This window comes from Salvelinus sp. IW2-2015, linkage group LG4q.1:29, assembly GCF_002910315.2.
Source record: "Salvelinus sp. IW2-2015 linkage group LG4q.1:29, ASM291031v2, whole genome shotgun sequence".
In the NCBI taxonomy this organism is placed as follows: Eukaryota; Metazoa; Chordata; class Actinopteri; order Salmoniformes; family Salmonidae; genus Salvelinus; species Salvelinus sp. IW2-2015.
This window is the reverse complement of record NC_036842.1, coordinates 24,612,259-24,684,347: the sequence shown is the minus strand read 5'-3', so window position 1 is coordinate 24,684,347 and position 72,089 is coordinate 24,612,259. Positions and strand designations below refer to the sequence as shown.

General features: G+C 43.2%; 2 protein-coding genes across 7 annotated transcripts in view; one reads left to right on the top strand and one right to left on the bottom strand.

Moving 5' to 3' along the window:
• Positions 1-36,428: 36,428 nt before the first annotated feature.
• LOC111961711 (AT-rich interactive domain-containing protein 5B) lies at positions 36,429-44,150 on the bottom strand. Its single transcript, XM_023984180.2, has 6 exons — positions 43,908-44,150; positions 39,593-39,747; positions 39,296-39,348; positions 38,486-38,583; positions 38,117-38,285; positions 36,429-37,964 (listed from the first exon to the last, which is right to left on the bottom strand). Exons 2-6 carry the CDS (start codon positions 39,735-39,737, stop codon positions 36,525-36,527), a joined length of 1,905 nt encoding a protein of 634 aa, XP_023839948.1. The 5' UTR covers positions 39,738-39,747; positions 43,908-44,150; the 3' UTR covers positions 36,429-36,524.
• Positions 44,151-58,981: 14,831 nt separating this feature from the next.
• LOC111961709 (histone-lysine N-methyltransferase EHMT1) overlaps positions 58,982-72,089 on the top strand; it is a 27,952-nt gene continuing 14,844 nt past the window's right edge. For 2 of the 6 annotated variants that reach the window (XM_023984176.3, XM_023984174.2), the window contains exons 1-7: positions 65,880-66,008; positions 69,626-69,713; positions 70,325-70,854; positions 71,037-71,193; positions 71,419-71,543; positions 71,650-71,811; positions 72,012-72,089. In XM_023984176.3, the coding sequence (XP_023839944.1) occupies positions 65,985-66,008; positions 69,626-69,713; positions 70,325-70,854; positions 71,037-71,193; positions 71,419-71,543; positions 71,650-71,811; positions 72,012-72,089 (1,164 nt within the window). In that variant the 5' untranslated portion in view covers positions 65,880-65,984. The other 4 variants (XM_023984177.2, XM_023984179.3, XM_023984175.3 and 1 more) reach the window with 4 other exon arrangements.

Here is a 72,089-nt window from a genome sequence, read left to right as displayed (position 1 = left end):
GAGGTTTGTGTCTTAATGTGCTGACAGAGGTCTGACATCTGGAATACATCTACTGATTTATGACCAAGGGGTAATGCATGCATAAGGTCATGACAATGCACATTAAGTAGAAGAACCTGGTTAGAGAAAGAGGCTTTATTTGCATTCTCCTGAAATGAATCTCCTTGTCATACTACTCACTCTCTTTTGTATTTAAATTGAAGTGGGTGAGGGTACATTTCACCAAGATGATGAACTAAACATATGCAAAACAAATTATAATAGTAACATTTCAATTAAATACATTTTACAACGACATGTCTACTTCGCATTGCAGGTCAGTGGAAGCAGTTTTGTGATGACCTGATAAAGATCAAGGTGCCCTCACCCAGGAAATCAAATTTGGTCACAGCGAAGCAGGGGTCGCTTTACCACAAAATAGGTAATTATTCAATAACACACACTCCCATCACATATTTCTACACACTCACCTACACAGTTTGAATGATTTGATTATAAGCCTGCAGACCTGCTATAATCTTCTCTAAATTCTTAAACAAATTGGATGCTTACTCAACCGTGGGAAACAAAAGATTGCTCTCAAAATATTTTTGGGTAAATCTATCTTTTGTGAATCTTCTAAACTAACTTCCCCACACAATATAAGGGAGTGAAAATACAGTTGCTCACCATTACCACTAGGTCTGGCTACAAGATGAAGCGAGGCATAAAATAAGTATAAAAAGGAGGATTGACTGAAAGAAACCTGCTCTGATAGAGCCTGGGAGAAAAAACCTGTTTCAAGAGCAACAGCAATATAAAAAAAAAAGGTGTTATTTTCTTACTTAACCTGAGACAACAGCATATAGAAGCACAATGGCTGCATTATCTACAACACCTGTTATGTATACCGCAATGACTCAGATTGAAAGCTCTATCAAGGCTCTATTCAACTCCAGTCTCTGTAATATGTACCTTTGCAGCCAAGGGAAACCAGAATACAATACCTATCATGTGGTTGGGGAACTGTGGCAAGACCGCTCTTTGAAGAAACATTCCAAACGTTCAGGAATGGAAGAGAGAGAGAGACAGAATGTCTGATGGACTCAAGATGAGTAGAGGAGAGGAATCAGGCATGAAAGATGAGAGGGTTAGAGAAGAATGGAAAAAGGAGGCATAATTTCAAGGAAATGGTATAAGAAAATGGATCAGAATTTCCCCCCATTGTCCCTTCCGCATGCCTGAATCGACCAGCAGAATGTGATCATATGTTTTGGGCTATTTTAAGAGATTCACTGGAGCATCTGTACGTAATGTGTAGGAACTACATTTTTTTCTCTTTCTTCACCTCTTTCCACCTACCCCATTCTCTCTCCTCCTTCATTATTCTCCCTTCCTCCTCAATTATCAAACTATCATATTGTCAATATTCATGCATCTCTATTATACCTCTCTAAACACATCCACTCTACTTATCTTCACCCTCCTCTCTTCTTCATCTACTCCTCCTCAGTCACTCCATATTCCCCAGGTGAGGTTGTGGTGATCCAGGATAACTGTCTGCTGAGGTGCAGGCCTGCTCTCATCCTACGATAACAGGTAAAGTATCACCAACAGTACCAGCATCCCACACACAACACACACAAAAGCCCATAGACATCAACTTCACAACATAAGTCACAATATAGTGGGAGTGTAAATAATGTGCTGCCAACAATACACAACTTTCCTCTGCCATGCCATCCATGGCAACAACAGACTTACTAGATTCAAACCACAAATGGGTGATTATAGTTGGGAGTTGCGCTCATATGGAAGTGTATTAAGGTAGGGGAAACTTGTCACGACAGAGCTACATTACAACACTCCATTGACTCTGAGACATCCACAATCATATTGATATGAATACATTTTTATAAACCCTGCTGATCTACAGTATCAGCCTAGTAAACTGACACTAATCTCTATTATATTAAGTTTAAAGTTTTATTAGTCGTTTTATTAGTCGTATACACATGGTATACCCCATCCAAGGAAATTCTTACTTGCAGGTTCCTTCTCGACAATGCAATAACACTAAGAAATAAGAATACAAACATAAAGTAAATGGCTCAGTAGAATATAATAAACATTTTAGCATAAGTATAATACAAGTGTTTTGAGGAAGTGGGGATTGGGGGGCAAGTGTTTACATTTTGCAGTATTTAGCACATATATATATGTCTGTGTGGGTGTGTGAGGTTAGTGAATGTGTGCTAAGATGTAGAGAATCAAGGCAGGTGGTCAGTCCGGTTCAAGTGTTCAGCAGTCTGATGGCTTTAAACCTGTCTATCCCCAGCGTTCCGCTAGCGGAACTCCTCCCACATTCCACTGAAAAGGCAGAGCGCGAAATTCAAAAAATATTTTTGAGAAATATTTAACTTTCACACATTAAGTCCAATACAGCAAATGAAAGATACACATCTTGTGAATCCAGTCAACATGTCCGACTTTTAAAATGTTTTACAGCGAAAACACCACATATATTTATGTTAGCTCACCACCAAATACAAAAAAGGACAGACATTTTTCACAGCACAGGTAGCATGCACAAAGCCAACCTTACTAACCAAGAACCAACCAAACTAACCAAGAAACAACTTCATCAGATGACAGTCTTATAACATGTTATTCAATAAATCTATGTTTTGTTCGAAAAATGTGCATATTTGAGCTATAAATCAGTTTTACATTGCAGCTACCATCACAGCTACCGTCAGAAATAGCACCGAAGCAGCCAGAGTAATTACAGACACCAACGTCAAATACCTAAATACTCATCATAAAACATTTCTGAAAAATACATGGTGTACAGCAAATGAAAGACAGGCATCTTGTGATTCCAGCCAATATTTCCGATTTCTTAAGTGTTTTACAGCGAAAACACAATATAGCATTATATTAGCTTACCACAATAGCCAGAAACACAAGCCATTTACCAGCAGCAAAAGTTAGCGATCGTAACAAACCAGCAAAAGATATATAATTTTTGACTAACCTTGATAAGCTTCATCAGATGACAGTCCTATAACATCAGGTTATACATACACTTATGTTTTGTTCGAAAATGTGCATATTTAGAGCTGAAATCAGTGGTTATACATTGTGCTAATCTTTTTCCCACAACGTCCGGATATTTTTCTGACACTCACATATTCTGACCAAATAACTATTCATAAACATTACTAAAAAATACATGTTGTATAGGAAATGATAGATACACTAGTTCTTAATGCAATCGCCGTGTTAGAATTCTAAAAATAACTTCATTACGACATGCAGTTTACGTTATGGCGAGAGCGTGACCAAAATCTGGGCGCAAACTACTAGTTCACATGTTCGACAGATATATGAAATAGCATCATAAAATGGGTCCTACTTTTGATGATCTTCCATCAGAATGTTGTACAAGGGGTCCTTTGTCCAGAACAATCGTTGTTTGGATTTAGAATGTCCTCTTCTCCAGTCAATTAGCACGGAAAGCTAGCAAAGTGGCGCGAAGCTCTCCTTCCTGAACATACGCAGACAAAGCAACACGCCTAACATCCCCCAAAAAATTCAATAATCTAATAAAATTATATTGAAAAAACATACTTTACGATGATATTGTCACATGTATCAAATAAAATCAAAGCCGGAGATATTAATCGTCTATAACGACAGCTTTACAGAAGGCAATACCAGGTCACTTCTCGCGCGTTCCAGAAAACAGGAAATTGGGGTCACGTCATGCCAAGAGCTTTTATTCGACCTCAGATGATGTTATACACTCCTTTTCTTCTGTCACTGCCTGTTGACATCTAGTGGAAGGCGTATGAAGTGCATGTATACTAATAAATATCAAGCACATTTATAGGCAGGCCCTAGAACAGAGCATCGATTTCAGATTTTCCACTTCCTGTCAGGAAGTTTGCTGCAAAATGAGTTCTGTTTTACTCACAGATATAATTCAAACGGTTTTAGAAACTAGAGAGTGTTTTCTATCCAATAGTAATAATAATATGCATATTGTACGAGCAAGAATAGAGTACGAGGCCGTTTAAATTGGGCATGATTTTCCCCCAAAGTGTAAATAGCGCCCTCTATCCTCAACAGGTTTTAAGATAGAAACAGTCTCTGAGCCTGTTGGTATCAGATCTCATGCTCCGATACCGTCTCCCGACGGAGGGGAGTGAACAGCTCGTGGCTGGGTGTGTGTGGGGTCCTTGATTATGCTGCGGGCCTTCCTCTGGCACCGTTTCTTAGTAGATGTTCTGGATGGGTGGGAGCACAGTCCCAGTGATGTACTGGGCCGTCTTCACCACTCGCTGGAAGGTTTTGCGGTCGTGGACAGAGCAATTTTCTTACCAGGCCGTGATGCAACCGGTCAGGATGCCCTCGATGGTGCAGTGGTAGTATTTGAAGAGGACCGAGGGTGGCATGCCAAATTTCTTCAGCCGCCTTAGGAAGTAGAGATGCTGTTGTGCACTCTTGACAAGTGTGGCGGTGTTGTTGGGACTTACTCTCTCTCTCTGCTGCAATCCCGTTGATGTGGATCGGGGCATGTTCCTTCCTCTGCTACCTGAAGTCAACAATCAACTCCTTTGTTTTGCTGACATTGAGGCAGAGGTTGTTGTCCTGGCACCACAATCCCAGTTCACATCCTCCTTATAGGCTGACAGGGCATTGTTGGTTATCAGGCCGACAACCATGGTGTCATCAGCAAACTTGATCATGGCATTGGTGTCACGCAGTTGTGGGTGAACAGGGAGTACATCAGAGGGCTGAGGACAACCCCTGGGGGGCCCTGTGTTAAGAGTCAGTGTAGAGGAGGTGTTGATGCCAATCCTCACAGCCTGTGGAAGTCCAGGATCCAGTTGCAGAGGCTGGTGTCCAGAGCTTGGTGTCGAGCTTGGAGGGAACAATAGTGTTGAATGCTGAACTGTAGTCAATGTTCCTGATGTTTTAATGTGTTACGGCCGTGTGAATAGCAATAAAAATGGCATCTTCCGTGGATCTGTGCATGCCTGGCATGCTGGCCTTGATGTGGGCCATGACCAGCCTTTCGAAGCACTTCATGATGACCGAGTTAAGCGCAACGGGTTAGTCTGTGAGATGGTAGTCACAGATACTGCACTGGGAAGGTCAATAGTTCTACTTGTAGTCTTGTGTTCTTCACTCCTGTTCCTGGAGAGCCACATTGTGTGCTGGCTTTTATTTCAACCCTGCACTAATACTCCATGATCTGCAGAATCAGGTGGTATCGAACATTGACCGTAAAATGCCGTACACTTTTGATCACAGTGGCCAGGTCAGTAGTGGTTGTGGTTTCCCATGAGTCATGTAAAAAGAACCATAGCTATACTTAATAACAAAATTATAAGATCCTGCCATAGTCATCGTATCTGTTGGGTTGGCATGTAATACAGTAGCTAGGTGATGTATGCATATGAATCGGGTATAACAATGGACAACGGATGGCTGTGTGCTGGCTCTGCATTCTTTATATTGTATCATGGATTTCAACAGTGTAATATAGCACCTTATTTTTATTATGGATTAGGAACATATAAAGTTATTGGAGCCAAAACACACCTTCATTCATTAATCCTGATCGAATCATTTTGACTTTAGTTCAGGGGTGGATGGCAGTTTGGCAGCTTCTCAAAATCAGTTAAAACACGAACTGTATTAACAATCCTGTGGTGGAAAGGGGGGAGGACAAAGGAATGCTGCTGATCTGAAATCTTAAACCGGTGGCACTTGTGTTTTGCAACATGCCCACAGAGCCTTTTGGCAAGGTGTGTGTGGGGCGGAATGGGGTGTTGGGGGAGTTCCTCATGGTGCGACTAAAAGTAATTAGGGAGTGTTTATTTTCTTTCTTCAATCATATGACCTTATACAGTGCCTTTGGAAAGTATTCAGACGACTTGACTTTTTCCCAATTTTGTTATGCTATTGCCTCATTTTAAAATGGATTTAAAAAAATTGGCAGCACACAATACACAATACCCCATAATGACATTTTTGCAAATTTATGAAAAGTGAAAAACAGCTATGAGACTCAAAATTGAGCACAGGTGCATCCTGTTTCTATTGATCATCCTTGAGATGTTTCTACAACTTGATTGGAGTCCATCTGTGGTAAATTGAATTGATTGGACATGATTTGGAAAGGCACACGCCTGTCTATATAAGCTCCCACAGTTGACAGGTTATGTCAGAGCAAAAACCAAGCCACGAGGTTGAAGGAATTGTCCGTAGAGCTCTGAGACAGTATTGTGTCGAGGCACAGATCTGGGGAAGGGTACCAAAACATTTCTACAGCATTGAAGGTCCCCAAGAACACAGTGGCCTCCATCATTCTTAAATGGAAGATGTTTGGAACCACTCTTCCTAGAGCTTGCCGCCCGGCCAAACTGAGCAATCGGGGGAGAAGGGCCTTGGGCAGGGAGGTGACTAAGAACCCGATGGTCACTGACAGCACTATAGAGTTCCTCTGGAGATGGGAGAACATTCCAGAAGGGTAACCATCACTGCACCAGACGGAAGCCACTCCTCAGTAAAAGGCACATGGCAGTCCGCTTGGAGTTTTACAAAGTTCTGATGAAACCAAGATTTAACTCTTTGGCCTGAATGCCAAGCATCACATATGGAGGAAACCTGGCAACATCCCTACTGTGAAGCATGGTGGGGGCATCATCATGCTGTGGGAATGTTTTTTAGCGGCAGGGACTGGGAGACTAGTCAGGATCGAGGGAAAGATGAATGAAGCAAAGTACAGAGAGATCCTTGATGAAACCTGCCACAGAGCGCTCAGGACCTCAGACTGGGGCAAAGGTTCACCTTCCAACAGGACAACAACCCTAAGCACACAGCCAAGACAATGCAGGAGTGGCTTTGGGACAAGTCTCTGAATGTCCTTGAGTGGCCCAGCCAGAGCCCGGACTTGAACCCGATCAAACATCTCTGGAGAGACCTGAAAATAGCTGTGCAGCAACGTTCCCTATCCAACCTGACAGAGCTTTAGAGGATCTGCAGAGAAGAATGGGAGAAACTGCCCAAATACAGGTGTGCCAAGCTTGTAGCGTCACTGTCACGACTTCCCCCGAAGTTGGTCCCTCTCCTTGTTCGGGCGGCGTTCGGCGGTCGACGTCACCGGCTTTCTAGTCACCACCGATCCATGTTTCATTTTCGTTTTGTTTTGTCTTCATTATACACACCTGGTTTCCATTCCATAATCAATGTTCCTTATTTAACCCTCTGGTGTCACGTCCATCGAAAGAAGAAGACCAAAGTGCAGCGTTGTGAGCGTACATTTTCTTTTATTTGAGTAAATGTCGCCAACAAAACAACAAACGAAGAAACAACCGTGAAGCTTGCAGGGCTAATGTGCCACTAACAAAGATAACTTCCCACAATGACAAAAGGGAAAAAGTCTGCCTAAGTATGATTCCCAATCAGAGACAATGATAGACAGCTGTCCCTGATTGAGAACCATACCCAGCCAACACATAGAATTGCAAAAACATAGAAATCATAACATAGAATGCCCACCCCAAATCACACCCTGACCAAACCAAATAGAGACATAAAAAGGCTCTCTAAGGTCAGGGTGTGACATCTGGCTTCCGTTTCTGTTTTGTGAGTGATTGTCATTGTCATGTGGGTTCGTTCTTTGTGCTCTGGATATTTGTATTTTTCCTTGTTGGAACATTGCTTACATTTTGAGTAAATTCAGATTATTACTCATACCTGTGTCCTGCGCCTGACTCCGCTTATCCATTCCCATAATCGCTGACAGTCACACCCAAGAAGACTCAAGGCTGTAGTCGTTGCCAAAGTTGCTTCAACAAAGTGTTGCGTGAATTTTCTGAATATTTATGTGATTTTATTTTAACAAATTAGCAAAAATGTCTAAACCTTTTTTTGCTTTGTTATTATAGGGTATTGTGTGTAGATTGAGATGGGGAAAAATATTTAATACATTTTATAATAATATCATAACCTAACAAACTGGGGAAAAGGCGGCAGGTTAGAGCATTGGGCCAGTAACCGAAAGGTTGCTAGATCGAATCCCGAGCTGACAAGGTCAAAATCTGTCGTTCTGCCCCTGAACAAGGCAGTGTCGTGTCTTTGGCATCATTAAAGGAGAAGACTGTTATTTTATCCAATTCTCTGTAGTTAGTATTACGTGATTAAACTAATCATGTACATTTAATTAACTAGGAAGTCGGGGCACCACGGAAAATCTTCAGATGACAAAGTTATACTTTTCTAAATATAACTCTTCAGATATTTTAATAGATCAATTAGTCTAATATTAATGAATTATTCTGTACCTCACGTCAGTCTCATCTGAATGTCGTAAATTGTTGGTTATCTGCACAAACCCAGCCTTTACTATAAATCATCCATACACCAATTGGCTTAATCATTTATTTACTAATTAACTAAATAATCAAAGAAATGCATAAACAAACAAACAGTTTGTTATTAACAATGATAGGGAAGATCCCCTAGTGGGCTAAACCGATATGACGGCTTGGTGGACAAAGGGAAGGGGGTATGGACTGAGAGAGAGCGGGAATGACCAAATAGATTCATTATACAGTCTATAATCATATACATTGAAATGCTAATCCTTCGCACATGAACGGCCGCTCATTCGAGAATAATTGCAAGTACATATTTATGGTGTATATCATTGTTGTCTTCTCTGTTAGAATCCGGTCCGTCTGCTGGAGAGTTCATCCGAGTCTCTCTCTCTTTCTTTTCCCTGAAGATCAGTCTTTTGTGGTTAGAATGGATATTTCAGAGTACCATTCAGAAACGTTCTCATAGAATAGATGTTTCGGCCGTTGTCGGTATTCGCATCCCAGGTTTACATAATTTCTAGCTGCAGTTGTAGCCAAAAGTTTTGAGAATGACACAAATATAAATTTTTACAGTCTGCTGTCTCAGTCTGTATGATGGCAATTTGCATATACTCCAGAATATTATGAAGAGTGATCAGATGAATTTGCAAAGTCCCTATTTGCCATGCAAATGAACTGAATCCCCCCAAAACATTTCCACTGCATTTAAGCCCTGCCACAAAAGGACCAGCTGTCAGTGATTCTCTTGTTAACACAGGTGTGAATGTTGACAAGGCTGGAGATCACACTGTCATGCTGATTGAGTTCGAATAACAGACTGGAAGCTTCAAAAATAGAGTGGTGCTTGGAATAATTGTTATTCCTCTGTCAACCATGGTTACCGGCAAGGAAACACATGCCGTCATCATTGCTTTGCACAAAAAAGGGCTTCACAGGCAAGGATATTGCTGCCAGTAAGACTGCACCTAAATCAACCATTTATTGGATCATCAAGAACTTCAAGGAAAGTGGTTCAATTGTTGTGAAGAAGGCTTCAGGGCGCCCAAGAAAGTCCAGCAAGCGCCAGGACCATCTTCTAAAGTTGATTCAGCTGCGGGATCGGGGCACCACCAGTACAGAGCTTGCTCAGGAATGGCAGCAGGCAGGTGTGAGTGCATCTGCACGCACAGTGGGGCGAAGACTTTTGGAGGATGGCCTGGTGTCAAGAAGGGCAGCAGAGAAGCCACTTCTCTCCAGGAAAAACATCAGGGACAGACTGATATTCTGCAAAAGGTACAGGGATTGGACTGCTGAGGACTGGGGTAAAGTCATTTTCTCAGATGAATACCCTTTCCGATTGTTTGGGGGATCTGGAAAAAAAGCTTGTCCGGAGAAGACAAGGTGAGCGCTACCATCAGTCCTGTGTCATGCCAACAGTAAAGCATCCTGAGACCATTCATGTGTGGGGTTGCTTCTCAGCCAAGGGAGTGGGCTCACTCACAATTTTGCCTAAGAACACAGCCATGAATAAAGAATGGTACCAAGAGCAACTTCTCCCAACCATCCAGGAACAGTTTGGTGACGACCAATGCCTTTTCAAGCATGATGGAGCACCTTGCAATAAGGCAAAAGTGATAACTAAGTGGCTCGGGGAACAAAACATCGATTTTTTGGGTCCATGGCCAGGAAACTCCCCAGACCTTAATCCCGTTGAGAACTTGTGGTCAATCCTCAAGAGGCGGGTGGACAAACAAAAACCCACAAATTCTGACAACCTCCAAGCATTGATTATGCAAGAAGGGGCTGCCATCAGTCAGGATGTGGCCCAGAAGTTAATTGATGGCATGCCGGGGCGGATTGCAGAGGTCTTGAAAAAGAAGGGTCAACACTGCAAATATTGACTCTTTGCATCAACTTCATGTAATTGTCAATAAAAGCCTTTGACACTTATGAAATGCTTGTAATTATACTCCAGTATTCCATAGTAACATCTGACAAAAATATCTAAAGTCACTGAAGCAGCAAACTTTGTGAAACTTAATATTCGTGTCATTCTCAAAACTTTTGGACACAACTGTAGTATCTAAGATTTGCTCTTATTCTGTAGGGATCGATAGTCTCAGAGTTGAACCATTTCCAGCCGTGTAGCCAATGCTCCACGTGGCATGGTTAGAAATTCAATAACTATTCCCGATCACAGCTCACACTATGGGTTTGCTTAGTCTGATGAGGATTTTCTTAGGAGGGGCTTTTTATTCGTAACAGTAGAAAAGTCGGTTCCATGACGCCAGATCATGTCTGTGCTCACGGGGGTGGGCCAATGACTTAGTTAAACTTCAAAGGAAATACAATTCTCTCACATTAAAGGTTTAACATCACATTACATAATTTCACAAATTGTTTCATCTTTACTCATTCATTTTATACAAGTATTAGATGCAAACACCATAATTGAGAAATGTACACATTCAGAGATATAGTTATGTGTGTTTCCCGTCCTGCGTGAGGTCACCAAATGAAACACACTCAACGTAACTGTCCCTGAAGTGTCCACGGACCCTTCCCTCATTCTCACAAGTGGACATATAGTTTCCTTTTCCCATTTTGGGGATTTAGGAGTTCGGCCATGTGAAATCCTTTGTTCATTCTGTGGTCTCGCTCTGCATGAAAAGGGGAAGACAGTCTCCACCAGGAATTTACAACCTGAGATAACAGAACCTGGGTGTAGGAGAGAGTGAGAGAGGGGAAGCCACAATCTACACCCAGAAGGGCAGTTAACCCACTGTTCCCCGGGAGGCCGTCATTGTAAATAAGAATTTGTTCTTAACTGACTTGCCTAGGTAAATTTAAAAAAGTGCAAGAGGCGTCACTACGGTCCCTGGTTCGAATCCAAGCTGCATCACATCCGGCCGTGATTGGGAGTCCCATAGGGCGGTGCACAATTGGCCCAGCGTCGTCCGGGTTTGGCCAGGGTAGGCCATCATTGTAAATAAGAATTTGTTCCTATCTGACTTGCCTAGTTAAATAAAGGTTAAAATATTTATTTATTTTTTAAAGTGGAGCGAGTCAAGGGGTCTGAATACTTTCCCGAAGGCACTGTAAATCATAATCATGTCATGCCACAACACATCCCAATCAAATCAAATTTTATTTGTCACATACAAATGGTTAGCAGATGTTAATGCGAGTGTAGCGAAATGCTTGTGTAGCGAAGTGCTTCTGGTTCCGACAGTGCAGTGATATCTAGCAGTTAATCTAACAGTTCCCCAACAACTACCTAATACACACAAATCTAAAGGGGTGAATAAGAATATGTATACATAAATATTTGGATGAGCAATGGCTGAATGGCATTGGCAAGGTGCAATAGATGGTATAAAATACAGTATATACATATGATGTGAGTAATGTAAGACACAGTTGAAGTCGAAAGTTTACATACACTTAAGTTGGAGTCATTAAAACTTGTTTTACAACCACTCAACAAATTCCTTGTTAACCATCTATAGTTTTGGCAAGTCAGTTAGGACATCTACTTTGTGCATGACACAAGTCATTTTTCAAACAATTGTTTACAGACAGATTATTTCACTTATAACTCACTGTATCACAATTCCAGTGGGTCAGAAGTTTACATACACTAAGTTGACTGTGCCTTTAAACACCTTGGAAAATTCCGGAAAACGATGTCATGACTTCAGAAGCTTCTGATAGGCTAATAAACATAATTTGAGTCAGTTGGAGGTGTACCTGTGGATGAATTTCAAAGCTTACCTTCAAACTCAGTGCCTCTTTGCTTGACAACATGGGAAAATCAAAAGAAATCAGCCAAGACGTCAGAAAACAACCTCCAAGTCTGGTTCATCCTTGGGAGCAATTTCCAAACGCCACGCTCATCTGTACAAACAATAGTATGCAAGTATAAACACCATGGGACCACGCAGCCATCATACCGCTCAGGAACGAGACCCGTTTTGTCTCCTAGAGATGAATGTACTTTGGTGCGAAAAGTGCAACTCAATCCCAGAACAACAGCAAAGGACCTTGTGAAGATGCTGGAGGAAACAGGTACAAAAGTATCTATATCCACAGTAAAACGAGTCCTATATTGACATAACCTGAAAGGCCGCTCAGCAAGGAGAAGCCACTGCTCCAAAACCGCCATTATAAAGCCAGACTACGGTTTGCAACTGCACATTGGTACAAAGATCGTAGTTTTTGGGGAAATGTCCTCTGGTCTGATGAAACAAAAATATATATTTTTGGCGTTAATGACCAGCGTTATGTTTGGAGGAAAAAGGGGGAGGCTTGCATGCCAAAGAACACCATCCCAACCGTGAAGCAAGAGGTGGCAGCATCATGTTGTGTGGGTGCTATGCTGCAGGAGGGACTGGTGCACTTCACAAAATAGATGACGTCATGAGGAAGGAAAATTATGTGGATATATTGAAGCAACATCTCAACACATCAGTCAGGAAGTTATAGCTTGGTCGCAAATGGGTCTTCCAAATGGACAATGACCACAAGCATACTTCAAAAGTTGTGGCAAAATGGCTTAAGGACAACAAAGTAAAGGTATTGTAGTGGCAATCACAAAGCCCTGACCTCAATCCCATAGAAAATGTGTGGGCAGAACTGAAAAAGCGTGTGCGAGCAAGGAGGCCTACACACCTGACTCAGTTACACCAGCTCTGTCAGGAGGAATGGGCCTAAAATTCACCCAACTTTTTGTGGGAAGCTTGTGGAAGGCTACACGAAACATTTGACCCAAGTTAAACAATTTAAAGGCAACAGACCCACTGGGAATGTGATGAAAGAAATAAAAGCTGAAATAGATCATTCTCTCTACTGTTATTCTGACATTTCACATTCTTAAAATAAAGTGGTGATCCTAATTGACCTTAGACAGGAAATTGTGAAAAACTGAGTTTAAATGTATTTGGCTAAGGTGTATGTAAACATTATTATAGTGGCATTATTGAAAGTGGCAATGTTTAAAGTGACTAGTGATCCATTTGTTAAAGTGGCCAGTGATTAGGTCTTCGTGTAGGCAGCAGCCTCTCTGAGTAAGTGATTGCTGTTTAGCAGTCTTATGTCCTTGAAATGGAAGCGGTTCTTCAGTCTCTAAGTCCCAGCTTTGATGCACCTGTACTAACCTCGTCTTCTGGGTGGTAGCGGTGTGAACAGGCAGTGGCTCGGGTGGTTGTTGTCTTTGAACTTTTTTGCCTTCCTGTGACATCGGGTGCTATAGGTTTCATGGAGGGCAGGTAGTTTGCCCCCGGTAATGTGTTGTGCAGACCGCATCACCCTCTGGAGAGACTTTTTTTTAACCTTTATTTAACTAGGCAAGTCAGTTAAGAACAAATTCTTATTTTCAATGATGGCCTAGGAACAGTGGGTTAACTGCCCTGTTCAGGGGCAGAATGACAGATTTTTACCTTGTCAGCTCGGGGATTCGATCTTGCACCTTTTCGGTTACTAGTCCAACGTTCTAACCACTAGGCTACCCTGTGGTTGAGGGCGGAGCAGTTGCCGTACCAGGCAGTGATACAGCCCGACAGGATGCTCTCGATTGTGGATCTGTAAAAGTTAGTCAGGGTTTTGGGTGTCAAGCCAAATTTCTTCAGCCTCATGAGGTTGAAGAGGCGCTGTTGCGCCTTCTTCACCACACTGTCTGTGTGGGTTGACTATTTCAGTTTGTCGTTGATGTGTACACCAAGAACCTTAAAACTTTCCACGTTCTCCACTGCTGTCCCTTCGATATTGATGGGGGTTGCTCCCTCTGCAGTTTCCTGAAGTTCACGATCATCTGCTTTGTTTTGTTGACATTGAGTGAGAGGTTGTTTTCCTGACACCACACTCCGAGTGCCCTCACCTCCTCCCTGTAGGCTGTCTCATCGTTGTTGGTAATCAAGCCCACTACTGTTGTGTCGTCTGCAAACTTGATGATTGAGTTGGAGGCGTGCATGGCCACGCAGTCGTGGGTGAACAGGGAGTACAGGAGGGGGCTGAGCATGCACCGTTGTGGGGTCCCAGTGTTGAGGGTCAGCAACATGGAGATGTTGTTTCCTACCTTCACCAACTGGGGGCGGCCCGCCAAAGTCCAGGACACAATTACATAGGGCAGGGTTGAGGCCCAGGGCCTCCATCTTGCTGATGAGCTTGGAGGGTACTATGGTGTTGAATGCTGAGCTGTAGTCAATGAACAGCATTCTTACATAGGTATTCCTCTTGTCCAGATGGGATAGGGCAGTGTACAGTGTGATGGCGATTGCATCGTCTGTGGACCTGTTAGGGCGGTATGCAAACTGAAGTGTCTAGGGTGGCCGGTAAGGTGGAGGTGATATGATCTCTGTCTCTCAAAGCACTTAATGATGACAGAAGTGAGTGCTACGGTGCGGTAGTCATTTAGTTCAGTTATTTTTGCCTTCTTGTGTACTGAAATAATGGTGGCCATCTTGAAGCATGTTGGGACAGCAGACTGGGATAGGGAGCGATTTGAATATGTCCGTAAACACACCAACCAGCTAGTCTGCGCATGCTCTGAGGACACGGCTAGGGATGCCGTCTGGGCTGTGATTTCCTGTAGACCCTGCCACATCCGTCTCTTGTCTGAGCCCGTTGAATTGTGACTCCACTTTGTCCTTGTACCGGCATTTCGCTTGTATGATTGCCTTGTGGAGGGAATAACTACACTGTTTATATTCAGCCATATTCCCAGACCTCTTTCCATGGTTAAATGTGGTGGTTCGCGCTTTCAGTTTTGCGCGGATGCCTCCATCTATCCACGGTTTCTGGTTAGGGTAGGTTTTAATAGTCACAGTGGGTACAACATCTCCAATGCACTCACCGAGTCAGTGCATAGGTCGATGTTATTCTCTGGCTGACTGGAACATATCTCAGTCCGCGTCATGAAAACAATCTTCAAGAGTGGATCCCGATTGGTTAGACCAGCGTTGAATGGTTCTAATCACTGGTATATCCTGTTTGAGTTTCTGCCTATAAGACAGTAGAAGCAAGATGGCATCGTAGTCGTATTTGCCGAAGGGAGGGCGGGGGAGAGCTTTGAATGCATCGCGAAAGTTAGAGTAGCAGTGGTCGAGTGTACTACTCAAGAGGCGGGTGGACAAACAAAAACCCACAAATTCTGACAACCTCCAAGCATTGATTATGCAAGAAGGGGCTGGTAGCCTTGTCCCCAAATTTGATTATGCAAGAATTTAGGTAGCCTTGTCCCCAAATTTGCTTTGTTAAAATCCCCAGCTACAATTAATGCAGCCTCAAGATATATGGTTTCCAGTTTACATAGAATTCAGTGAAGTTCCTTTCGTGCCATCTTGGTGTCTGCTTGAGGGGAAATGTACAGTGACTTGCGAAAGTATTCACCCCCCTTCACAATTTTCCTATTTTGTGGCCTTACAACCTGGAATTAAAATGTATTTTGGGGGGGGGGGTTTGTATCATTTGATTTACACAACATGCCTACCACTTTGAAAATGCAACAACAAAAAAAATTATTGTGAAACAAACAAGAAATAAGACAAAAAACAGAAAAGTGTGCATAACTATACACCCCCCAAAACCAATACTTTGTAGAGCCACCTTTTGCAGCAATTACAGATGCAAGTCTCTTGGGGTATGTCTCTATAATCTAGGTACATTTAGCCACTGGGATTTTTGCCCATTCTTCAAGGCAAAACTGCTCTAGCTCCTTCAAGTTGGATGGGTTCCGCTGGTGTACAGCAATCTTTAAGTCATACCACAGATTCTCAATTGGATTGATGTCTGGGCTTTGACTAGGCCATTCCAAGACATTTGAAATGTTTCACCTTAAACCACTCGAGTGTTGCTTTAGCAGTATTCTTAGGGCCATTGTTCTGCTGGAAGGTGAACCTCCGTCCCAGTCTCAAATTTATGGAAGATTGAAACATGTTTCCCTCAAGAATGTCCCTGTATTTAGTGCCATCCATCATTCCTTCAATTCTGACCAGTTTCCCAGTCGCTGCCGATGAAAAACATCCCCACAGCATAATGCTGCCACCACCATTCTTCACTGTGGGGATGGTGTTCTCGGGTGATGAGAGGTGTTGGGTTTGCGTCAGACATAGCGTTTTCTTTGCTGGCCAAAAAGCTACATTTTTGTCTCATCTGACCAGAGTACCTTCTTCCATATGTTTGGGGAGTCTCCCACATGCCTTTTGGCCAACACCAAACGTGTTTGCTTATTTTTTTCTTTAAGCATTGGCTTTTTTCTGGCCACTCTTCCGTAAAGCCCAGCTCTGTGGAGTGTACAGCTTAGTGGTCCTATGGACAGGTACTCCAATCTCCGCTGTGGAGCTTTGCAGCTCCTTCAGGGTTATCTTTGGTCTCTTTGTTGCCTCTCTGATTAATGCCCCCCTTGCCTGGTTCAAGAGTTTTGGTGGGTGGGCCTCTCTTGGCAGGTTTGTTGTGGTGCCAAATTCTTATCATTTTTTAATAATGGATTTAATGGTGCTCCGTGAGATGTTCAAAGTTTCGGATTTTTCTTTATAACCCGAACTCGAGTCTCGACTTCGCCACAACTTTGTCCCTGACCTGTTTGAAGAGCTCCTTGGTCTTCATGGTGACGCTTGCTTGGTGGTGCCCCTTGATTAGTGGTGTGTCAGACTCTGGGGCCTTTCAGAAAAGGTGTATATATACTGAGATCATGTGACAGATTATGTGACACTTAGATTGCACACAGGTGGACATTATTTAACTAATTATGTAATTTCTGAAAGTAATTGGTTGCAACAGATCTTATTTAGGGGATTCATAGCAAAGGGGGTGAATACATATTCACACACCACTTTTCCGTTTTTTATTTTTAAGAATGTTTTGAAACAAGTAATTTTTTTCATTTCACTTCACTAATTTGGACTATTTTGTGTATGTCCATTACATGAAATCCTTTTGCAAGGCACTGTACACAGCTGTGACGATAACTGACAAGAATTCTCTTGGAAGGTAAAATGGCCGTCATTTGATTGTGTGGAATTCTAGGTTGGGTGAGCAGAAGGACTTGTGTTCCTGTATGTTGTTATGATTACACCATGAGTCGTTAATCATAAAGCATACACCCCCACCCTTCCTCTTCCCAGAGAGGTGTTTAATCTCTGTCGGCGCAATGCATGGAGAAGCCTGGTGGCTGAAACGATTCCGACAACGTATCCCGAGAGAGGCATGTTTCCATGAAACAGAGACTGTTACAATCTCTGATGTCTCTCTGGAAGGCAACCCTTGCTCGAATTTCGTCTACCTTGTTGTCAAGAGACTGGACATTTGCGAGTAGCATACTCAGAAGCGGTGGGTGATGTGCAGGTTTACGGAGCCTGACCAGGAGGCCGCTCCGTCTGCCCCTTCTGCGGCGCCGTTGTCTTGGGTCGGCTTCTGGAATTAGAGCCATTGTCCTGGGTGGTGGTCCAAACAGAGGATCCGCTTCGGGAAATCCGTATTCCTGGTCGTAATGTTGGTAAATTGACGTCGCTCTTATATCCAATAGTTCTTCCCAGCTGTATGTAATAATACTTAAGATTTCCTGGGGTAACAGTGTAAGAAATAATACATAAAATAACAAAATACTGTATAGTTTCCTAAGGACTCGATGCGAGGCGACCATCTCTGTCAGCGCCATCCTGTACCCAAATACTTTTGTATAGAATCTAATCATGTCAATCCTTCATTCTACTCATCGCCATTCCACAGTGCCCACCCAGTTGTGGTGCCCTGCTTAGAGTGTACTGTAGCCACTTGACTTTAGTCTTAAAGGAATGAGTGTCACGTTCCTGACCTGTTTTCTGTTGTTTTGTATGTGTTTAGTTGGTCAGGGCGTGAGTTGGGGTGGGCATTCTATGTTTTGTATTTCTATGTTGGGTGCAAGGTGTTGCCTGATATGGTTCTCAATTAGGGGGCAGGTGTTTTACGTTTCCTCTGATTGAGAACCATATTAAGGTAGGCTGTTCACACTGTTTGTTTGTGGGTGGTTGTCTTCCGTGTCCGTATATGTTACCACACGGGACTGTTTCGTTTTGTCGTTCGTGTATGTAGTCTGTTCCTGTTCGTGCGTTTCTTTGTAATTAGTAAGTTCTCAAGTCCAGGTCTGTCTACGTCGTTTTGTTGTTTTTGTATTTCTCAAGTGTTCTTAGTGGTTCGTCTTTGCTTTAATAAATATCATTATGTATTCATCACCCGCTGCGCCTTGGTCCGCTCATTCACCACAAGACGACCGTTACAGAACCACCCACCAAACAAGGATCAAGCAGCGTGAGAGGAACCAGCAGCAGCGGCCAAAAAAACAGGACTCGTGGACTTGGGAGGAAATATTGGACGGAAAAGGTCCATGGGCACAGCCAGGAGAATATCGCCGTCCCAAAGCTGAGCTGGAGGCAGCGAAAGCAGAGAGGCGGCGATATGAGGAGGCAGCACGTAAGCGAGGCTGGAAACCCGAAGAGAAACCCCAAAAATTTCTTGGGGGAGGCTAAAAGGGAGTGTGGCGAAGTCAGGTAGGAGACCTGCGCCTACTCCCTGTACTTACCGTGGAGAGCGAGAGTACGGGCAGACACCGTGTTACGCAGTAGAGCGCATGGTGTCTCCTGTACGTGTTCAGAGCCCGGTGCGGTACATACCAGCTCSTCGTATCGGCCGGGCCAGATTGAGGATTGAGCCGGATGTCATGAAGCCGGCCCAACGCATCTGGCCACCAGTGCGTCTCCTCGGGCCGGCTTACATGGCACCAGCCTTACGCATGGTGTCCCCGGTTCGCCTACATAGCCCGGTGCGGGTTATTCCACCTCCCTGCACTGGTCGGGCGACGGGGAGCATACAACCAGGTAAGGTTGGGCAGGCTCAATGCTCAAGGGAGCCAGTACGCCTGCACGGTCCGGTATTTCCGGCGCCACCTCCCCGCCCCAGCCCAGTACCACCTGTGCCTACACCACGCAGCAGGCTTCCTGTGCGTTTCCAGAGCCCTGTTCCTCCTCCACGCACTAGCCCTGTGGTGCGTGTCTCCAGCCCATTACCACCAGTGCCTACACCACGCACCAAGCCTCCTGTGCGTCTCCAGAGTCCTGTACGCACTGTYCCTTCTCCCCGTACTCGCCCTGATGTGCGTGCCCTCAGCCCGGTACCACCAGTGCCGGTACCACGCACCAGGCCTATAGTACGCCTTGAGAGTCCAGTGTGCCCTGTTGCTGTTCCCGCCACTAGGCCTGATGGTGCGTGTCCTTAGCCCGGTACCTCCAGTTCCGGTACACGCACCAATGCCTACAGTGCGCCTCAGCCGCCAGAGTCCCCGTCTGCCCCAGCGCTATCTGAGCCATCCATCTGCCGAGCGCCATCTGAGCCATCCGTCTGCCCAGCGCCAATCTGAAGCATCCGTCTGCCCAGCGCCATCTGAGCCATCGTCTGCCCAGCGCCATCTTGAGCCATCCGTCTGCCAGCGCCATCTGAGCCATCGTCTGCTTCAGCGCCATCTGACCATCCGTCTGCCAGCGCATCGAGCTCCGTTGCCCCGAGCTCTGAGCGTCCGTCTGTCCCGAGCCATTAGAGCCGCCCGGTCTGTCCCGAGCCGTCAGAGCCGTCCGTCAGTCAGGAGCCTCTGAGCCGCCAGTCAGCCAGGATCTGCCAGAGCCGCCAGTCAGCCAGGATCTGCCAGAGCCGCCAATCAGCAGGATCCGCCAGAGCCGCAAATCAGCCAGGATCCGCCAGAGCCGCCAATCCCAGGATCCGCCAGAGCGCAATCAGCCAGGATCCGCCAGAGCCGCCAATCAGCCAGGATCCGCCAGAAGCCGCCAGTCAGCCAGGATCTGCCAGAGCCGCCAGTGAGCCATGAGCAGCCAGAGCCGTCAGCGAGCCATGAGCAGCCAGAGCCGTCAGCGAGCCATGAGCAGCCAGAGCCGTCAGACAGCCATGAGCAGCCAGAGCCGTCAGACAGCCATGAGCAGCCAGAGCCGTCAGCAGCCATGAGCAGCCAGAGCCGTCAGACAGCCATGAGTGCCCTACAGTCATGAGCTGCCCTACAGTCATGAGCTGCCCTACAATCATGAGCTGCCCTACATCATGAGCTGCCCTCCAGTCATGAGCTGCCCTCCAGTATGAGCTGCCCTACAGTCATGAGCTGCCCTACAGTCATGAGCTGCCTACAGTCATGAGCTGCCCTACAGTCCGGAGCTGCCCTACAGTCCGGAGCTGCCCGACAGTCCGGAGCTGCACTACAGTGCGGAGCTGCACTACAGTCCGGAGCTGCCCTACAAGTCCGGAGCTGCCACTCAGTCCGGAGCTGCCACTCAGTCCGGAGCTGCCACTTCAGTCCGGAGCTGCCACTCATCCGGAGCTCCACTCATCCGGAGCTGCCATTAGTCCGGAGCTACCTCTTTGTCCTGAGCTACCTCTCTGTCCTGAGCTACCCCTCTGTTCTGAGTTACCCCTCTGTCCTGAGTACCCTCTGTCCTGAGTTACCCCTCTGTCCTGAGTTACCTCTCTGTCCTGAGCTACCTCTCTGTCCTGAGTTGTCTATATTTAGAGGGGCCTTGGTGAAGGTTCCTGGACCATGGTCCGGGGGCGAGGGTCGCCACTCACGGACGCTAAGGAGGGGGACAAAGACAATGGTGGAGTGGTGTCCTCGTGCTGCGCCGGAGCCGCCACCGCGGACAGATGCCCACCCAGACCCTCCCCTTGAGTTTTAGGGGTGCACCCGGAGTTCGCACCTTGAGGGGAGGTTCTGTCACGTTCCTGACCTGTTTTCTGTTGTTTTGTATGTGTTTAGTTGGTCAGGGCGTGAGTTGGGGTGGGCATTCTATGTTTTGTATTTCTATGTTGGGTGCAAGGTGTTGCCTGATATGGTTCTCAATTAGGGGGCAGGTGTTTTACGTTTCCTCTGATTGAGAACCATATTAAGGTAGGCTGTTCACACTGTTTGTTTGTGGGTGGTTGTCTTCCGTGTCCGTATATGTTACCACACGGGACTGTTTCGTTTTGTCGTTCGTGTATGTAGTCTGTTCCTGTTCGTGCGTTTCTTTGTAATTAGTAAGTTCTCAAGTCCAGGTCTGTCTACGTCGTTTTGTTGTTTTTGTATTTCTCAAGTGTTCTTAGTGGTTCGTCTTTGCTTTAATAAATATCATTATGTATTCATCACCCGCTGCGCCTTGGTCCGCTCATTCACCACAAGACGACCGTTACAATGAGCTGTATAAATAAATAGAGTCTAAAGAGTCTCTTATTGCACGCTGTATTTTACTGTCCAGGATCTTAAGTGATTGAGTGATTTAATTCAAGACTACGAAGTTTACCGTTATTTTGGTTATATTGTTTCATATTGATCATTTTATTTTGGCGCGCAGCCACCTGCAGATGAGAGCTGCACCTGCTATCGTGACAAAGCATGTACCTGTAGCCTACTTTACTCTGCAAGATCCCCATCGCATGTCCTCTTTTGATATGTTCAACTAGATTCATCTGTAGGCCAGTAGTTTTCTCTGTGGTGTAACAGTATTGTTATGGAAGTATACATTGAATGGAGTGGAATAATACGATTCTGATCCTTTGTAGTAATGGCAATCGTTCTCTGTTTTCTTTCTCTGACCAACCCCCCCACCCCCTTCCCTCTCTCGCTCTCTCTTCCTATTACTCTGGTAGCGGAGCAGTTGAAGGATCTTCCAAGAGTGCCAGGTTGTCCCCGTCAAGTGGACCATCATCACAATGGGATCTGCATCATCCAGGACAGGATCCACCTCTCCCATTGTAATAATAATAATAATAATACATGTGACTTATATAGCGCTTTTCAAGGACCCAAAGTCGCTTTACAATTGTAAAAAAAAAAAAAATGGTTCAACAAAACATCAGAATAAACAAAAACATGTATAAAGAGAGGGGTGGGCTCAAAGAAGGGAAATAGTGTGATGTATCAGTGTATGGGGAGGGTAGGGTTGGGATTTGGATACGAACCCGGTTTAGGGTTGGGGGTCACACTTTTTATCATAAGGTTTCATTTGTAAAGGGTTTTCATCAAAATATTGCAATAGCTGGTCAGTGTTTGCCAAATAATGAGCCAATATTTACGCTATAAAAAAGTGTGTGGACACCACTTCAAATTAGTGGATTTGGCTATTTTAGCCACACCCGTTGCTGACGTGTATAAAATCGAGCACACAGCCATGCAATCTCGATAGACAGTTATTGGCAGTAGAATGGCTTAACTGAAGAGCCCAGTGACTTTCAACGTGGCACCGTCAAAAGGATCCGACCTTTCTAACAAGTCAGTTCATCATATTTCTGCACCTGCTAGAGCTGCCCCGGTCAACTGTAAGTGCTGTTATTGTGAAGTGGAAATGTCTATGAGCAACAACGGCTCGGCCGCAAAGTGGTAGGCCACACAAGCTCATAGAACGGGACCGCCGAGTGCTGTAGCGCGTAAAAATCATCTGTCCTCGGTTGCAACACTAGCAAGTTCCAAACTGCCTCTGGAAGAAACACCAGCACAAAAACTGTTCGTTGGGAGCTTCATGAAATGGGTTTCCATGGCCGAGAGCTGCACACAGGCTTAAGTTCACCATGTGCAATGCCAAGTTTCGGCTGGAGTGGGTTAAAGCTCGCTGCCATTGGACTCTGGAAAGTGAAAACGCGTTCTCTGGAGTGATGACTCACGCTTCACCATCTGGCATTCCGACGGATGAATCTGGGTTTGGTGGATGCCAGGAGAACTCTACCTGCCCCCAATGCATAGTGCCAACTGTAAAGTTTGTTGGAGGAGGAATAATGGTCTGGGGCTGTTTTTCATGGTTCGTGCTAGGTCCCTTAGATCCAGTGAAGGGAAATCTTAACGCTACAGCATACAATGAAATTCCAGACGATTCTGTGGCAACAGTTTGGGGAAGGCCCTTTCCTGTTTCAGCATGACACTGCCCCTGTGAACAAAGCGAGGTCCATAAAGAAGTGGTTTGTCAAGATCGGTGTGGAAGAACTTGACTAGCCTCCACAGAGCTCTGATCTCAAACCCATTGAACACCTTTATGATGAATTGGAACGCCAAAAGCGAACTAAGCCTAATCCCCCAACATCAGTGCCCGACCTCACCAATGCTCTTGTGGCTGAATGGAGCAAGTCCCCACAGCAATGTTCCAACATCTAGTGGAAAGCCTTCCCAGAAGAGTGGAGGCTGTTATAGCAGCATAGGTGGGACCAACTACATATTAATGCCCATGATTTTGAAATGAAATATTAGACGATCGGGTGTCCACATACTTTTGCTCATGAAGTGTACCTTCAGTTATTAACCATTTATAAATGTAATATAAGATTAACCCTTATTTATCATCATGCAACCTTATTTTCAAAATGTTGCACAATTGTTGCACAAGTTAGTTTTGGGTTTGATGCATTTGTTTTCTGTCCCAGGATTAGAAGAGGTTAGATTTCATGATATATCTTGACCCACCTTTGAAACCCTGATGCCCTGGCCAAATTTGCATCCAGGATGTTATTCCATCATCATTCCTAACACATTACCCCTTGCCAGATTATATCAACACACTTACCACTTCTCTGTCATAGTCCAAGTATAGTGAACACTCTGGTGTGAAATGGTAACCATAATACATTTGGTTTGTGAAACAATGGAGGAGGTATCCTCTCACAACATTGAATGTTTTGGTCTTCATGCCCACCATTCATTGACTGAACATGTTTAACAAAGTCTTGAATCTTCTCTCATGTATGTTATGATGAGTACAGAATACTGTCTATAAGTATGTCTGAGCTCTGTGTGAACTCTCAAATCATCTATAAATTATTTACCCACATGTATAACTGCTAAAAGTATACCTTATTTTAAAGTGACAGACCTATGAACATTTATAACTGAGTTATCAACCTGTATAACTGCTAAAATTATACCTTTATTATAAAATGGCAAACCACTGACCATTAACAAATGAGTTACCAACATTTAACTGCTGAAAAAATACCCTTACAGAAAGTGGAAACTTTCAAAACATGTATAACTGCATACAATCTCCTCAAACATGCAATACACAGTAAGAACAAAATGTAATTTAATAGAAACATACATTGGTAAAGAAATTGTAATTGCAGTGACTCAAATCTGTGGCCTATCATTGGTGTAGTGAGTAGCCTAGCTAATTCAGATAAACAGGGGGTGTCTTTTTCTCCCCTTTTCAACATTACAAGTCAAAATAGAAATTGACAACAGATTTAACCATTTAAATATATAGGGTCTCATGGTCCCCTTCTGTGTCTTAATCTGTTTCTTTCTTGCTGAGCATTTTTCCATCATGAAGTCTGAGACCTTATGGGAATCTGTGGGAGATAAGAGGAATTTATGAAAATTTTGCATAGAAGTTCTAGCTACACATAACTCTACTAATCATTCTCATGATTTAAACCATTTAGGCATACTAGTTATGTTATCCACTGCTTGCTAATAGTAATGATGATGATGATAATAATAGCTAGCTAGTGTTTAACTTTACTTGCTAATGCTAATAGCTAGCTACCACTGATTAAAGGGGTTAGCTAGTTATAATATGTTTTGCTAATACACTAGTTAGCTAGCTAGTTAGTAAGTAAGTTAGCCTTAAAATTGGAACCACTAATGTGCTGACAAAGGTTAGATAACTAGCTAGCTAATGTGCTAATCGAAAAAAGCTAGCTAAACAAATTGCATGTAAATTATGTCATGTCAATGTTAGCTAGCTAGCTGAAAGCTAACGTTTGCTAGCTGGCTCGGTAGCGACGCTAACTAACCAGCAAACTTAATCTATTTAGCTAGTTAACATATCATGACAAAGATTATCGTCTAGCAGAATTTCTAGATTATAAAATCTGTTTTAGGTTATACCTAATGCTAGCTAGCTGAGCAGCGTGCTAAATTATCTAGTAGAACTTCTGTATCCAAAAGTGAAACAAATTGCATAGAGAATTAATCCTCTCTCATTTTTATCTTGTGAATTATTTTTGCGCAATCTCATCTATCTGGGCTTTGCACACTTCTCATAGCCTCATCCAGCTGTGTAAAGTACTGAAGTAAATATACACTGCTCAAAAAAATAAAGGGAACACTAAAATAACACATCCTAGATCTGAATGAATGAAATATTCTTATTAAATACTTTTTTCTTTACATAGTTGAATGTGCTGACAACAAAATCACACAAAAATTATCAATGGAAATCAAATTTATCAACCCATGGAGGTCTGGATTTGGAGTCACACTCAAAATTAAAGTGGAAAACCACACTACAGGCTGATCCAACTTTGATGTAATGTCCTTAAAACAAGTCAAAATGAGGCTCAGTAGTGTGTGTGGCCTCCACGTGCCTGTATGACCTCCCTACAACGCCTGGGCATGCTCCTGATGAGGTGGCGGATGGTCTCCTGAGGGATCTCCTCCCAGACCTGGACTAAAGCATCCGCCAACTCCTGGACAGTCTGTGGTGCAACGTGGCGTTGGTGGATGGAGCGAGACATGATGTCCCAGATGTGCTCAATTGGATTCAGGTCTGGGGAACGGGCGGGACAGTCCATAGCATCAATGCCTTCCTCTTGCAGGAACTGCTGACACACTCCAGCCACATGAGGTCTAGCATTGTCTTGTATTAGGAGGACCCAGGGCCAACCGCACCAGCATATGGTCTCACAAGGGGTCTGAGGATCTCATCTCGGTACCTAATGGCAGTCAGGCTACCTCTGGCGAGCACATGGAGGGCTGTGCGGCCCCCCAAAGAAATGCCACCCCACACCATGACTGACCCACCGCCAAACCGGTCATGCTGGAGGATGTTGCAGGCAGCAGAACGTTCTCCAYGGCGTCTCCAGACTCTGTCACGTCTGTCACATGTGCTCAGTGTGAACCTGCTTTCATCTGTGAAGAGCACAGGGCGCCAGTGGCGAATTTGCCAATCTTGGTGTTCTCTGGCAAATGCCAAACGTCCTGCACGGTGTTGGGCTGTAAGCACAACCCCCACCTGTGGACGTCGGGCCCTCATACCACCCTCATGGAGTCTGTTTCTGACCGTTTGAGCAGACACATGCACATTTGTGGCCTGCTGGAGGTCATTTTGCAGGGCTCTGGCAGTGCTCCTCCTTGCACAAAGGCGGAGGTAGCGGTCCTGCTGCTGGGTTGTTGCACTCCTACAGCCTCCTCAACGTCTCCTGATGTACTGGCCTGTCTCCTGGTAGCGCCTCCATGCTCTGGACACTACGCTGACAGACACAGCAAACCTTCTTGCCACAGCTCGCATTGATGTGCCATCCTGGATGAGCTGCACTACCTGAGCCACTTGTGTGGGTTGTAGACTCCGTCTCATGCTACCACTAGAGTGAAAGCACCGCCAGCATTCAAAAGTGACCAAAACATCAGCCAGGAAGCATAGGAACTGAGAAGTGGTCTGTGGTCACCACCTGCAGAACCACTCCTTTATTGGGGGTGTCTTGCTAATTGCCTATAATTTCCACCTGTTGTCTATTCCATTTGCACAACAGCATGTGAAATTTATTGTCAATCAGTGTTGCTTCCTAAGTGGACAGTTTGATTTCACAGAAGTGTGATTGACTTGGAGTTACATTGTGTTGTTTAAGTGTTCCCTTTATTTTTTTGAGCAGTGTACTTTAAAGTACTACAAATAGTTTTTTGTGGTATCTGTACTTTACTATTTACATTTTTGACAACATTTACTTTTACTTCACTACATTCCTAAAGAAAATAATGAACTTTATCCTCCATATATTTTCACTGACACCCAAAAGTACTCGTTACATTTTTAATGCTAATCAGGACAGACAAATGGTCCAATTCACGCACTTATCAAGAGAACGTCCCTGGTCATCCCTACTGCCTCTGATCTGGCAGACTCACTAAACACACTTGCTTTTTTTATTTTATTATGTCTGATTGTTGGAGTGTGCCCCTTACTATCCGTACATTTTTTTAAACAAGAAAATGGTGCCATCTGGATTGCTTAATATAAGCAACTTTAAATGATTTATACTTTTGATACTTAAGTATATTTTAGCAATTACATGTACTTCTGATACTTAAGTATTTTACTGGGTGACTTTTCCTTGAATCATTTTCTATTAAGGTATATTTACCTTTACTCGAGTGGGCACGTCCATCCTGATTCTTCACGACGCACTATCACGTCAGTGTCAACACCAAATTGTGGTCACGTTCCAGGTCGTCTGCATTTCAAGTGTGTTTTCCAGATGGGCAGATCTCAGTCAGGGGAGTTTCAGCGAACCACACCAATAATGACTTGAGATCTTCATATGAGGCATTAATTCCTGGAATAAATAAGTGTACCTATACGTCATCATGGTTTCAAACGTGGGGCAAGACACATCATGGAGGTTGACCATAGTCTGAAAACCAACCATTTCTGTTCCTAGGACAGAACAACAATGCATCACACCCAAAAGTGAGAAAATAACTATTGTTTAACTGTGCAACCATTGAATATAAGGTTGCATGATGATACATAAGGGTTCAATATTATACGCATATCTAAGTGCATTTAAAAATGATTAATAGCAAGGGGTAAATAGAGGCTCACTATTTGGTAAGGACTATTTTGACCAATTTGTTAACCCATGTATTAATGGTTTATAATGCATTTAATAATATTAATTAACAATTAATGTAATTACAAACCCTTTATAAACCCGTCACAAATGGAACCTTATTGTAAAGTGTTAACGAGTAGGGTTTGGGTTAAGTGCTGGTCAGTATGGTGAAGAGGGGAGTGTCTTTGTAGTGTATTTCTTTGCTTGTATGAGTGGGGGCTTAAGGGTAGGCCTTGTCAAAGAGGTGGGGCTTTAGGAGGGACTGAAAAATAGTGATGGACTCCGAGTCACGGATGGCTGGAGGGAGGGAGTTCCAGAGCCTAGGGGCAACCCTGGAGAAGGCCCTGTCACTGAAGCTCTGGAGCTTCGACCTGGGGATGACAAGGTGGCCTGCTGTGGTGGAACAGAGTGCGCGTGTGGGTTGGTAGGGAAGAAGGTCTGAGAGGTAGGTCAGAAGGAGAATCAATGAATCAAGAATCAACCGCTCCATCATAAAAAAGTTACGGAAATCTGTATCTGTCACTTAGGTACTTAAGTTCCATGCATTTATATGTTTTGATATGAAACCTGCACACAGTGGCCTGATGTATTCCAATATGATTGACATTTAGCTTACCTAACCATGTCACGCTCGTCGTCCTCCTCATCTGAGGAGGAGAAGTTTGAAGGATCGGAGGACCAATATGCAGCGTGGTAAGTGTTCATCATGAATTTAATAAACACGGAGAACACTTAGCGAAACTATACAAAAATAACAAACGAACAACGAACGTGAAGCTATACAAGAAATGTGCTGACACAAGCAACTAACATAGACAATCACCCACAACCCACAATGACAAAACAGGCTACCTAAATATGGTTCCCAATCAGAGACAACGACTAACACCTGCCTCTGATTGAGAACCATATCAGGCCAAACACAGAAACAGACAAACTAGACATACAACATAGAATGCCCACTCAGATCACACCCTGACCAAACAAAACATATAAACATACAAAGCAAACTATGGTCAGGGCGTGACAAACCAAAAAGGACTATGAGCAGGGATCATCAACTAGATTCAGCACCGGGCAGATTTTTTTCTTAAGTTTATGGTCAGGGGGCCGAAAAAATTATTACAAATAATCTGTAGACTACAAATTGACCTGCAAGCCCAAACAGATATAATATTTGACCAAAAAATTATAATTTTAAACCTTGCTTACATTTGTATATGATCACATGCTGTATCTCTATTATGTGTGGGAATAATTTGCAACAGATTTCCCACATTAAAATCGCTTGGAGCTGATTTACTGGTGTTTTTGATCTTTTATGTCCAACAATAAAAAATATAAAAAATTGCTCAGGAAACTTGGGGGGTCAAATAAAGTCACTGGCAGTTGGGGGACCTTGACTTAGAGGCTGTCAGGTACCACTAGGGCTTAACTTAAATTTCTCTTCATAGTTATAGAATTACCCTTCTGTAGAAACATGGAGTGCATGCAATATTCTTATGAAGAAAGTGTGATTTTCCTGCCTCTCAAGCATGCCAATACTACACCTCTAGTAGAGGTTTGCTCAAATTGTAGTATTCCACACTCTTGAGTTATTCTGGCAATACAGCCTTGACCTTTTCTAGTCCAGACTCAATGTTTATAGGATACTTGACTCTTCTCTTTTTTTGTCCCGAGCACAAACCCAATCGGTTCTCATATGCGGTTTACAGATTGTAAAGTGTAAAAATATGTTGGTATGATTTTTGTACTTTTAGTCTTACATTTAGTCTTTAGTCTTTTTTCTATTCAAATGAGACTGTTGTTGTTTTCTGACACAGAAATGTAAGAAAATATAAGAAATATGATTGGAATGTGAAGAATGTATCTCATACTTTAGGATAGCAATAAAAACCTAAAACCCTTTATTAGTATGTCTTTCGGTCATGATCGTTGTCACTCATCAACTGTCACCTCTGTCAATGGTGTGTCAACTTCGTTATTGATTGCTAACCTAATTTTTGTCAATGTTCTGACAAAATATGTCAATCACTGTTCTGCAGTATATGCGTAAACTATTAAAGTATTTGCTGTGCTAGACATAGGGATAATCTTTGCTATATAAAAGTTGTTTTATGTTCTGAAGTAATGCCCCCAATAATAGATTAGACATTATTTGTTTTTCAGCCCTGCAGCAGTCAGTCATGGCCGTGGAGGCCTGGTTAGATGAATAATTTACCTTAAGCTATTATAGAGTTACAGATCACTTCTGTTCATTCCATGCATAATGTTCCCACGGGTGCCATTATTTGATGGAATTTTCACAATGTTTTATGTGTGAAACCGATGCAGCATAATTAATATATGGATATACATGCAATTGACTATAAACATGTCTGTCAAGCAGCATAGGAGTGTGTTCAGATCTGTGGTGCCGGTGTGCTGTGTTGTTCAGTCAGACTTACTGGCAATGATGATGATGGTATGTGCCTATACTTCCTTGAGGTAATAAGGTGCTCATGTCAGTAAAAAATCTGACACCACCCAAACAGTCGTGCGCATGTGTACAACTATGCACGTAAGCTTACATTGACCACAATGTCAGTTATAACAGGTATTAAAATTGTAATTATAAAATGTGCATCTGCATTACAAGATTGTTCTCAGAAGCATTGAATACATGGATTTGAAAATAAGAAAATATAAGGAATATGATTGGAATGTGAAGCATGTATATCAAACTTTAGGATAGCATTACAAACCTAAAACCCTTTATTTGTATGTCTTCCGGTCATGATTGTTGTCACTCCTGAACTGTTGTTTGCTCATGGTGTTTTAACATTTGATGATACATACAGTATATGAAGGAGATATTGTGATACTGTTTGTCTTCAAACCCAACAAGTGGCTGTGTCTTTCCTTGTTTAACTGGGGTTTGGGAAATCCCTAAGAATCTACCTGCAATTGTGTGCATTGTCAGTTGGCATATTGACAGTGGTGGAAAAAGTTTCATACTTGAAAGTGAACGACTCAAGTAAAAGTGAAAGTCACCCAGCAAAATACTACTAGAGTAAAAGTCTAAAAGTATTTGGTTTTAAATAGACTTAAGTATCAAAAGTAAATGTGATTGCTAAAATATACTTAAGTATCAAAAGTCCAAGTAAAAGTATTAATAATTTTTAATTCTTTATATTAAGCAAACCAGACAGCACAATGTTCTTGTTTTTTTAATTTACAGAAAGCCAGGGGCACACTCCAACACTTAGACATAATTTACAAACAAAGCATTTTTGTTTAGTGGGTCTGCCAGATTAGAGGTAGTAGGGATGACCTGGGATGTTCCCTTGATAAGTGTGTGAATTTGACCAGTTCCCTGTACTGCTAAGCATTCAAAATGTAATGAGTACTTTTGGGTGTCAGGGAAAATGTATGGAGTAAAAAGTACATTATTTTCTTTAGGAATGTAGTGAAGTAAAAGTTGTCCAAAATATAAATAGTAAAGTACAGATATCCCAAAAAAACTACTTAAGTTGTACTTTAAGGTATTTTTACACCACTGCATATTGATGGAGAAACTTGAACGTTCATGTGAATTGATAACATGTGCCTCAGACAGTGTGTGTGATATTGTGACACTGTTTGTCTTCAAACACAACAGGTGGCAGTCTTTCCTTGTTTAACTGGGGTTTTGCAAATATCCTCAACAAATCTCACAACAGAGTTGACTTACTTTTTGGCATAGTGCATTCAGTTTTCATATTGAGGAAGAAACTTGAACGTTCATGTGATTTGATAAAGGTGACTCAGTCCTTAAGTGTGTGTGTGTGTGTGTGGTGTGTGTGTGTGTTGTGTGTGTGTGTGTGTGTGTGGTGTGGTGTGTGTGTGTGTGTGTGTGTGTGTGTGTGTGTGTGTGTGTGTGGTGTGTGTGTGTGTGTGTGTGTGTGTGTGGTATGCGTGTGCGTGTGTCTTGTAAATTCAGTCAATGCTTTGTATTCACACTACAATGCCTACCCAGGCCTTGCTAAGGCCTGCATATAAGATCATCTGCACAGTGACTTTGTGTACAGGTACATGCTTATGTACAGTATCAGTGTGTTACAGGTATACAATTACTGAAGATGCTGGGAGACAGAATAGACCGACACATTTCCGTCTTTTGAAATATAACCCCCAAATGGTATTGCTAACCAGTGCGACTGGTAAAGTAACTACTAAGTTTTATGAAGTAGCAGGTTGATGCTGCAGTGCCACAAATATTTTAACTAATACATGTATCGTCATCGTTTTTATGACCAGGTATTTAATTTGGTTTAGTCAGTGCAATTGAGTTTCATAGACCATAATTATCTGTACTTCTCTCAAAGCTCGGAACAGATAATTATGGTTATTGGAAATGCTGTGCACATACATTTTTACAGTGAGACTATTTTTTCTTTTGACAACATGCCACTGTTGAGCAATTCAGTAAACAAGATAGATGGGATTATGGTTGTTTGTTAAATTATGTAACCACCAGTATTTAACTGGTTCTGAATGTTCACCCCGAACAACACAAATCACCCACACCGTACCAAAATATAAATAGTAAAGTACAGTTATCCCCAAAAAACTACTTATAGTTGTACTTTAAGGTATTTTTACACCACTGCATATTGATGGAGAAACTTGAACGTTCATGTGAATTGATAACATGTGCCTCAGACAGTGTGTGTGTGATATTGTGACACTGTTTGTCTTCAAACACAACAGGTGGCAGTCTTTCCTTGTTTAACTGGGGTTTTGCAGATATCCTCAACAAATCTCACAACAGAGTTGACTTACTTTTTGGCATAGTGCATTCAGTTTTCATATTGAGAGAGAAACTTGAACGTTCATGTGATTTGATAACAGGTGACTCAGTCCTTAAGTGTGTGTGTGTATGCGTGTGCGTGTGTCTTGTAAATTCAGTCAATGCTTTGTATTCACAAACATAAGCTCCACCCATCATTGAGTGCAAAACAACAGGGAAGGTAGGCACGCAATCAAATCAATGGCTGGGATTGTAGACATTGCACTGTCGACAATGTTCATTTTTAAAGGCAATAGTCCTGAAGTTCTCGCAGATCGCATTCACGGTAAATGCCGCGGATTTCAGCTCCAGCGTGAATTACCTTTAAAAGTAAAGTGCAACGCTTGTTTGACATTTGTTTGACATTATGCTGCATTGTTAGGAGCTAGTAACATAAGCTGCACCCGCTATAACATCTGCTAAACTGTGTACCCGACCAATAAACTTTGATTTGATTTAGACAATGCCTCACTATGTCAGACAAAACACAACAAACAGGAGAAAGGTGGATTAATTACAATCCTGATGACAAGATGATTGCTTCTATCTTATGAGTGTCAGCTGACTTGTTTTTAGTGTTTTTTTTAGGACTATTCTTTCTTGATTCTCTCCCTCTTCAGTCAGGGATAACTTGTGTTTATGGCTATAGCAGCCTGTTAAAGGCGTATTCTTCTGTGATAGCTATTGCTTCCGTGGGCTTCCGTGCAATTATACATTTCCAGTAAAATAAGCCCTGTGGAGTTACACATCTGACAAAACAAGCTCCGGTCCAAAGTCAACAGAACGGTGCTGTAGTACACACATCAACGTGTTTCTGAGGAATATAGGTGGCATCGGGTTTCACACTCTTCCTGGTATTTCATATTTGTGTTCCAACCACAAACAATACATTCTCGCTGATCGTTCTGAAGTTCCACTTTGCTTAAGGTTGTGACAATGCATAATGAGTTGATATAATTGTTATGCCATGTTTGTACAATACTACAGTTGAAGTCGGAAGTTTACATAGGTTGGGGTCATTAAAACTCGTTTTTCAACCACTCCACAAATTTCTTGTTAACAAACTATAGTTTTGGCAAGTCAGTTAGGACATCTACTTTGTGCATGACACAAGTAATTTTTCCAACAATTGTTTACAGACAGATTATTTCACTTATAATTCACTGTATCACAATTCCAGTGGGTCAGAAGTTTACATACACTAAGTTGACTGTGCCTTTAAACAGCTTGGAAAATTCCAGAAAATTATGTCATAGCTTTAGAAGCTTCTGATAGGCTAATTGACATAATTTGAGTCTATTGGAGGTGTACCTGTGGATGTATTTCAAGGCCTACCTTCAAACCCAGTGCCTCTTTGCTTGACATCATGGGAAAATCAAAAGAAATCAGCCAAGACCTCAGAAAAAAAATTGTGGACCACAAGTCTGGTTCATCCTTGCGAGCAATTTCCAAGCACCTGAAGGTACCATGTTCATCTGTACAAACAATAGTACGCAAGTATAAACACCATGGGACCACGCAGCTGTCATACCGCTCAGGAAGGAGACACGTTCTGTCTCCTAGAGATTAATGTACTTTGGTGCGAAAAGTGCAAATCAATCCCAGACCAACAGCAAAGGACCTTGTGAAGATGCTGGAGGAAACAGGTACAAAAGTATCTATATCCACAGTAAAACGAGTCCTAAAAGGCCGCCCAGCATGGAAGAGGCCACTGTTCCAAAACCGCCATTAAAAAGCCAGACTACGGTTTGAAACTGCACATGGGGACAAAGATCGTACTTTTTGGAGAAATGTTCTCTGGTCTGATGAAACAGAAATAGAACTGTTTGGCCATAATGACCATCGTTATGTTTGGAGGAAAAAGGGGGAGGCTTGCAAGCCGAAGCACACCATCCCAACCGTGAAGCACGGGGGTGGCAGCATCATGTTGTGTGGGTGCTTTGCTGCAAGAGGAACTGGTGCACTTCACAAAATAGATGGCGTCATGAGGCAGGAAAATTATGTGGATATATTGAAGCAACATCTCAAGACATCAGTCAGGAAGTTATAGCTTGGTCGCAAATGGGTCTTCCAAATGGACAATGACCACAAGCATACTTCCAAAGTTGTGGCAAAATGGTTTAAGGACAATAAGTCAAGGCTTTGGAGTGGCCATCACAAAGCCCTGACCTCAAACCCATAAAATATTTGTGGGCAGAACTGAAAAAGCTCTGTCAGGAGGAATGGGCCAAAATTCACCCATCTTTTTGTGGGAAGCTTGTGGAAGGCTACCCAAAATGTTTGACCCAAGTTAAACAATTTAAAGGCAATGCTACCAAATACTAATTGAGTGTATGTAAACTTCTGACACACTGGAAATGTGATGATTTAAAAAAATATATATAAAAAAAAAAATCATTCTCTCTAGTATTATTTCACATTCTTAAAATAAAGTGGTGATCCTCACTGACCTAAGACAGGGAATTTTTACGAGGATTAAATGTCAGGAATTGTGAAAAACTGAGTTGAAATGTATTTGGCTAAGGTGTATGTAAACTTTCGACTTCAACTGTATGTAAATATTAGGAGGAAATTATAGACAATTCTGGAGTCATTCGATAAAACATCTGTATATTTATTGTGTGATTTGTAAACTTGAAAAGGATTAAAATAATCCAACATTACTCGTGGTAAAATAAGAATAGAAAGAAAATATGACATTTACAAACATATTGTCACGCCGTTTTATTTCTCTATTTGGTTAGGTCAGGGTGTGATTTGGGGATTTGGGATATGTTGTTTGTTTCTATGTTTTGGCCGGATATGGTTCTCAATCAGGGACAGCTGTCCATCGTTGTCTCTGATTGGGAATCATACTTAGGCATTCTTTTTTCCTTTGTATTTTGTGGGTAGTTATCTTTGTTAGTGGCACTATAGCCCTAGTAAGCTTCACGGTCCGTTTCTTTGTTTCTTGTTTTGTTGGCGACATTTACATAAATAAAGGAAAATGTACGATCACCACGCTGCACCTTGGTCCAGTCATTTCTACCCTGACGACGGCCGTGACACATATATATATATATATATAAAAACATTCACAAATTCAGAATAAAGTGTATCTTTTATATTTTTATATAATTGTTTCTCCTCAAAAACAGCGGGTAGCCTTGTGGTTAGAGCGTTGGATTAGTAACCAAAAGGTTGCAAGATCGAATCCCTGAGCAGACAAGGTAGAAATCTGTTGTTCTGCCACTGAACAAGGCAGTTAACCCACTGTTCCTAGGCCGTCATTGAAAATAAGAATTTGTGGCATAACAACAAGAATGACTGGCATAACAACAACTCTCAACAATTCTTTAAAGAAATTGTAGAAGTCACAATTCTCAACAAAATTACAATTAGAACTCAATAAAATGTCCCTTTGCTGTCTGGGTAGTAAACTTCTATAATTAGTTTCAAGCTTTTTTACTGTCATTATCAGGCTACATCATTTTTTTGATGCTACAAACCGCTGAGATGAAGGAAAAAAAAAAAATCACTCCAGTGCACAATAAATTGTTAGCAAGCTTCAAATGATAAAAATACCGAAGATTAAAAGACTAAATTCATATTCTGAAAGTACTTAAAAAGATAGTCAACAGTAGTGCTACATGTCTCTTGATTTTGAACAGTACTGAGGGCTTTTTAATTGTCCAATGACAGTGTTGACATGTAACAGCTTTTCATCCAGAGTGCATCATATTTTATATTAATTAGCAGGTTGTTGTCCTGCTGTTCCATTCTGTTCATGAGGAGCTTGAGATGAGCCTCTTTAACTTCATTAACTCCTCAGGTGTCAGTGGCACCAGAGAGGGAAATGAGGGGTTCACCATCAGAGCCATATAAGATTTCTCCACCCTTCCCAGTGATGTGCCTGGACAATAGCCCGGGGATGTGTGGCCTACACTATCCTGCTCCAGAGCCTGGCTGCTGGGGTGGATCTTTAAGGGGATTGGCTGGGCTCTATCCCATAGATCCTGGGGGTATATGAGTTTTGGGTGGTAGGGCCTCCTGGTGTCCTCCCGGGGATCCGATTTCCAGCTGTCCGGGTTACGGACGATGCTCCCTGATGGCTGAGGCTTGTAGCTGGAGAACTGGTAGGGCGCCATGGGGCGGCAGTGACTGGTACTAGGGGAGGTGGTGGTGGTGGGCCTAGGCAGGTTCCTGTGCCTCTCCAGACTCCTCTCTCTCAGATCCCCAGAACCCCTGTCCTGGTCTTTGTGATGGTTGTGGAAGACCTGGTCAGCATGGGTAGCAATGGTGGGAGAGGTGTCAGACCAGGCCTGTGCCCTTTCCCTCTCCCTGGGCTCTGAGCCTGGGGTCTGGCCCATGGTTGGACCCTGCAGTGATAGATCCCCAGGCTGGGTGCCAGCAGGCCCACACAGCAGAACTCCTTTTACCCAGTCATGGAGCATCGCCAGCGGGATCTGCATCTCCATCCTTCCCTCTGTCCCTCTGGGGGTACTGCGCAGAGCGTGACTAAAATTGAGAGGCCCTGGACTGTGCTTGGGGCTTTCCCCTCTCCACTCCCCCCTGGGCCAATCTGGGCACTCTCTCTTTGGGAGTTTGGGGACGTGAACCATGGAGGGGGCACTATCCCTGCAACTCTGCAGCGGAGAGGGGACGGGGGACTCTTTCTTCATGCATTTGCTGGAGGCTGAGGTCGGGCTGCGGGAGGAACCGCCAGAGGAGGAGGAAGTGAGGTTGATGACGTAGTCGTCTCTGGTCGCCAAGGGGTAGAGGTGGGTTTTCCCCAGGGGCACCTCCCCCTCCGGCGTCTCACAGCCCTCATCTTTAACCAGCCCCTTGGCGGGGTACAGAGGTGAGACCGTATTCAAGAACCTTGGGGAGATGTTGGAGGGAGGAGGGGCGAAGGATGAAGCAGGGTGACCGCCTGACTCCTGACCAGCCTTCTTGTGACTGAGGTTGAGTGGCTCAGTCCAGCCTGAGGAGTCCTTGTACTGGTTGGCCAGGAAGCGTAGGCGCTCCAGAGGCTGCTTGGCCCTCTCTGTCTGTCCTTGAGGGGAGGGGAGGCTGCTGGGGTGGCTGCTGGGGGTCAGAGGTGGGTGGACATAGGGGAGCAGATCTGGGTGGACGGGGTGGACGGGGTGGTGGTAGTACTGACGGTAGTGCACAGGCATAGGGATGATCCTCACTCTGGAGTCTGTCAGAAAGTTATGGGGGTTCTGAGAGAACAGAACAACAATGAGTTAGTCAATTAATTTAAATGTGGGTGCGTGTCTTTGTGTCTTCATCGGTGTATTAGTGCTTGTCACTGTGTGTGCGTACATTCTAGTGTGCGTGTGTGTGTGTATGTTTGCTTGTTAGTGTACAGTACCTGGTGCAGGGATGTCTGTAGAGCTCCGTACGTCATGCTACGCTTGGCTGTCCTGGGGCACTCGTCCTGCTCACTGAGCCTACTGTAATGTAAACGCTTCTGCTGGCATTGTGGCAGTACCTCCATGTAGTCTTCTCCTCTTACATGACACTCATATGGCAGAAGCAGCCTAAGGCAACATAAAGAACATTTATAGATTCTGAACCGATTTACACATACACTTAATGTACTTGCATTATCTGTGTCAAAGTCATGCAAAGATATGCAAGCATCCACCGTTATGCTCAATTACACAGGTATATGCAAACAAACACTCCAGCACACACGCGAGCACAGATACGCTTGTATAATTAGTTTGCTCTGACTTACTTCTCGTAGTGTCTACGGGTGCAGGTGGCTGCACTGGTACTTCTGGGGTTTCCTCCCAGGGTGTTGTATACTTGCTTCCACATCTGCTGGGCCGTCACCTGGGAAAGATTCAGGATTATTTTAACACTATTGTATACTGTATGTAACATAGACATACATGAAATGTGATGCCTTACATTACAAGTTTTAACAACATCCTAACAGGTATAATAAATCATCTAACCACATGCACAGATGTATAATAGACTAGTTTAATAATACGCTTCTTTCTCTAGTCAATATCATTAATAGTTGTTGTTGTATCTCTTGATGAAGAGTGGTTTGACTCTTATCCCTCCAAAGTTGTCAAGGAGAGATCATGTTGCATCAAAACCTTGATAGGAATGCCAGTCTAGCAGCCTGTCAATGTAGCAGCTACCAGTGCTATAAACCATACTGCCTATCTGTATCATATGACACTAGTAATATCTCCCTGTCACTGCTACAGTCATTTGAGATTGTTTCTTTAAGCAAATAAAAGCAGTAACTTCCGTGAGAAAGAAATGGATCTTTGACACAGACACAAATGGTTGGTATACCTCAGTTTACTAAATAAATATATATTACATTTCCTGCTCAGACATAAGGCTATGGGTGCTATTTAAGTGACAGGAGGATAGTTTACTTTAAATACAAATTAACATGATTTTCTGTTGAATCTGTGATTTGACTTGAAATATGAATTGTTCACAGCTATTTTAATCAGAAACCAAGAGTGCACAAAACAATCTCACTTAAACATAAATATTAGAAATGTTATTGTTATTTTACCTGGTGGTAGCCACCCAAGCTTTTCACAGTCTTGTACATCATGAACAGACCGACTAGAAATATAGAAACAATAAACAAAATATCAGCTGTACATCCAGTCTGAGAGATCTCAACAATTACTGTGTATGCGCGTGCAAGCACTGTATGTGTGTGCATTGTTTGCCTGTGTGTGTGTGTGTGTGGCTGTGTGTGTGTGTGTGTGTGTGTGTGTGTGTGTGTGTGTGTGTGTGTGTGTGTGTGTGTGTGCGCGCATGCAAGCGTGCATGTGCATTTCTCTCTGCAGTACAGTATACTCACTCTGTTTGAAGCCCAGGTGTGGTATTTTCTCTATGGGTGTATTTCTCTTCTTCATGTACAGATGGAGGTCTTTGAGAAAGGTCTCCTCTTCCATCTCTTCGCCCTGTTCTGAGGGTCTCTCATCCTGGTTCTTTCCATGGGCCATTTTTTTCTGCCTGAGAACAAACACACAATACACCCACAACATTACCACAATGTTTACACAACATACTGAAGAAGACAACAGCATCATGTGGTTCATTCATCATTGACATTCATAGTTTAAAAAAGGTATAGTAGCCTAACAGTATTTTACACAATAATCTCTCACACATCAACAACATACTGTACAGTATTTACAATGTACATTCAACATTTTGACTGAGGCTTCCCTACAAATCAAACAATGAGTTTGACTGATGAACCGACAAATAAAACCACTTTGACTACTGTACGCATTTCAACCCGTCTTCAATTGCCAACAGTTGATTTACAGTAACCGTGTTCCAAAATAGAACTGATGATGATAACTAAATATCACCACAACCCTGTTCTCAACGCAATGTGTGACTGATCACGGTTAAACATGCCTATGTGTTTGGTCACTGATCCATCTCAACCATGTGTTTGTCCCTGTCAACACCCAGGCTGTCACAATTGGCAAACTGTTCTGTTTTGTGTTCTATTGGAGAGGACAGATCAATCATATACCTGGGCTGCATTCAGTGAGGTGATGCGTTCACAACATTACAGATAGAAATGCAACATAAAAACCCAATATTATCCCCTATTCTGCTAAATGGATAATCATGTTATACACAATACTTGTTCATCTGAATGTTGTGTAACATTTCACCCTTCTAAAATGACCATTTGATAAATGACATATGTGCCCTGCCGAGCTATGAGATTGGAGAGTGGAGGAGAGTCAGAGACGGAATATGGCACACTCTCACATCTGTGTGCCACTTTATTACTCAACATTTAATTGAGATACAATATATAGTGCAGAATCTGTATCTTAAATATGTATCTCTTGTATCTGTCATGTTTTTCATATGCTGATCCAGACTGATGAATCAACTATAAATCTCTATGAGAGATAGGTCTCTTTTATAGATTCTGATAAGGTCCTCTTTCATTGTCTATTTCTTACATATGTGAATTAAATGTTTGAATATGTTGTTTGTTTTATTATTTCATGAACGTTTAATTCACATATTTTATGCACAAGGACCTTAAAGATCAAAATATGTCCCATTTCATCACCTCTCAACTTTTTCCACATTTTGTTACATTACAGCATTATTCTAAAATTCATAAAATTGTTTTTTCCCCCTCAATCTACACACAATACCCCATAATGACAAATCAAAAACAAGTTTTTTAGAAATGTTTGCAAATTTATATATATATATATATATATATATATATATATATATATATATATATATATAAATACCTTATTTACACAAGTATTCAGACCCTTCGTTATGAGACTCTAAAAAATTGAGCTCAGGTGCATCCTGTTTCCATTGCTCATCCTTGAGATGTTTCTATAACTTTATTGGAGTCCACCTGTGGTAAATTTAATTGATTGGACATTCGGAAAGGCACACACCTGTCTGTATAAGCTCCCACAGTTGACAGTGCATGTCAGAGCAAAAACCAAGCCATGAGGTTGAAGGAATTGTCCTTAGAGCTCTGAGACAGTATTGTGTCGAGGCACAGATCTGGGAGAAGGGTACCAAAACATTTCTGCAGCATTGAAGGTCCCTAAGAACACAGTGGCCTCCATCACTCTTAAATGGAAAAAGTTTGGAACAACCAAGACTCTTCCTAGAGCTGGCCGCCTGGCCAAACTGAGCAATTGGGGGAGAAGGGGCTTGGTCAGGGAGGTGACCAAGAACCAGATGGTCAGTCTGACAGATCTCCAGAGTTCCTCTGTGGAGATGGGAGAAACTTCCAGAAGGACAACCATCTCTGCATCACTCCACCAATCAGACCTTTATAGTAGTGGCCAGACAGAAGCCACCCCTCAGTAAAAGGCACATGACAGCCCGCATGGAGTTTACCAAAAGGTAGCTAAAGGACTCTCAGACCATGAGAAACAAGATGCTCTGATCTGAATGCCAAGCGTCACGCACAAAGGAAACCTGGCACCATCCCAACGGTAAAGCATGGGGGTGACAGCATAATGCAGTGGAAATGTTTTTCAGTGGCAGGGACTGGGAGACTGGTCAGGCTCGAGGGAAAGATGAACAAGATGAGCAAAGTACAGAGAGATCCATGATGAAAACCTGCTCCAAAGCACTCAGGACCTTAGACTGGGTCCTGTTGGAAGGTGACAACGACCCTAAGCACACAGCCAAATAACGCAGGAGTGGCTTTGCGACAAGTCTCTGAATATCCTTGAGTGGCCCAGCCAGAGCCTGAACCCGATTGAACTTCTCTTGAGAGACCTGAAAATAGCTGTGCAGCTACGCTCCCCATCCAACCTGACAGAGCTTGAAAGGATCTGCAGAGAAGAATGGGAGAAACTCCCCAAATACAGGTGTGCCAAGCTTGTAGCGTCATACCCAAGAAGACTCGAGGCTGTAATCGCTGCCAAAGGTGCTTCAACAAAGTACTGAGTAAAGGGTCTGAATACTTATCTAAATGTGATATTTCAGTTTGTAATTTCTTATACATTTACAAAGCATAATTTTTTTGCTTTGTCATTATGGGGTATTGTGTGTAGATTGTTGAGGGGGAAAAAAACATTTAATCAATTTTAGAATAAGGCTGTAACGTAACAAAATGTGGAAAAATACATTCCGAATGCACTGTACCAACGGGTGGTATTGATTGTGACACCAGCTAGTTCAATAGTAGCAGGGCCGACCCTCGTCTTTTGGGGGCCCTAAGTGTGATTTGGTTGGGTTGGTCCCCCACCTACCAGGCAAAACATTTTAGTGCCCTCCCCCACTCTTGAAGGAGGAAGAAACAATTCAGTTTTAAAGCAAGCTTTCTGCAATTCTGGGTCGGAGAGAAGTTTATCCATTTTATAACAAATTTCCTGCAATTCTACCCATTTTGCCATGGGTTGGAGATGCATTTTGCAGTTTTAAAGCTAATTTCCTACAATTCTACACATGTTGCCAATCCTTATGCCATGTTAATGATGTATGAATGAGAGGGAATAACAAAATCAATGTGGTCCCCCTGGTGGTGCCCTGTTGGTATTTGGCCAAGATTGCTACAGGTTTAGATAGCTAGACAAACTTACCAATCCAAGCATTTCCGCTGACATGGCTAATTGAGTGACTGTCAGTAACTGACATAACAACAGAAAAACTGCTGTTTTTATAATTGCACCTTGTGTATTCTACTTTACTAACTCTCAACAGTTAATCAAGACCCCGACTGAGTTCCTACATTAAACTTTTTTTTTAAAGTTTGTTGATCGTGGGCCCCCTAGTGCCCAGGGACCCTAAGCAACACCAACAGGCTCCTGAACAGCTTCTATTCCCAAGCCATTAGACTGCTAAATAGATAGCAAAATGGCTACATGGACCCTTCTATTTTATTGGTATTTTTGAACTGACTTTATGCACACTCTACACACTCACACACTCATGCACGCACGCATGCGCACACACACACACATACTTAATTTGCTCACACACACACATAACACAAACACATTCATACTGATTCTACACACGCACACACATACAATCATCAAATACACTGCTGCTACTCTGTTTATAATATATCCTGATGCCTTGTCACCTTACCCCTATACATATCTAACCCTACCACTACAGTATCCCTGAACATTGTAAATATGGTATTGGCACTGACTCTGGAACTGTCCCTGTATATAGCTTACTTAGTTCATTATGTTTTTATCATTTATTTTTCTAGTGTGTTTTTGGTCCACTGGACTTTTTTTATAAAAGATTTTTATAATACTACTAATATGTACTACTGCATTGTTGGGAAAGAGCAAGCAAGAAAGGCTGTACTAGTGTACGTGACAATAACAACTTCAAACTTTAAAGGAAAAAAATGCCATATGCCAATTGAATTCCATACAATTATTCAATACAGGGGATAAAAAAGGTATGACATTTAATGGAAATTTGACTCTGAATCAGACAAGAATATGGCATATACATTGGATTGGAAATACCATCAGTACCAAGAGTAGTATTAGTGGCTCCAAGATTGAACCACATCACTGCCTCCTCTCACCTATAAATACTTGTGGATTGGGAAGAAACCAAGATGATATCAGAACCATCAACCAAGCCGTAAGAAAGTAACACAAGTATTTAGTGGTGCTGCTTACCTGTGATTTCAGAGACAGAATGGAGATGGATGGGTCTCAGTCTCAGGCCTCTGCACCAGGCTACAGCGAATCCACAGGCTCTATAGATCAGGGTTTATATCTCCAGAGAGGTAGCTACAATACAGACTCAGCTCCTGTCTCTGTATGTCTCCTCCCGCTCTCCACAGTCAAGCCAGTATTGTCACCTCTCCCTGTCACACATAAATACTAAAACACACCTGTTATGGCACCTGAATATCATTTCGGTCCAACGCTCTCAGGGAGGTTTATACCCAGAGTGCTTCCTGCTGGGAGATGGAAGTCGGACCAGTCCAACCTGCTCGTGGCAGCGTGCCAAAGGCGTGGCATCAGAATAGTCCACATAAATAGCCAGAAAATAGAAAAAAATTGCTGAAAAAAGGTGTTTTGTTCGTTATTGGAAGTACACTACATGACCAAAAGTATATGGACAACTGCTCGTTAACCATTTCATTCCAAAATCATGGCCATTAATATGCATACTTTTACTTGTTGTCAATAATAGTTTTTTGTCAATGCCCGTCTCCTGTGTTGATGCGTAAATTGATCATTGGTGGAATGTAAACATCTTTGAGGGAAGTACACTACATGACCAAAAGTATGTGGACACCTGCTCGTTAACCATTTCATTCCAAATCATGGGCATTAATATGGAGGCGGTACCCCCTTTGCTTCTATAACAGCCTCCACTCTTCTGGAAAGGCTTTCCACTAGATGGTGGAACGTTGCTGCGGGGTCTTGCTTTCATTCAGCCACAAGAGCATTAGTGAGGTTGGGCACTGATGTTAGGGCAATTAGGCCTGGCTTGCAGTCGGCGATCCAACGAATCCCAAAAATGTTCAAATGGGGTTGAGGTAAGGGCTCTGTGCAGGCCAGTCAAGTTATTCCACACCGATCTCGACAAAACATTTCTGTATAGACCTTGCTATGTGCATGGGGGCATTGGCATGCTGAAAGAGAAAAGGGCCTTCCCCAAACTGTTGCCACAAAGTTGGAAGCACAGCATCGTCTAGAATGTCATTGTATGCTCTAGCGTTAAGATTTCCCTTCATTGGTACTAAGGGGCCTAGACCGAACCATGAAAACCAGCCCCAGACCATTGTTCCTCTTCCACCAAACTTTACAGTTGGCTCTATGCATTGGTGCAGGTAGCGTTCTCCTGGCATCTGCCAAACCCAGATTCATCCGTCGGACTGCTAGATGGTGAAGGGTGATTCATCACTCCAGAGAACGCGTTTCCACTGCTCCAGAGTCCAATGGCGGCGAGCTTAACACCACTCCAGCCGACATTTAGCGTTGCGCATGGTGATCTTAGGCTTGTGTGTGGCTGCTCAGCCATGGAAACCCATTTCATGAAGCTCCCGACGAACAATTATTGTGCTGACATTGCTTCCAGAGGCAGTTTGGAACTCGGTAGTGAGTGTTGCAACCGAGGACAGACACTCAGCGGTCCTGTTCTGTGAGCTTGTGTGGCATACCACTTCGTGGCTGAGCCGTTGTTGCTCCTAGACATTTCCACTTCCAATTATAGAACGTACAGTTGACTGGGGAAAATCTAGCAGGGCAGAAATTTGACCAACTGACTTGTTGGAAAGGTGGCAACCTATGACGGTGCCACGTTGAAAGTCACTGAGCTCCTCAGTAAGGCCGTTCTACTGCCAATGTTTGTCTATGGAGATTGCAAGGCCGTGTGCTCGATTTTATACACCTGTCAACAACGGGTGTGGCTGAAATAGCCGAATCCACTCATTTGAAGGGGTGTCCACATTCTTTTGTATATACAGTGTATGTGGCCTTATGCCCATGGAAGCAACCCACTGGGCACAAACTGGTTGAATAAACATTGTTTCAACGTAATTTGTCAAAGTATTGTGATGTGGAATCTACATGGAAAATACACTGGATTTGAAAAAAGTAATCAACGGAAACTGTTGTTTTGAGGGTGAAATTTCCACCACAAGATTAAGTCATCATTGTAACCAGTTTTCAACAAAGAAAAACCTTATGGAAAATAGTTGAATTTGTAACTTTGAAACAATCTTCAATGTTATATCCACTATAAGAATAAAACAATAGGCTGGGCAGTACCTCGTACTGGAGAGTTGATCTGTAACTATTCATTTGGTATCCCTTCCAGGGTTTTAACGAAGCCCAGCTTTTATATTTGTCACTGACTACTATGTGCTATACTAATGTGCTATCCTGAGAATGATTATTGAGAGATCTCTTAATAACTAAATACGGTGCATTCGGAAATCATTCAGACCCAAATGTTGACCCCAAGTGTTTGAGATACCACCAGAGTCTTGTGCCTGTGGGACACATGTTTTGGTCATGCCAATCTTTGAGTGGCCTCTGGGACCCCATTTTTGAGGCATTCTCACATATGTGTAATACAACTGCTAGCCCCAACCCGGTCACTGCCATTTTTGGGGTACTTCCCCTAGACCAGAATGCTACAACGCATCAGGCAAATGTGAAAGCTGCTAGCTCGCCACCTTGTCCTCTTTCACTGGAAATCTGCAAAGCCACCCTCCTTTATGCAGTGGATTAAGGAGGTGATGTCATCTCTGCCTCTGGAGAAGGTTAGGTTCATTGGTCCCGATTAATACAATACGTGGAGAGCCTGTTTTTTGCTTAGTGTAACTTGCATAGTTTGGTAAGCAGTCATGTCTGTTCTAGTAGCTATTTGTGCTGATAATAATTTTTTTCCCATTGTTTTGTTTCTATTACTGTTTGTTTCTGTTTTTCTTTCCTATTTAACTTACTTTTATATATGCCTTGGTGGGTGGGTGGGTGGTTTGGAGCTGTCTCTTATACACATCTAGATGTGTATAAGAGACAGTCAAGTAACAGACATCTCAACATCAACTGTTCAGAGGAGACTGCGTGAATCAGGCTTTCGTGGTCAAATTCCTGCAAAAAAAAACACTACTAAAGGACACCAATAATAAGAAGAGACTTGCTTGGGCCAAGAAACACGAGCAATGGACATTAGACCGGTGGAAATCTGTCCTTTGGTCTGATGAGACCAAATTTGCGATTTTTGGTTCCAACCGCCGTGTCTTTGTGAGACGCAGAGTAGGTGAACGGATAATCTCTGCATATGTGGTTCCCACCGTGAAGCAAGGAGGAGGAGGTGTGATGGTACTTTGCTGGGGACACTGTCAGTGATTTATTTAGAATTCAAAGCACACTTAACCTGCATGGCTACCACAGCATATGTGGGAACTCCTGTAAGACTGTTGGAGAAGCATTCCAGGTGTAGCTGGTTTAGAGAATGTCAAGAGTGTGCAAAGCTGTCATCAAGGCAAAGGATGGCTACTTTAAAGAATCTCAAATATATTTTGATTTGTTTAACACTTTTTTGGTTACTACATGATTCCATGTGTTATTTCATAGTTTTGATATCTTCACTATTACTCTACAATATAGAAAATAGTCAAAAATAAAGAAAAACCCTAGAACCCCATCCCAACCGTGAAGCACGGGGGTGGCAGCATCATGTTGTGGGGGTGCTTTACTGCAGGAGGGACTGGTGCACTTCACAAAATAGATGGCATCCTGAGGAAGGAAAAGTATGTGGATATATTGAAGCAACATCTCAAGACATCAGTCAGGAAGTTAAAGTTAAAGCTGACCCCAAGCATGCTCCCAAAGTTGTGTTATAATGGCTTAAGGACAACAAAGTCAAGGTATTGGAGTGGCCATCACAAAGCCCTGACCTCAATCTTATAGAACATTTGTGGGCAGAACTGAAAAAGCGTGTGCAAGCAAGGAGGCCTACAAACCTGACTCAGTTACATCAGCTGTGTCAGGAGGAATGGGCCAAAATTCACCCAACTTATTGTGGGAAGCTTGTGTAAGGCTACCTGAAACGCTTGACCCAAGTTAAATAATTTAAAGGCAACGCTACCAAATACTAATTGAGTGTATGTAAACTTCTGACCCACTGGGAATGTGATGAAAAGAATAAAAGCTGAAATAAATCATTCTCTCTACTATTATTCTGACATTTCACATTCTTAAAATAAATGTGTGATCCTAACTGACCTAAGAAGGGAATTTTTACTTGGATTAAATGTCAGGAATGGTGAAAACCTGAGTTTAATGTATTTGGCTATGGAGTATGTAAACCTCCGACTTCAACTGTAGATGTTCCAAATGTCTGCTTCAGTGGCTTGTTGGCTATGTGTGGAAGGTCCTTTGCTGTTGCTCTGGGATTGATTTGCACTTTTCATACCAAGTACGTTCATTCTCAGGAGACAGACCGCGTCTCCTTCCTGAGCGGTATGACGGCTGCGTGGTCCCATGGTGTTTATACTTGCGTACTATTGTTTGTACAGATGAATGTGGTACCTTCAGGGTTTGGAAATTGCTCCCAAGGATGAACCAGACTTGTGAGGTCTACAATTTTGGGCTGATTTCTTTTTGATTTTCCCATGATGTCAAGCAAAGAGGCACTGAGTTTGAAGGTAGGCCTTGAAATACATCCACAGGTACACCTCCGATTGACTCAAATTATGTCATTTAGCCTATCAAAAGCTTCTAAAGCCATTACATAATTTTCTAGAATTTTCCAAGCTGTTTAAAGGCACAGTCAACTTAGTGTATGTAGTTGGCAACACTCACTTCTGACCCACTGGATTGTGATACAGTGAATTATAAGAGAATAATCTGTCTGTAAACAATTGTTGGAAAAAATTACTTGTGTCATGCACAAAGTAGATGTCCTAACCGACTTGCGAAAACTATAGTTTGTTAACAAGAAATGTATTTGTGGAGTGGTTGAAAAACGAGTTAATGACTCCAACCTAAGTGTATGTAAACTTCCGACTTCAACTGTATATTATTATTTGGTATATGGAATTTGTTTTGATTTAGAATGGACCATTATCATGCACCTGTCTCAAAACAGTGGCAGGGGGAAAAGTACATGTAAAGCCTTCATGACTCGTGACCGCCGGTATGGCGGTAATACGGTGACTGCAACAGCCTTACTGTCAATTCAGCATGACTTCTGCCACACTCAAAACAACTGGAAACTCAGAACTGGGAAATCTGACTTCAGTGAGTTCAAGACAACTGGGAAATCTAAAAAAAACTAGCTCCGACTGGGAAAATAGGTTTTGAATGGTCATCCAACTCAGAATTGCAAGTCGGGATATCGGGCCACTTTCACTGGCGTCATCATGATTCAACATAGCTAATTTGTCCTGGGATATAAACATTGGGTTGTTATTTTACCTGAATGCAAAAGGTCCTTTTTTCTGGATCTTGTTAGAATTTTGAGTCACACAAAATAATAATTAATCCACAGATAAAAGGGGAAACCTAGTTTGTTTCTAGTAAGCAGGACTTGCAGTGCGTCAAAAATAAAAACAACTTCTATCTGCCACTCGTGTGCAGATTGGATGAAATGATTGAATAACATGTATGTGTACATTTTTTGGGCAATACTCACACACGGGACAGGGGCAGCATGTAAGGGCTGTTTCCAAGAACTCTGTGTTGCGCCTTATTGCTTAATTATGTTCCAGCACCCTGACCATCCATTCCAAAATTAAAAACACACACTTATTATGAATATTATTATTTTTATTTTTTTATGTAATAGTCTTATTTTATTTAACATTTTTATTGGCCCCAGCTGAATGTAATTGGGGACCCCTGCTGTACTATTATTTTCATACGAGCACATTTGTGGCAACAGTGCTCTCTCCTGGATTTCTTTTTTACTACATCCAACGGCCTTTCTTACACATCGTAGTTCATTGAGTGCATGGTTGCAGACCTCAGACACTGACCATGCAGAGGCTGACAGCATTGTCAAATCCATTCAGCTCCTGAGGGGGAGTGTTGGGGCCAATATTTTATAAAGGGTTTGGACTGTCTAGTGGATCAGTAGTCAATAAAACCACAATGGAATGCAGTCCAGTCTGGTGTTGAGAGCTGCCACAGTATTGACAAGGATCTCTCCCCTGCAGCACTATACAGACCTTCAACAATGGGCTGTAGAGCTAGCTAGTTCACTCTGGCCTACTGATCTAAGGTCAGTCCACTGCACAGAAGGACAGGTCAGAGATGATCTAATACCCATGATAACCCTCTGGATGAGTTGTTCCAATATGTTTTGTCCTATGTTTCTACTTTTCAGTTACATTTATAACCAACCAAGGTTTTTAACCAAGACCCATGTCTTAAGCCATGACCCAAAAGGAATTGAGCCTGGAACCAACTAGTGAACATCCCACATTGATGTAAATGATCAGGTCAATATTATTACAAAGGGTGGTTTCGCCAATGGCAGCCTCACTTACTGCAGGCTAGGACAAACTGATCAGCATGATTCAAAAGGAAAACCCCAAGCTGCCCTCAGATCAGCCATTGTTTGAGTCTGCTCTCATAGTTATAGAGACATGTTCTGGATGACTAATTCACAGTAGCAATCCTCCACACTGGAACTGTCTGGACTTATTGCACTTGAGTAATGATAGTCACAGTCTGGTCTGCTCTCCTCCCACTCCCTGGCCTTAGGAGTGTGTGTCTGTTTCCCTTCTATTCCTCCTCTTTCCCTTCCTTCTTTCTTAAATTCACTTACAGATGATCTTGTAATGTCTGCTTCCAGCTCACACTCTCTAACACCTAGATCCCCTGAACGCAGCTCACTCTCCAGATCCCAATCACCTGAATTCTAATCACCTGTTCACACACCTGTATGTCACTATCACACACTATTTAGTTCAGTTCTTTGCACCCCGTCACTGTGAGGTATTGTTTGTTTTGTGACACACGTCTTTCGGAGCGCTGGTTTCCCGTGATTTATGGAATGGAAGCAAGTCCCAGCAGCAATGTTCCAACATCTAGTTGAAAGCCTTCCCAGAAGAGTGGAGGCTGTTATAGCAGCAAAGGGGTGACCAACTCTATATTAATGCCCATGATTTTGTAATGCAATGTTCAGGTGTGTTCAGGTGTTCAATGGCCTTATTATGGGATCCCTTTTACCATTAAGAGCGAACAGCCTCAACAGCACTAAACATAAACTGTACTCACACGTATAAATAGTTTTCTAATACAAACTTTATGTCTTTATTTTGACTGGCGATTTTCTGCATTTATCAAAAGTCCCATCAGGTGCCTGATTTCAGATGTGTCCATGTAAACAGGTCTATTAGGGAAATCGTTCTTCTTGCAAAGTATGTAAATGTTCTAAACTAACTATTATATTAATGTGACTATCCACAATAAATCACATTATTGTGTGCATGTAACTGTGCTCACTGGACGGGAGGAGCGCTTTGTGTAGCGAAATGTTACCCTCCACTCAACTGTACCGTGTAGATAAGACTGTTGAAATGTCCCCATCTTCGTATTTCGAGATCCTGTGCCGACCCCAGAGGGTCGTCACTATTCTAGGTCGGCGACAGTATCAGGAAGAGACCAACTCATGCTGGGCATTGCACTCTGATGACTGGCTGTGAGCGGATTTATAGCGCCGACCAATTTTGACACATGCCAAATGAATCACTCACTTGCTAAGGCGTTTGACATAAAAGAAAATAGGCTTCAAAACTATTTCTACAAGACTAAAAGCCAGCCGACCCTATGGCAATAACATGGTTTAAACTGTTAAAAGTGTATCTTTACTTTGTAGCCATGGACAAAGTATAGAAAAGGCAACATCACAATATATGCATTATCACTGCAGAATAGCTTATCCTATGCTGGTATGAGTGTTGTTTGCTGATTTTGTTCTCATGTCCATGTGCAAAAGCTATACACTGTTGGATCTGTTCTCATGGAAGAAACATTTGAGACCAACTTGTCTGCCAGTGTTGCCCTTCTTCTATGAGGTTTAACGCAGTTGGCATCCAATTTGTTGCATTACTGCCACCTACTAGACTGGAGTACAACTCACTTATACTTTACTTGAAAAAGAAAAATTTACTAAATACCTTACCATCACACACTATACTCACTAATTTCAAAATTATATAAAATAAAATGAACACCCCCCTACTCCTAATTAAATGTATTTATACCTACCTTATGCCATCACCCTGAAAGGATGGGACACCACCACTTAACACATCCTGTAACTCTTCTGCTGTCAAGTCTCGCACACCCAAATACCTCTCTGCAGCTGTCACCACAACCTCAATTTTCTGAGACTGCTACAAATCCAATCTTACAGAAACTTATTTCACTTTTTGGCCTGTCCCTCTGTACTGGTATATCTCTACTACTCTCACCACTCCTCCTCCTTAACCCATATTTCTTCACTGCCTCAGCATATGACAACTTCTGCTCTACTCTAACCCTGGAAACCTCAACCTGCCTCTCTCGCACGGGACATTTCTGATCCCCAGCTCCATGGGCACCCCTATAATTAACACATTCCACTACTTTCCCCAATACTACACATTCCTTTGTCTCATGCCTTTTCTCACACCATGGACCCTTCCTCCTACACACTGCTGCCACATGCCCATAAGCTTGACACCTGTTAACAGGGTTGTTGTCTCTATTAGTGTGTGGCAGGCTGGTTAACAATGGGATAACGGATTAAAGATAACGGTAGAACCAACACAATAACTGGCTTATAGAAGCACTTCTCTAAGCGAGAGGTATATGTTACATCTTAATGCATTCGGCACATACGCCCGTACAGGACAACTTATATATCTTAACTTCACTTTGTCAGGCACAGACTCAACTTCAAAACTCAAAAGAACAGACAATGACTCTTCTGTTTCCCCACTCTCGCCACCCTGTCTGCATCGAGCATCACATATACCGGGAATCTTTGCCCTCAGCTGGTCTACGTTTATATCTACTGCAACCCCAGTTATCACTCCTTTCATTGAGGAGGATGGAGGGAGGGTCGGGAGGTAGCCTAGTGGTTAGAGCGTTGGACTAGTAACCGAAAGGTTGCAAGATCGAATCCCCGAGCTGACAAGGTAAAAAATCTGTCAAGGTAAAAAATCTGTCGTTCTGCCCCTGAACAAGGCAGTTAACCCACTGTTCCTAGGCCGTCATTGAAAATAAGAATTTGTTCTTAACTGACTTGCCTAGTAAAATAAATTGGTGCCCTTTTTTTGAGAACAAAACAATTCACTTTTCTTGCCCCCAATCGTTTTACTTCGAGCGCATTCTTCCTCTGCCCAACAGAAACACAAACAATTATCACTAGACCACTTCTAGTTACCCTCACCGATTCCACATGACCCAACTCTTTTTTCACTCACCGTGAAACCACAAATGGATCAGCCAAAAGGCAAGAGTCCACTTTTTCCATAAACTTCACTCCTACTGTCACAGACTCTTCTTCATTCTGATCCTCGGTGCATACCACCATCTCCGATAGCTTTACCATACCTACCACCTCCGATACTTCACCCTCATTCACTTCCATTTCTCCTCCTGTCTTCAGCTCCCTCTGCTTACACTTTCTACCATTCTTCTTTGACAAACCAGCTCTCGTTTTTCCACCTTTCTTATCCGACTCAAGCTCACCCTCTTCTTCCCTCACTCTCTTAGACCTCTTCTCCCTCTCTTTTTCCCTCCAATCCTCCTCCGTTTTCCAAGTACACGTCTCCTTATGATAATACTGCCGCTCCTTCCCTGACACCCATCTTGTACTTGCTTTCTCTATGGACTCCATTTTCCCCTTCCGAAGTTCTGCTCATGGTCCCAATAATGTGCCTACAACAACCTCCATACTCCAGCGGAGAAACGCATATGCGTCCTCCTAATCCAAATTTAGGCTATGTTCGTTCTTTTTCCTTGTATCCGCAACAGTTTATCTAGTCTGTCTTCAAGCTGTAGTTCCCATGTCTGCAATTATGGCCGGCGCGTCGCCAGTGTTGCCCTCAGATCCATACCTCTTTAATTTTTCCTTTTTCTATGATATAATGGCGGTCCACAAACAAACGTTAAAGGTGCATGCCACCACCGTGTGTGTAGTCAATCATGGTTTATAACATTTCTAAATCCTCCTACCTAAGTACTCCTGAGTAAATAGTACTCCTGAGAAAATAAAAAGAGCCCTACTAACTTCTAATAGACAAAGAGCACCCCGTTCTCTATTAAGGAACAATTTCCCCATGAAATAGTGGAGAGACGACGTGCCCTGTACCCCACTTTCAAAAGGCTCCGAGCAGAGAAACAGAATGTTCGTCTAGTGGTCGATAAATTGTATGTAAACAACCAAATGTTCAAGGGACTCGAAGATTACAACGTGGCTGTGAATGATAGCTACGTCAACAGGGTTGTTGTCTCTATTAGTGTGTGGCAGGCTGGTTAACACTGGGATAACGGATTAAAGATAACGGTAGAACCAACACAATAACTGGCTTATAGAAGCACTTCTCTAAGCGAGAGGTATATTATATATTTAAGCGGTGTGACAAATATGCTGCGGCTGGGGCTGTTATTATGCATGACACAACTCGGAGTGACTGGATGCAGGCCTTGGCTATGGTGTGTTGGCAATATACAGTTGCATAGCCCCACCTGCTTTGAGACACATTTTTTGCACCAAAAAATATATATACACTACCGTTCAAAAGTTTGGGGTCAGTTAGAAATGTCCTTGTTTTTGAAAGAAAAGCACATTTTTTGTCCATTAAAATAACATCTAATTGAAATATTCTAAAATGGCCTGGACACATTTGTTGGTACCCCTTACAAAATATAATAAATAATTTGATTATAGTGATATTTGAAACTAATTTGTTTCTTTGATTAGTATCAAACGTCTCCAATCTTGTAATCAGCGATTCAGCCTATTTAAATGGAGAAAAGTAGTCACTGTGCTGTTTGATATCATTGTGTGCACCACACTGAACATGGACCAGAGAAAGCAAAGGAGAGATTTGTTTGAGGAGATCAGAAACAAAATAATAGACGAGCATGGTAAAGGTAAAGGCTACAAGACCATCTCCAAGCAGCTTGATGTTCCTGTGACAACAGTTGCAAATATTAATAAGTTTAAGGTCCATGGAACTGTACCCAACCTCCCTGGGCGCGGCCGCAAAGAAGGATAGTGCGAATGGTAGAAAAAGAACCAAGGATAACTGCCAAAGAGATACAAGCTGAACTCCAAGGTGAAGGTACGTCAGTTTCTGATCGCACCATCCATCGCTTTTTGAGTGAAAGTGGGCTCCATGGAAGAAGACCAAGGAGGACATTAAAAAAAAACATAAAGCCAGACTGGAATTTGCTAAAATGCATATTCACAAGCCACAATCCTTCTGGGAGAATGTCCTTTGGACAGCTTTTTGGCAAGTCACATCAGCTCTGTTCACAGAAGAAAAAATGAAGCTTTCAAATAAAAGAACACCATACCTACAGTGAAACATGGAGGAGGCTCGGTTAGGTTTTGGGGCTGCTTTGCTGCGCCTGGCACAGGGGGCCTTCAATCTGTGCAGGTCACAATGACGTCTCAAGGCTATCAAGGCATTCTAGAGCAAAACATACTTTTCAGTGTCAGAAAGCTCTGTCTCAGTTGTAGGTCATGCGTCCTCCAACAGGATAATGACCCAAAACACAGAGCTAAAAGCACCCAAGAATGGATAGGAACAAAACATTGGACTATTCTGAAGTGGCCTTCTATGAGTCCTGATCTGAATACTATCGAACCTCTATGGAAAGAGCTGAAACCTGCAGTCTGGAGAAGGCACCCATCAAACCTGAGACCGCTGGAGCAGTTTGCTCAGGAAGAGTGGGCCAAACTACCTGTTAACAGGTGCAGAAGTCAGAAAACGTTTGATTGCAGGTTGTGCAACAAAATATTAGGTTAAGGGTCCCGTCCTTTTTGTCCATGCCATTTTCATTTGTTTTACTATTTACAATATTGTTGAATAAAAAAATCTAAAGCAAAGTCTGATTTCTATAAAATATTGAATAAACAATGGTCGATGCCAATTACTTGTGTCAGTTTCAAGTTATTTCAGGGAAAATTGTGCATTCTTCATTTTTTGTGGAGGGGTACCAACAAATTTGAACACATCTGTAGGTATTCCTTTATGGGTAGTGTGAGGCCTAACATGCTGACCAGACCGCATGCTTAAAATATCAAAATATCAAAAATATATAATAAAAAATATATTAAAATATATTTTAATATAATATCAAAATATCAAAACAAACTCTGAACCAACTATATTAATTTGGGGACAGGTCGAAAAGCATTAAACATTTATGGCACTTTAGCTAGCTAGTTTGCTGTTGCTAGCTAATTTGTCCTGGGATATAAACATTGAGTTGTTATTTTACCTGACATGCACAAGGTCCTCTACTCCGAAAATGAATCCACAGATGAAAGGGTAAACCGAGTTACTTTTCTAGTATTCTCTCCTCCGTCAGGCTTCTTCTTCTTTGGACTTTATATGGCAGTTGGCAAACAACTTTAAAGGGCATTACCACCACCAACTGGATTGGAGTGTGGATCTCAGTTCATCTTTCAATCACCCACATGGGTATATGCTCCTAAAAACCAATGAGGAGATGGGAGAGGCGGGACTTGCAGAGTATCAAGTGTCACAAATAGAACCAAGTTCTATTTTAGCACCTGGCTATGCAGATGATCGTTGACGCGCGCAAGTAGTGTGGTTCCAATGATTGAATAATATTTATGTGTACATTTATTTTGCAACGCTTGCGCACCCGACGTGAGCGGTATGGTCAGCATGTTAGACAAATTTTTACTGCCAGTCACTAGCTGCCGTTAGAATCTATGTTCCTTTTTCCTTCTTCCTTTTTTGTCGGAATAAAACAGGATATAATGAGGACAACATGAAATATGTATTGCATGTCAAATCAAATCAAAGTTTATTTGTCACTTGCGCCGAATACAACATTTCACCTTACAGTGAAATGCTTACTTACAGGCTCTAACCAATGGTGCGGAAAAAAAGGGTATGTGTGTGTGTGTAGGTAAGTAAAGAAATAAAACAACAGTAAAAAGACATTTGAAAAAAGAGTAGCAAGGCTATATACAGACACCTGTTAGTCAGGCTTATTGAGGTAGTATGTACATGTAGGTATCGTTAAAGTGACTATACATATATGATGAACAGAGAGTAGCAGACGAGTAAAAAGAGGGGTTGGCAGGTGGTGGGACACAATGCAGATAGCCCGGTTAGCCAATGTGCAGGAGCACTGGTTGGTCGGGCCAATTTAGGTAGTATGTACATGAATGTGTAGTTAAAGTGACTATGCATATAAGATCAAACAGAGAGTAGCAGCAGCGTAAACGAGGGGTTGGGGGTAGGCACACAATGCAAATAGTCCGGGTAACCATTTGGTAACCTGTTCAGGAGTCTTATGGCTTGGGGGTAAAAACTGTTGAGAAGCCTTTTTGTCCTAGACTTGGCACTCCGGTACCGCTTGCCATGCGGTAGTAGAGAGAACAGTCTAGGACTGGGGTGGCTGGGGTCTTTGACAATTATTAGGGCCTTCCTCTGACACCGCCTGGTGTAGAGGTCCTGGATGGCAGGCAGCTTTGCCCCAGTGATGTACTGGGCCGTATGCACTACCCTCTGAAGTGCCTTGCGGTCAGAGGCCGAGCAATTGCCGTACCAGGCAGTGATGCAACCGGTCAGGATGCTCTTGATGTTGCAGCTGTAGAACCTTTTGAGGATCTGAGGACCCATGCCAAATCTTTTTAGTTTCCTGAGGGGGAATCGGCTTTGTCGTGCCCTCTTCACGACTGTCTTGGTGTGTTTGGACCAATCTAGTTTGTTGTTGATGTGGACACCAAGGAATTTTAAGCTCTCAACCTGCTCCACTACAGCCTCGTCGATGAGAATGGGGACGTGCTCGGTGCTCCTTTTCCTGTAGTCCACAATCATCTCCTTAGTCTTGGTTACGTTGAGGGATAAGTTGTTATTCTGGCACCACCCGGCCAGGTCTCTGACCTCCTCCCTGTAGGCTGACTCTTCGCCATAGGTGACCAGGCCTACCACCATAGTGTTGTCAGCAAGCTTGATGATGGTGTTGGAGTCGTGTGCGCCCACGCAGTTGTGGGTGAACAGGGAGTACAGGAGGGGACTAAGCACCACACCTCTTAGGGGCCCCCGTGTTGAGGGTCAGCGTGGCGGAGGTGTTGTTGCCTACCCTCACCACCTGGGTCCGACATGTCAGGAAGTCCAGGATCCAGTTGAAGAGTGAGGGGTTCCGTCCCAGGGTCCCTAGCTTGTTGATGAGCTTGGAGGAGACTATGGTGTGGAACGCTGAACTGAAGTCTGTAACCAGCATTCTCGCATAGTTGTTTCCCCTCTTGTCCAATTGGTAAAGGGCAAAAGGGGCCATAATCCATCTCTCTCCATCTTCTCTGTGGCAGACGGCTCCTGAGCGGTCTTGGCTAGAAGGGATCCAGCTTTTGTCAAATTAACGTCAGACTTGGGTGGCGCAGAGATCTAAGGCACTGCATCACAGTGCTAGCTGTGCCACTAGAAATCCTGGTTTGAGTTCAGGCTCTGTCACAGCCAGCCACGACTGGGAGACCCATGGGGCGGTGCACAATTGGCCCAGCGTCGTCCGGGTTAGGAGAAGGTTTGGCCGGCAGGGATGTCCTTGTCCCATCGCGCTCTAGCAACTCCTGTGATGAGCCGGGTGCATGCACACTGACACGGTTGCTAGGTGTACAGTGTTTCCTTTGACACATTGGTGTGGCTGGCTTGCCGATTAAGCGAGCATTGTGTCAAGAAGCAGTGCGGCTTGGTTGGGTTGTGTTTTGGAGGACGCACAGCTCTCGACCTTTGCCTCTCCCGAGTCCGTATGGGAGTTGCAATGATGAGACAAGACTGTAACTACCAATTGGATACCACGAAATTGGGGAGAAAAAGGGGTAAACGTTTTTTTAATATATATATTCATTTACGTCATATTTAAATTCGTAGCAGGTTAGGAGAATTAACGTATCAGGTTAGGAGAATTAGGTTAAGGTTAGGAAAACGATTAGAGTAAGCAAAAATTCCCCAAATTGATATTTTTTACGTTAATAATTTGACAAAAGCTGTATCCCTTCTAACCATTACCCTCCTCTGCACGTCAGGGAAACGAATGTGATGACGTAAAGAGTAAAGTGGGAGGAGACTGTTTAGGCAAAAAGAGCCATGGCTTCCGTGCAAGCCGAGGTAAGCGAGAGACACATTTACATCAAGATTGATTTCCATCAGATGTGGGGGGGTTTTGTATGAATATGTGGGCTTGCCCGTAGCAACAAATGTAATCGTTTTAGGGAAAGAAAGCGAAACTTGGGTAACTGTAGTGAGACCTATGCTTGCAGTCAATTTCAAACTGCCCGCCCGGCTCTATCCTGAGCTTTTGTGTTGGTATGGCGATTGAATGCGCTTGTGTCGTTGGGAGGATGCGCGGCCCTTGAATCTGAATTGTGCAAGTTGATGTATTCAGCGCTGTCGTTGTGGTATCAGTCATACAATTGTCAGGGCTTTATTACTATCCGTCTCTTCACGTCTGGCTTGCCTGTGCAAAACACGTACATTACGTTATTGTAATTAGTTTAACTCTTGCAATGTATTACAACTTAATTTTTTGCATATGCTATTGCAAGATCAGTCTGTTTCTCCACTGGCCCACATGCTAGGACCTGCTAGGCAGCTGATTCGCTTAGTAAGCTAGCTAACGTTAGATTTAATGTTAGCGAACATGAGTAGCCATGGCTGGGGATAACTATATATCAATTTTGATTGGTCACGTACCCATTTTGGAGCTGTTATCGCAGGTGCAGCGAAATGCTTATGTTCTTACCTCCAACTGCAGTAATACCCAACCTAACAATTATAAAGGAACTAAGAAATATCAGAACGAGCCATGTCAGAGTTCGGAAAATAAATGTATAGCTATGTATATTATGTTGTGTATAGACAGTATGAGTATAAAATGTGTACAGTACTGTAGTAGTTATGTAGGATGTGTACAAGTCATCAGTATATTGGGTCCAAGCAAGGCTTTCGGCCAAAGATGTAGTTAACTATCATTTATATAACTTAGCTACGGAATTGTTTTTCACGTCTGTTTGGTAGGTAGCAAGCGACATTATTCTGGACAGTTTATTCTGTAACTAATAGCATCGAATAAAGCCAAGTTTCCTCTCAAATCAAACTTCCAGTAGTGTTGCTGGTGTTAGCTGTACGAGACATCAAAAGTTCTATATTGAACATGTAGAATATAGCTAGCCATCTAGCGTGGAACTCCTACTTGCTAGCTAACTGTGGGGGTTAGTAACGAAACATTTTGAGATCAATATAACACAAGATAGTAATCTGGTGACTTTTTAAAAAGAATCGCTAACGTTTCAGAATAGCAAAGCTTGTATGCACAGGGAAGCATGGGGATTTGTTAGATAGCTACAGTGTAACTTAGCCAGACGTGATTATTGTAGATAGCTAGCTTGCAAGCACTTTCCACCACCCTGTGTTGACTTATTAACCAACAATGTCGAATGCTTAGCTCATATGGGCCGTACAAAAGTAATATGATCAATATGTCAACAGACTTGGGTAACATCTACTCAAACTCTCATGTACATTTGCAATTTTGTCATAATCCGCTGTTATCCGACAGAGGGAGCTCGAATGACGTGTCACTCGGGTACAGTCCCTCAGCACCTGACAGCTTCCTTCCATTGACTGGGGCAGCCCTCTGCACCATCTTTATCTGTTTGAGAACTTGAATGTCAGTTTTGTGAGGGACAACGTGCATCTGGCTTGTTGAAAGGGATTAATCTTCTAAATCCTCAGTTGTCTTCTGCACCCAAAAATCCATTAATTATAGGTCCAGAGCCACATAGGCAACACGTTTTTTTTCATGTATACAATATCCTACACGTGCCAGTATATATATATATATGTATACAATATCCTACACGCCATGCCCATGGAGACCGCTTTGGCAGGGAACACAGAGGAGTCAATGTTGTTTAGACTGGTTTCTCTGTGAATCAAAAAGACATTTGATGGTTTACTGACATGTTGCCTTATCCTACCTTGCTTTGAAGGTTACTATTGTAAGTGTGTAGGCTTAAATTCTCATTAAAGGCCCTGGTGGTGGCTCCCTAAAAGAAGGGCCCCGGAGGCTTCTTTGTTGTTTGACAAAGCTCTCTTTGGGCAAAGACTGTCAAAGAGAGAGAGCCTGACCTAACTTGGCTCTATGCTAGTTGTTTCGGCCATTTGCCGGCATTTTGGATGAGAGCATTAGAAAACATTAGTCGAGAGATTAATCTTAAAGTGATTATTCAACAAATTATTTATTTACAGAAGTAAAACATTTGCTAAAGAGAAGTGTATTGATTATACAAGAAAGTCAGACTGGTGGTGGTGTGGGTAAACAGGGATACCGCTGGAGGGTTTCACCTCTTGCTCATTGTTAGCCAGGAAAGCTAGTTCTTCCCTGCAGCCTTCCCTTTCTCTCTGACTGACAGATGTTGGGCATCAGTGAGCATGCTCAGCACTGAGTTGAGCTCTGCTGCTCCTGCTGTATAGACTGGGTACTGAACAGAGCAGACAACTAGGCCTCATTGAGCTTCACAGGAACGACCCACTCTTATGGCGTCAGCTCAGCTCCTTGAAGGCACGGCCTCTCTGTTGTTGACAGACAAAGGTATGGTGCACTGTGGGGTGGGCTGGGCTGGTGGGGTGTAAACATTCTATATTACTGCAACCTTATACTGGGAGTCTTCTGTTTTGGTCGAATGGGGACATCATTGGTCTTTATTTCTCAATATATTCATTCACCCATGTTGTGGTTATCCACTATTTCCTTCTATCTTATAGATTTGTCAGGTAACTGATAACTCATTGTTTTAGCAATCAGGCCACAAACTGTATGTAGCCTAAACCTATTGTAGCCTGTGATGTGCAGGTAGGATATGTGTGGGTTTAGCTAATTCAGGTGTGAGTTGGCTGAAGTGCCTTCCACTGATATCTGAAGTGGCAAAAGGAGAGGGTGATCTTTGGGATGTATCTTATCGATCTTGCTTGGATTGAAGACTGTGTGTGATGGAAAAAGCCTCATATTCCTGTTTTTTGGGTCATGATAGAGCATGCAGCTTATCATCTACACAGATCCTACTCTTGAACGGAAAATATGCAATGCCTCTTTTCGGTGAAACACTTATTTAATGGGGAAGCCTATTTTTGGTTCAGGCTACTTTTTAATTAAATAAACCCAGCAGCAGTACAATGATTTAATGTAAAGTGAGTATAGCTGTGTTCTACAGATAATTTGTGTTGCAATGCAAGCAATTTAATCAATGTAATTCTAGATGCTGTCAACTGATCATAATGCAGTTATCAACACCATTCAGGTTGTTGGGCGATATATCTTGTTAGTGTTAATCTGTACAAAACAGCCGACAATGACCCATCTGGACTCTTCGTTTTAGGCCTACCTCAGTATAGTTTATCCAAATAAAGAATTGTGAACTTCTTGGCCCCTGGAGGGGTCCAAGTTTGTGACTGGAAAGTGATTATTGCGTTAGGCTACGTAGGGTAGTGTAATAGGGTAGATGGACGTAGGGCAGTATAATTTGTATTTTTAGACATGTGCATTGTTAAAGTCCTTGTTTCAATGAAGGTAATATCCTACTCTTACAGTATGGTACACCTCCAAGAAGATCTTTCTTTTAGGTAAGTGAACAAGATTTAGGCTATTTCAGAGGCTCCGTGCAAATGTATGCTAGATCTAGTATGAAAGGCTTGGTCAGATGTTACCCTGATATTCAACCCCAAAAACTTTTCCGGCCATCCTAATCCTAAATCCTCTGGATAATATTGTTGATGTGATTTATTAACAGAAAATAATATTTTGGATTGCGTGTCACCGGTTGATTGGGTAAAAATGTATGATTTCATGACTAGACATGAACATTCTGAAATGTTAGACCCCTTGACAGTTTACCCATTGTCTCTTGATATAATTTCACGAAATGGCTGCAATGTTTTTTTTCCCTCTTCTTCCTTCTCCATGAAGAACAGCAGGGCTCCATCTGAGCATGCCCAGTAAGGGCCATGGCAGAGCTTTCTACTGAGAGTTGGTCATGTGACCTGAGCTGGGACGCTGCATGTGTGGGAAGCTAGATGTTGGAGTGTGGAGCTCAACTCTCGCCCTCTCCCTACCCCATTAATGGACACTCACTGCTTTATCCAGGTACTTCAATGGTTGCCTGGGGGCTCAACTTAAAGAAAAAAGGACAGCATTATAACAATCTCCATTTTCAAGTATCTTCAAATGGAGCTTGCTCACATGGATCGTGTTGTCTATCACTGCCTGACTTCTGTCCTTTTTAAGTATTCTCTGCAACCAGTTTGGGAATTGAATATCCTTCATTTGTCTCTTTGTTTTTAAGCGAAAACTCATGATGGACGAATGGAATATTTAATTGGCTAATTAGGCTAATCGATGTAATTGTGTCAACGTTCCACAGACTGGGCCATGTCTTTTACCTGTAGACCAAAAATGCTCTCGTATCAATCACGGGAACCAGATCACCAGCAAGACTTGATCAGCTGCCTATAGCCTAGTATGTGGCTATTGCTAAGCCACATTCCTGTGGTAAAGACTGAGGGACTATCATCTGAACGCTCCATGTAGAGAGGCCTGAAATCCACATCCACCCCAGGAGCTCAGCTCAGCAGGGACAGGTTAGCAGAAGTCCTGTGTTCCACTCTGACTCATTGATTTAATTAATGGGGGCTGATCTGGGAAAGGACTTTGTTCCCAATGAACAGCATTGATGTTTCCAAATCTAGCTGAATTGTATGCTCTCCTAAAAACATTGCATGTAATCCTGAGAATCCTCCCACCTCTGCAACTAATGGTGCCATGTTTTATTGCAGATGTGGTGTTAAAATATGATAACTTGTGTGATGGCAGACGAGTACAGTAGAAACTGTCCAAATGTAGATGAGTAATTGTCGAGTCCTTTTCTTCAAGGCTTTTAGCATAGTTTATTTTAGTGTACTTGTGATGTCTGGTAGCCTCAATTGCCATGCATGTGCATAGGTTCTACTCATTGTAGTGGCCTTAGCCAGAAGAGATAAGGACTAAATGTATCATTGGCAGTGGGCCCCCTGCTTTCTGTGGGTGTGTGGTAGCATACACTGCTGCTAGTAGACTGACAGAGATCCTATCCTGGCTAGAGCTCCTGTAACAACTCTTTCGTTCTCTCTCGCTCTTTCGTTCTCTCTCTCGCTACCTCTTTCTCTCCATCACGCTCTTGCTCTCATTCATGCACTCTTTCTCTCTCTCCCCTTGCTCTCTTCCTGCGTCGGCTCTATCGAGGCAGAAGAAAACAAGTTGATTCCTGTCAACTGAAAACGGATACAGATTTTTTTTGTTCAGCGATGTGTAAAGATTGACTATTTTGAGAGAAGGAACTGCCAGAGTTTATCAGATCCTATTCCACCGCTTGCCACTTGGCTAGTTCATAGCTTCAAAATGGCTGAGATGCCTTCTACTGAGCATGCGCAGTAGGCTGACTCTCACTCTGCTTTGTGGTGCCATGTTGACAGCCTGAAACCTCCATGAAAATAGAGCAACATGAACACAGAGGGCAGAAGTGTTGAGCACTGTTGAGTTCCCAGCCTATGTAGGCTAATTATCTTCATGTTCTGGAGAAAGTTTTGTTATTAGGAACGTTTTTGGAAAAATTCAAGCCACTCCACTCATAACAGGGAATCCCAGAATAGCGATTAGACATTCTGAAAGACTAGGCCCGTGTGCCAGATCTTGAGTGTCCTTATCAAACTATCTCTGAGAAAAGGGATGTTTCTATATTATCCTCCCTTGAAATACTTTCCACTTCACATCAGCTTGGCGGGAAACAATTCATTCTGGTGTCTTCATTTACCACAACAAATGAAAAGATGTTACTGTGGAGAGGTGAAAAAGAGGATGGGGAAAACAAGTGTGCATATCAAATCAGAGGAAGACCCTGTGTTATTGTGATATATGTGCTAGGTTCCCCAGTTCTTCTGGGAGGTATTGTGTGGTGTTGCCCTGTGGTTTTCAGCCTGAGGATAAGAAATGAATTCCGTAGTCAGAGAGGAAGTGTTGATGCCTCCCACCCTTTAGAGATGGAGAGGAAGCAAGAGTAGGAAGAGGGAGAGCTCCTGACTATGCACGGATAATGCATTTCACCTCTCGAGAGGTGGACCAGTTACCCAGCAGTGTGAATCAATGGGATTGGAGTAGATTCTAGAATAAGCTTTGGTGTTATGAATTATACACAAACGGAAAAATTATTGCGCCAGAAGGTAGCAACAGATCATCGGCAGTGCCCATGCTTTTGACGTAATTTTTTGGGGGTTATGGTCATGTTTCAGAGATTGTCCTCATCTTCGAGCTATCCTTTCTGTTATTGCCCCTGGTCATTGCTCAATTATTTTGTTCAATAGAATTAACATGAGATTTGTCTGATTCATGTCAGAGAACAGTGAGAGCTAGAGGCCTTTTCTGTCCTCTCCTAGACTATACAGTGAAGTGGGCATCATTAGGCTATTTCACAGGTGCATTACAGTAGTTGTTGAGTTGGTTAGGCCTGATATCATTGTGTGTTAGCTTCTCCTTTTCCTGCCCTGAGGCTCTGTGGAGACCAATGCCTCGACAGAAGTAAGATGGTTGAAAGGCGCTCCCATGTTGGTTACATTTGGGGCTCTTTGTCCTTGTGAAGGAGAGCATATGTTGGGTCTTTAGGGTTCTGACTCACATGCAGCTCTCCTCTTTGGCCCCCCTTGCCTAGCTACCTTTCCTCATTTTTTGTTGCTGTTCTTGAAATGGCTGCGCGCATTCATTAGCAAACAGGTAGCGAGCGAGAGAGACGGGAAAAAAAGAGCCACTGAAATTTGAACTGACTGAGCATGCTCTGCGGAAGCCCTCTGAAGAGAGAGACCAACAGAGGGAGCTGCTGGGTCACATGACCAACAAGATTAATGTGTGCAAGTGGGGAGGACAAGGAAAAGAGGAATAATCCGTTCGAGACTCCCGCTCTCTCTTGCTCGCTCTCTCTGTCCCTCTCAACCACTCTCCTCAATGGAGCCCATCAGGAGAAAGCAGGTATGATGCTTGCTGCAAGTGCATATTTACCACAGGGAAGGAGACGTTAGCCTACACTTTCCCCTTGGTTGCTTTTGAATCGTCCTCTGTCGAGACACATTGAACTTGCTCTGTATTTCCATGTATTTTTTTGTGGCTTTGTCGTCTCAGCCATTGACATTTAGGCTGCTAATCTGTCATCGGTTGCTTGGTCTGGTCTTTGCTCAGAGGAGGCAGTTCTTTGGCCCCTGGGAGGTGCAGCCAGTCTTCAGAGTCCATGACAGAGGGCTTGAACAGAGCGCTTGATCAGTAATCAAGGACTTTTCAGCCTTATGTGTGATCTTTGATTGCAACATTGCATATGGAAGCAAACCTCTACTACCCTATGGTGAAATGGTTAGTAATGCACTGTGTTCACCTGGGTCAGAGGTTAGAAAAATGTATTTTTTGTCTCACCGAGGTGTTTCGCCGATCCTGCTGTTTGAGAAATCTCCATGGACTGATTGCGTATTGTGCGAAAGGGACTCATTAGCTGTGCTTTGATCATTGACACAAGGGAAAGGAGCAGGCTACAGTAGGCTGGAGATGACTGCGTGCAGGGCAGAGATTGGACTTCCTGGTAATCTCGAATGGTTCTCCTTCCTGCCAGGCAGGCACTCTAGGACTGAGACCCATCCTCTTTTCAATCCTCTCTTTTTCCCTCTGCAGCCTTACCCTCTGCCTCAGGAAAGGGCCAATGAGGTACTGCAGGGAAAATGTCCCATATGGTCAAAGACATTGGATAGAAACAGAAGAAAGAGGAATGACTTCAGGATAATTCTGTGCAATAGTCAGCCTCGGGACCCAGGTCTTTATAATAGCCTAGCCTCAGTGCTGTCCCGCACCATGTTCACTATCCAGTGTGATGGTGTCTGCATTTTACACTCAAAATGGCTTTGTAACAATAGTTGATTTTTCAGTTTGGTGTAAATCCAAACTCCTCACTGTTTGTTCATGCTACCAACTTTCCTTTCGGGTGTTGCTCTCATGGGCAGTCTAACACCTGCAATAGGAGAAGGCTTAATTGTTGTTTACTATGCTGGACTGTATTAGTAGATGTTTTCTAATCGTCCACCACCTTTCATTAGCTAGACGAGCCTAATTCAGGAGTCTGGCATCGGAAACAACCCAAGATAGCTAGGCCTATAGGCTGCACTGACCTCACTGCAATTAGATAGATAGATAGATAGATAGGCAAGAAATACTTGGCAGATAGATGCACAGTCATTTTTAAATGACAGTGTCTGACTCTGATATTAACATTTTAAAAGCCTGTCTATTTTTTTTTATTTTTTTTTACAGTATCTCAGAATTTGTTTGGGTTTAGTTATATATTTTTGTACAGGATTTTTTTTGTAGCCTACATTTGTAAAGATTCTGATCTGTCTTTTCTCATGTGCGCTAATTATTTATTAGTACCAATAGGTGGATCTGCCTTTGAGCTCCCATCCCCCCACCCACGCAAATCCTGGCTCCATGTCCCCCACCTAGTGGAAAAATGCAGCGTTGGCCACGTTGTGTCAGTAAACAATCTGGTTACGAAATGGCGGAGCTCTGCAGACGGCTCTCCCCTCCCCCTCTCTTCTCTCTCCAATGGGAAAGTTCCCTTTTTACCCACTAGGGGGAGGACTAAGGACATGGAGATGCACGGTTAGAGAAGGTTTCTTGATACCATGAAGGGTTTTCCTCCTCCCATATAAATGTGTCGAACCACACACCTTGGAACTCCTTGAATACCTTGGAGATCCTTCTTCTTTGGGTGCCTCAGCTAGTCTCTCAGACGAGTAAGCCACATTTACCCTGTAACTTCTGAAAAAGCTAAATGTACATCTGTTTAATGTTGGAAGACTTAGCCTTTATATGGTTGTGATTTTTCATAAAACATCTAAGTCAAAGAGCATTTCTTCATTGCATTTCTCTCATAACCCAGAGGATACAAGTCAGAGAATGCTCGGAATACTAATAGATTTGTCTGTAGAACCACTGAGTTACAAGTGTTGCTCTACAGACAGATCACTACAAAAGCCTGGCAAAGGACACCTGTGTCTTTGTCCACTGCAGTGTCAGTGGTCATACGCAATTCACATATCCCTTTGCTCAGACTTAAGAAATTAGCCTATTGGTTGGGTTACTTTTAAAGATTATATTGCATGTTTTTTCTAAGGTGAATTATCAGCCTTAGCACCATGTTCTGTCAGGTGATGCTCCCTGTAGATTCTAGAGATGCATCCAGGTCACGAGAGCAGGGTCTCATGGCAAAATCCTCTTCCCTCAAATCTAGCAGCTAGGCTGTGTCTTTTTTTTATTCTGACAGGCATTGGTCAGGCTAATCCTGGAGGACACATTGAAGCGAGAGGCCTCTGTAACTGATCCAATAGATCCAGTCCTCGTCAGCTTCTGATGATCGCTGGGTGCCAAAAGGTGGGGGCCGTTCTGTGGCCGTGGACAGCTGGTGAAGAAGGCTAATGCTAGGCTAGGCTATATCCTTCAAAACCAAAGCACAAACTTCAGCTAATATAAGAAGACTCTGTGTAGTGGCTCCCCTGCTGGAGACTGAGAGAAGGGTGCTTTAAGAGTAGACATTTTGTGGTGGTTTTAAAGCCAATTTATGGTTGATCTGAAAATGTGGTCGGAGGCGCCATATGGATGGTGTGACGCAATTGCAGAGCCTCCGGAAGCATGCAGAGACAAATGCGCTCTCTAGCGCATCACTGTGCGCCTCTCATATTCTGTAACAATGCGGAGGGCTCCTTATAGCTCCGCATCGACATGATTGGTTGACGGTAGGTGAGGGCGGGAGGTCCTGTATAAACACAAACTCACTTCCTTCACAACAGTTCTGTGCTGCTCCATGAAGCGCAAGAATGCCCTGACTTCTGCAGAGGCCCTATCACCATAAATGCTCCACGGCCAATGCCGTCTGGGGGCCGGCCTGGGTTGTCACTGGGGAGGGGAAGATGGTGAATTTCCTTCCATTGCTGTTTTCTGGTGCTGCTGGAAGATTGCATTACCTTGTAGTGAAAGAGAGACCAGGTACATCAGTGAAACGAGACAGAATGAGGCAAGGCAAACAAGAACAGACGATGGATTGTTTATTTTCCCTGAATAGGTCTTTACCATCATAGTTGATGAGGTCCTGGTGCTAACCTTCCCAATCACATTGTCTTTGGGTGTCTTAGGTCTCTAACAGTTGTTTGAGCATGAGATTCCTCTTCTGAAGGTTTGAGACATTGTAGGTAAAGCTTTTCAGAATGCAGCTCTCTGGAGGTGGAGACACTGTTTGATTCAGTTCCTACTGCTGTATGCTATTTCAGCCATGGGGATCATACGCTTCCAATAATCCTTCAACCTACCGTGTTCTTTGAAATGTGTAGCCTAAGTAAAAAAAAATCTGGTGAAATTGTAAACGACTGGCTACTTAGGTTAGGTTAATGAGTGCATTATGTTAGTCTGTAACTTTTGTATATGGAAACAGTTGGGCTCTGTTAGTGTATAGCAGGGCTGCTTATTTTCCAGCATGCTGCTGTATAGGACGTTCTCTGACCATAGTTGTGTTCTTGACGCTGTGTATGGAGTTAAGTGTATATGTGTGCTGTCAGCCCACAGGTCTGGCCAAAGGCAGAGTGGTTAAAGGGGAGTCCATGGAGGATGGGATGGAGTCACCTGGGGACCGAGTGGAGGAGGGAGGTGAGTTCATCTTTAAAGTCATCACAGCTAAACATGGCAAGGAGTACTCTGCCAAAATAAAGGAAGCACCTACATAAAGTGTCTTAATAGGGCCACCACAAGTCAGAACAGCTTCAATGCACCTGGGCATAGATTCTACAAGTGTCTGGAACTCTATTGGAGGGATGCAACACCGTTCTTCCTCGAGAAATTCCATACTTCATTTTTTTGTTGATGGTGGTGGAAAACATTCTCAGGCGCTGCTCTGGAATCTCCCATGTGTTCAGTTGGGTTGATCTGGTGACTGAGACGGCCATGGCATATGGTTTTCATCCTCATTTAACCAATCAGTGATCACTCATGACCTGTGGGTGGGGGCATTGTCAACCTATGGGGGCATAGCCATGGTAGCCAAAATAATGGAATGTCCAGCAATGTTATACATGACCCTAAGCATGATGTGATTTGAATTACTGAATGAAGTCAGGAACCACACCTAAGCACCTGCTTTCAATACACATTGTATCCCTCATTCACTTAAGTGTTTTCATTATTTTGGCAGTTACCTGTATGTCCTCTCTTGAACTAACATAAGGCCATACTGTGAGAATGACTGATATCTACTATTATAGATGCATCGAGAGACGAGGACGTAGCTGCCAGACTGCGGTCCAGTCCCAGAGCAGAGGCGGAGCTAAATGGGACCTATGAGAGTGCAGAGTTGGGGAACAGACACAAGAACCCCACCCCCCTGGTCTCCCAGGCCAATGGGTCAGAGAATGGGATGAGGGAGACGGACCTGCCTCACGGCTCCACCACCGGTAGTAACGGATACATCCTCAGCAAGCAGCAGCAGGAGGGGGGGTCTTCGACGGGCTCGACGGCTGCCCCACACAGGACTAGCTGGTTGCCCTCAGGCACCACCATGATTGGACACGCCGCCAAAACTTTCCCGTCTTTGGCAGCCGGGTGCGGCCACAGTCTGGGCGCAATAAGGACTGACATCCAGCATGCCGGGTCCCCGTCGGGACAGGGGACTTCAGATGCAGAGACTAAAAACGGCACGTCCGCTAGCGTCTCCCCCGCCCCCTCCCCGGAGTCCATCGCCATACACCGAGCACGCAAAACCATGTCCATGCCAGCATCCAACCAGACACTAAAGGTAACTAACTTTTGCCTAGTAAAGAGGTAGTCCATTAATTGTTTTCGTCTTTGAATGAGACATAGTCCACATTGTACAGTGGTTGCATGTTTTATTGGTTCTGCAACTGGTGAGTGAAGCGCAACAAAAATATCGAGCATAGCCACCACTTGATTCACTGCTGTTTTTTTTATCCCCCATAGCTTCTAAACAGGAAATTAACAGAACCAAACGGTGCAGACGAGGAGAGTCAGAATGGACCGGAGGAGGAGAAGTCCCAGCAGACGTCCCCCTCCCAGAACCAGTTACCTCCGAGCCAAAGCGACGTGCCGGCTGCAGCAACGGCCAAGTCCCAGACAGGTCAGACAGACCGCACTGGGCCCTGGAAAGGGGAGGGACAGGGGTATAAGCCAAATAATCATCACAGTCCACACACAACAATGGAAATGCAGTTATATAATGGCAGGACTTTGCTTACTGAAGGCTATTTACTTGTTTCAAGGCTGCAAAAGCCAGAGGAGTATGAATGAGAGCTTCTGTAAGAGGTTCATGGCTCCTTGAGCTCAATTGAACGCTCTCTTCCAGCATCGAGGAAGAAGAAACGGAAGATGGGAACATACAGTCTGGTCCCCAGGAAGAAAACGAAAGTGCTGAGGCAGGGGACGGTGCTGCAGATGTTTAGTCAACTTCAATCAACTCAAAGTGCACAGGTCTCACTTCCGTAGACTATCTTAACTGTTTTAGAATAAATATATTGTAATTAGGAGACTTAGCTATAAGTGTCATGTTGTAATATTACTCTGCTCCTCCTCGTAGTCTAAAGAGGTATCACACGTGAACGGGGAAAGGGTGGAGAACGAGTCAGAGGAGGAAGGGTGGGAGGATGGAGAGGAGTGGGAGGAAGAGGTGGAGCAGGGTGGAGAGGAGGGTGTCCCCACAGCCCTGGAGAAGAGTCAAACATCAGGCCCTGCCCTTCAGGTTGGAACCTATTGACTTCATTACCTTAGTTTGCTTTACCTGGACCCCAGCTGATAACTTTGATAAAATGATGCTCCTATTACATTCATAGGTATCACAGGTATAGAATCATAAATGATGTAGACCATTAAATCCCCAACCCCCCTTTCCAAATGGCCAAACCTCTTTGACATTGTGTGTTGTGATACTTGTCTGTTCAGGGGGAGCTGGGAGAGGAGCCAGACTCTGAGGAATCAGCTGAGGAGGAAGGGGAAGAAGAGGGGAATGAGTCAGACTTG

Coding starts and splice junctions, on each gene's coding strand:
- LOC111961711 (XM_023984180.2), bottom strand. CDS start 39,737: ATGGCCCATGGAAAGAACCAGGATGAGAGACCCTCAGAACAGGGCGAA. Junction 39,349..39,592: donor ACACCTGGGCTTCAAACAGA/GTGAGTATACTG, acceptor CTATATTTCTAG/TCGGTCTGTTCATGATGTAC. Junction 38,584..39,295: donor GCTTGGGTGGCTACCACCAG/GTAAAATAACAA, acceptor AATCTTTCCCAG/GTGACGGCCCAGCAGATGTG.